We start from the raw sequence: 62,114 nt of genomic DNA on the forward strand, positions 1-62,114 counted from the left end.
CTGGAGGTTAGATTACTTGTTTCTGTTAATTTTCAATATGAACTAAATTAAAGGCTTTTATTAAAATATATGACTTAATATATTGGTTATATATTTTGTTGTTAACCATATCGAATCTTAATATTATTCATGTTATGGAATTCTTAAAATTTGAACATTTCAGTATGACCAAATTGGTGTTAAAAGGTTAGTTATGTTTTACTTGAATAAATTTTTGTTTCCTGTCTTCAGAGAGAATGGTTGCTGCTACTGTGTCTGTTGGAAAGTAGTAACATTTGTGAGTAAATGGAAAAAAGGAATTTTTTACATAGTAATGTCTTTACCGACTTTCTGGATCTCTAAACACACTACTGATGGTCAAATTGGAGGTAAGTATTAATGGATTACTTAAATGTAAGAGTAAACTGTTCCAAATATATGATAAATCAACTTAGGAAGCATTGGGTAATTATGTTAATTTTTTTCATAACAGAGCACTATATTTCATACACTCTTTAACATGGACCTAAAGAATTTTTCTAGATAACTTATACATTTATTATACAGTATCTACCACACTTATTCAAAAACTCGAGATATAATCTTGGTTCTTTCCTAGCATCAGTTCATATAATACTTCCAAGTATATCACAGCATCCTACATTTTCTGTTGTGTACCTATTTGACTGAATCTTCTAACACTCATCTACATTTTTCTATTAATCTGACTGTATAAAACTTGAACACTATACAGATTATCTCTTCTTATTTTATCCTCCATAAAAAAGCTGAAACTATACTTTAAAGCTAAGTACATGATAAACGTCAAGAAAATTTATGTAAATGATGACTTCTGCATTAATTTTTTCTTACATTCCATTTTTTAAAAAATATTAAAGTTTAATGGTTCTGTCACTGGACAACAAAGACAGACTATAAGATATACATGTGTAAGAAGATTTAGTTTTTAAAGCCCCGGGATAACCCTGATCCTGCAGACATAAATATATTCTGGCAATGGCCAGCATATCTTTCCCTTCTTAACTCTTTTGTTCCCATATTTCTGTTAAAAACACATTGCTGTTGTTTCAATTAATTTTTAAAATAATGAAAAACGTAGTAAAATAACTTTGTTATTATTAATCAGGTGTTTGGGAAATAAATTAACATGAAATGTTGATATTCTGTTTAAATTCAAATCACTTTAACCCTTTCGTTACTGTATTTTTGTGATGCTCTGCGTTTCTTTCAATTACTTTAAATAAACAAAGAATTTAGTAAAATAACTTAACTTAGTTACCATTCAGCTAGTGTTAGGAACATAAATTGCGACTAAGGTTTGGTGGAAGATTTTAATTCAAAACTTATGAAAACAAAGACATTTGTACTCAGAGCCAGAGCCGGATTGGTAACAAAAGGGTTAAAACAAGAAGTTTGTATCTAAGGTGGGTTAGTATCAAAAGGGTTGAGAGAAAAGTGTGATTTGAAGATTTATTGGGTTAAAATCTTGTAAACACTAGATTCCTGATGCTAATAACTACAACTTTGATCTACTTCCAATTAGATTTAAGAGCTTTATAATCCCTTAATATAAAAATGAAATGAAAGACGGTAAAATCAGTTAAACTAGACTTAACCTATACCAGACAATAGAAGAACCCTACACAACTAGGGCTGCAAATGGGGATATCACTGATATGCTGAAGAAAGTAAAACTACAGAAAAAAAGAAACAGTGTATAAACTATACAAATATTACAATAACAACTAAAATTTATCTAAATGTTATCAGTTGCTCTACTGGAAATTATCATAGTCTTGACATTTGTTTGTACATATATCATCATTGTTTCGTTTAACGTCCGCCTTCCATGCTAGCATGGGTTGGACGATTTGACTGAGGACTGGCGAACCAGATGGCTACACCAGGCTCCAATATGATTTGGCAGAGTTTCTACAGCTGGATGTCCTTCCTAACGCCAACCACTCCAACAATGTAGTAGGTGCTTTTATGTTAAAAAAAAAAATTACTATTTCAAAATCCAATCTTCTTCCAGAAAGACTCCAAAGGTTGCATATTCCCCACCCCTAATGTAGACGGTCCCTTATTAATTTAAGCACTGGAGAAGCAAGCACCTATTGGCTTAGAAAAGCATATGGACTAAAACAAGTGGTCATTGTTGTCAAATATTAATTCAAGTTCACAAAATCAGACATTAAATTTCTAAAGTTGTAATTTATCATTTACAAATTCAAAGTTTATATGTAATCATTATTATAACCTTAACTGTGATGGTTAAAACAAATTAAAGCAGATGTCAATGATGACATTGAAATTTCTATTGTTGCGTCAGTGGTTAATACAGTAAACTTTGTTCTGATTTTCAGGTTCAGTGCTCCTAGTTGCAGGAATACTACTAATTTTTAGAAGCATATTTTCATTATTCTTTCGCGAAGACTCAGAAGAGCGTAAATACTTTTTAAAAACCAATCCTGTCCACGTTAAAATGGTATCACATGAAGTCTCTACACAAACTGAAGACTCAGCATTTTCAGCTTATGATGTTGAAAGCCAGAATAAATGAGAGTAAATATGTGTAAAATGTTTCGTGAAGTTTGTTTTCAAAAGTTGTACAAATAAAAAAAATAAATTTTTTAATTTAAACTTCTTCAAATCTGTATTTAAATTATTAAACTTTTATCGCTGTTAAGATATTAATTACAAGAGTATTCTTATTTATTTGTAAATATAGCATATTCATAATGTATCAGAGAACAACAAAAATAGAGAAAGGCTGATGCAATATCTTTGTATTCAGGTAAATAGGGTGGAATTTAAGATCAATTGACAACCATTGAGGGTAAAAAAAAAAATATTGGAAACCCTTAGGTCAATCATGCTACCATTTTTGTACTAGAAAGAGACAGTCCCTTTATGAATATATAATTTTTCTTATTCTTTATAACCTGATGTAGTTCATGTTCTTGAACAGCTGTAGGAAAAACTGGCAGATGGAAGTTCCTGAGGACTGATGCTCTGGGAAAGAAGGACTGGTGCAAAGAAGCTATTGTGTAGTGGAAGGTCAACCCTGATGGAGCAGGTACTTGGCTCGATGATAAGATGCAATCCACTCATCCAGCTTTTCAATGACACTGTCTCCACCCAGCTGAGGACTCCTACTGTATACTCTGACATGGAATGGTAGACTTCAGAAGTGTAAGGTTACAGTTTGCATTCTCTCCACTATTCAGGTGATTTCTGTACACTGGTAGATTCTAGTGGTATCACTGGAGGCAGGCAAAATGGATTTGGTCAGAGCATAACAATTGCTGTCTCTACATATTGCTGGGGGTGTACATTCTTAGTATTGGTTGGAGCCAGTAAGAATATTTCTGTGAGTATATGTACTTCCTTCTGCTTCCCTGGATTGAGAGAGAGTTTTTTCAGGATATTGTAATAGTGTCCTGGAATGTTATGTTTGGAGAGTTTTTTTTCATGTAATGTAAGGGTTGAAGCTTACTGCAGTAAAAACTGTTCCTGTGAGCTTTAATTTTATTTCATTGTCGTGTAGCTGGTCTGTGTCCGTGTTATGAGAGAGATAATGTATTGCTTTTGTGTTTATTGTAAAGAGATTGGAAACCCAAGCAGGACTGGTATTAATCCATGATAGATCTAATATATTTTGTACACTTTTGTTGTTTCTGTTGACTAAATGCGGTATCTGTGATTACTCTATATTTCTGCATTGTTTTGATTTCTATGTGTATAATAGTGAATGTTGTACATGAATTATAATATTTTTGTCTTGTGATTGTTGGTTGTATCTGACGTTCTCTGATTGGTACTGATAAAGAAAATAGACAGTGGGACTGGCAGCAAGCATTCCAGGTGATTTAAATGGTTAAATGTATAGGATAAACACTATGTAATATTCCAGAAAAGACAGGATTGTCATGGCTCAAATGCTGGTCAAATGTAGGCAAGTGACACATAACCAAGCGGCTCAGAGGAAGCAGAAACCATTGTAACAGTGTTAGGAGACAACATGTCAGCCACAGGGAGTGGTATGTGGTCCATAATGTTCATATGTTGCAGGGGCACCATACAAGATAATACTACAGTAAATAACATCCATATGCATTTTCATGAAGAAAAAAAAAAAGGTTCCATTTTAAGTACTCTCAGACTCTAACAGTAAAAGTTTACTTTCTGTTATCTCTAAAGATGCAAGGACAGTGGTTTGACTGAAGCTATCCCTGTCAGTCTACAAATCTTTTTGGTTTTACTGATATTTCCAATTCATTGCAACAGGGAGGGGAAAATGTTAACATCAATAATAATAGGTTTTCGAACGTATATACAAAGATCTACCTTAAGTATTTGGAGTTAATATTTTCAAATAGGAAAAGAAAAACCACAAATTCCTTTATGTTGGTGTGTGTATGTGTACAAATACATACATATATACATACACACACACATACATACATATATATATATATATATATTCACATGGATAATAATTTTTTGTTTATTTCTTGAAACATTATTAATAAAATATACTGAATTTGATGGTCAACCATTTTAAATGACAGTAGAATTGTATATTTATATTTTTAAAACTCTGATTCATAAATGCATATAAAAAAATAAACCACCAGTCATTTAAAAAGAACAAGAATATTAAAAATAACAATTAGATTTTAACATTAGATGTTGGAAAAAGAAAAAAACGTAGTCCCATGACATAATTAGCAGTGATGATAGCAAATAATCAGTTCAATATAAGAACATTTTTAAACGTCAGTAAACATTTATATAGCTCCATTTTTTTCCACATGGATGGATGTTGTTGAGCCCCACATCAGCTTTCTTTAAGCAAACCTACAGTCAATGGCATTCCAACTGTGACCACCCATTTTGTTTTCTGGATATAGCAAAAATAAGACTATATTATCCAATGTGTCCTCATTTTTTTCTTTGTAAGATAGTAGGCTGTAATTTAAGGGAGATTTGGCTATTTCTTACAGTTTGAGTGACCATATAGAGGCTTTCTTATTGTTGTAACTAAAACAGATTACTCTTTGGGAGAGTTCATATTGGCAATGTAAAAAAAAAAAAAAAACTAAATTTGAATTTTTATGAGTTGAGCAAATCAAACCATAAAGTGTCACAATGTTTACATGTTGGGTGATGAGTAAAATAGCATTACATAACAAGAGCCAATATAGTTGAATTTTCCTTAAATGCATTTACAGAGTTCTCATACACAAATTAGAAAAGCAAACTTTTCAGGAAAGCACACCATCCCACTGAATTAGATACTGGACTTGGCCCTGCTGAATAAAACGGCGTGCCAACACATGAAATGTTTCTTTTTTGGCAAATTTATTCACTACACTGATATAATCACTGACTGAAGAGGACATCTGCTTGAGGTTGTTCTTTGAAAGGCTATCATCATTGGCTGTGTAGACTGAGTTACCTCGGTTTCGTGAGGAAGCTGGTGGAGATGGTTTACATTTTAAGCTGTTCATTTTTCTTCTTCCTTTTTGTTTCAATGGTTGTTTCTGTTGACTAAATGCTTCTAGTTCTTTGGTTAATTCTTCAATCTTTTCTTGGTCAAAATCACTTTGGTAAAAGTTCAAAATTTTTTCTTTCAATTTTAGTCTTTCTTTTTCCATCTTTTGCTCTAAATCAGTTCTAAAAGGGTGATTAATTCCATCAAAATTGGAAAGTGGTGGTATAATAGTATCCAATGTGCAACGTTTTATATTATTTCTTCTGCGATAGCTTTCTTTATTTCCATTCACAACAGTCTGAAGAAGAAAATAAAACTATTAAATGTTATGAACTCAAGAACAGAATTTTAACATGGATTAAAATGAATCATTATGAAAAATTCCAATTAAAGTCTGCAGTAGAAAGAGGAAAGGGGTTAGTTATAAGTAATGAGAAACTGGTAAGCAAAAATTTACTGAAAACAATTTCAGTCATAGATCTTGGTTATTTTCCTTCACTATTTATGTACATTGCCTACATTAACCTTGATTTGTATGACATACATGAACAACTGAGGAAGATACTTATGACCTCCTGAAATTGCTGGCCTTGTGCTGAAATTTGAAACCAATATAATACAATGTTAAAAACTGTTTTGAACCATAAATGCTAGATTATCTTTTGCATGTATTTAAGATAATGAAAAATTAGTTATATTTGTTTTTTTTGGGGGGGTAACTCTCAATCCTGAACTCGAACTGGTTGATGTAATAGTTGTATACTGTGTATAGACAAGTGGTTAATATACTAGTTTCTAACATTTGCTCTTTATAAATGGTGTTATGTTCCTATAGGCCAGAAAACATGACTTGTTAACTTAGGAGTTTTTCATAGCTATATTTATTTGTGACTGTATAGGTGCTCATTATCTTATGAATAACGGATTAAAAAATTTTTTTTTTAATGAGTCATAATCAGGTCATTAAAAATAGTAATGATGTTAATGGTATGCATTCAACATTAAAAATATAACTTGTCTATCAATGAAGAGTTCATATATTGCACTATGAAAGAACAACATAAAAATTTGCCAATAAATTTCTGTTTTTAATAAAAGCCCATCCCCACAAGCATTATTAAAATACTCTAAAACTGAAGCTTTCAATAATTAGCAATAATTTGAATCAATGATTGTAAGGGCTGTGCGTAACAGCACCGACTTACATCATAATATTGGGCTATTCAGATGATTAAACATATTTTGGTATTGAGGGCCCATGGTCTAGTGGTTAGGGTGTTGCACTCATGATCACAAGATCATGGTTTCAATTCTCAGACTGGGTGGTGCATTATGTTCTTGAGCAAAACACTTCATCTCATGTTGCCCTTCAATCATTTCAACACCTAATGGTGTGGTACACCATGCACCTACCTGTTCAGGCAATGTTGATTTGATGGAGAGAGTAAGCTGTACAGCACATATATTTGATCGTTATAATCAAATCATTTGTGCAGGCTGTTCAGCAAGAAATTGCTGAACCATCTTTCTTGGACAAGGGACTACCATCATATATTTTAAAATACTGTCAAAGAACGGGATAGCCCTTATTTAAATTTTATATAAACCTTCAATTTTTAACTTAAATAGCCTCCAAAACTATATTCTAAATAATAAAAGAACTATTTCCTGGTACATACCTTTTTTCTCTTGAGAAGTAACTCATCTAAATCTGAACTAGTCTTTCTTTTTAACTGGAGAGGTGAGTGACTATATACAAATAGAAAAAAGTTTTGAACATACAAAGTGAACATTTTGCTTAAAACAATATTAAAAAATAGTACAAATAAATGCAGTTATGTATCAAAGAACCAGAAGCAATCTCAGGCATAGAAATTAGTGGATAAAAACAAAGTTAATATTTATATATAAAGATGAGAATGTGTGTCTGTGTGAATCCCTAAAACTTGAGTACACAACCAATTTCATTTAAATTTTACACATGCCTTACTTAGGGTCCATGTAGTGTCATAGGCCAAAAACATTTTAAACTTCTGGCCTAGTGCGAACCCAGAGCAATATCATATCTCCTCCACTATTTCAGTATTACGTGTCAAAAGTGAAACAATAACATCTCTCTATTGTAATGTCAGATAGTTTCACTTTAATACTGAAACTATATTATCTCACATAGATACAGGCATACATACATACATACATACATACACACACACACACACATATATATATATATATATATATATATAGATATGTATATATAGATACATGTATATGTATAGCTGTAAATGTATAGATGTATATATATAGATGTACATGTAATAAGTACACATATACATATATATATACACATATATAATGCATACATATATACACCCATACACACACATATACATAGGTGCAGGTGTGGCTGTATGGTAAGAAACTTGGTTCCAAAGCACACGGTCCTGGGTTCAGTCCCACTGTGTAGTGACCTGGCATGTGTCTTCTGCTATAGCCTCAGACCAACCAAAGCCTTGTGAGTGGATTTTGTAGACAGAAACTGAAAGAAACCAACCGTATATATATATATATATATATATATATATATATATATATATATATATATTTTGTGTGTGTGTAAGTGTATGTGTGTGATTTTGTCTCTGTGTTTCTCCTTCATCACTGCTGTTCGGTTATTTACATCCCCATAACTTAACACCCACAATTTAGTCATTTTATCTAAGCAAAGACGAATACAGTTGTACTCTTGGAAGATGTAGGGTCACTCGAGCATAAAAGATGAGCATTATTTGTAATTCAATTGTACAACAGTATAAGAGTTTGCTTTGAGATATACTTAGATTGTGATTTCTGCTATGTGGTGCATAAATTGTCAAGTAAATGAGAGGCATCTTTGCCTCCACTGATTCAGTTGCAAAGTGTTCAGTAAAGTTATTTGGTTACAGACCTCCTTTGAGTCTTTTTATTATCACTGGGTCACACAGTCCCCTGATGGTAACGTTGATTTCAAAGCCTTCCCAGATGAGTGACTGGTCATTCAAAGACATTTATAGGTTGTAAATTTATTCTGTCGTTACCTATTGGTATAGTGGTCATTTGCAAACTCCAGAGGTGACACTTTCATTTCTCCTCAGCTCTCACGTCACACAGTTATTAATGTTTATTTGAGTTGGGTCACGCCTTTCCAATTGCTATAGATCCGTAATTCACTTGTGTGGTGAGGAATCCTACATTGGGGAGTAGTAACGACTAGAGTAGCTAACAGCTTATTGTGATCATTTGACTTTTGGTTTCCTGTAGCTTTGCTCTCTTTTACAAACCCAGTGAGCATACATATATTTCCTATTTCAAAGAAATTTGAACAATACATACATATAAGACCCAAGTTAAAAAGATTCTCAACAATTCAACTTCTCTGGTTGACATTAAGACACCCACCCTCAATAGGGGCCTTAACTCCCACATTTTAGAGCTCCATTTATCAGGAGCAAAATCCTTTTAACAGGTTCCATAAGACTGGAATTTTGGAATCTGCGCATAAAGATCAGTAGTATGGGATACATGTGTCATGATTAGAATTTTTTTTAAGGTGTGTAAAGAGGGAAAGAACCCTCGTCTGCAATTTTGATGAAATTCGAATCATGGGTATTCCAGTTCATTAGAGAAAATATAACAGAAAAGTCTAATTCTTCAATTGCATGTAACACGGGCAACGCTGGGTATCTCTGCTAGTAATGCATAAAATAAAATACTGGCTGTTTGCATAATTTTATCTAGTTTATTTACTGTTACACATCGTTTTCTTTACTTTTTCCTTAACCCTTTTATTACCATATTTCTGTTGAAATAAGCAGCCTTTGCTTCAATTTTGAAAATAGTGAATTTATTAATATAACTTATTCATTATTAGGCTTATATTTGGGAACAAACTGTCATGCAATATTGATGAAAAGTTTAAATTTAGGTCATTTTAAAACAGGAAATTTCTATTATAGAAATAAGAGCAGTAAATATTTCTATTTATATGATAAAAACAAAGATCAAATGGATTATATCAGTTTGTTTTTCAGTTCTATTAAACTGAATACCTTCCATGTTTACACAATAAAATAAAAATATACAAATTGGAATCAGGGAATATTTTAGGACACTTTAGCAATATTAGAAATACTCATTTGATTAAGTTACACAGCAAATGAAACTGAGGATACAATATCAAGAAATTGGTGAGTAAATGTTTAAATAAATATTAAAACAATTTCCATTAAAATTTCTTGAGTCAGACATTAACCACTTAAACCCTGATCCTTAACACAATGTCATGCATTTCCAGTAGTAAGTATCAAATAAGTGTATGTGCAACTTGGACAGAATAAAGACCACAATGTATTTCTGTCAATCTGCTTGATCGATTCTTTACAGATATACATGTATGATGAACTTGTATACTATTTCTGATTCACAAGTTATTGGTCAAGTTGATTCTAATGTGACACTTGCCTTATGTGCCATGTAATGAAATCAAACTCAGAACCATGGAGGGGCAAACTAAACTTCCAAACCACACTGTCATGCTTACATTAACAAAAATTGTCACTGCCTCTCAATAAGATAACTTGTACAAGAAAAATGATTGCTGAATGGCTTATCCTTTCCTTATAAAATATTTTATTATTTTTTCTTCTTTGGTAGACAGAAACTGAAAAAAGACTCAGCATGGCTATAATTCAATGAAAGATATGTGTTAGGTGTGTCTCCTTGATTTGACATTGCATAATAGTTGTAAATGAGAGTCATTGTTATACAAGCAGTGTCCATTTATTTCCAATATTCTGCACAAACATGCCTGGCAAGAAGGAGATATTTCCTTGCTAGAGAACAGATGAGGGTTGGCAACATGAAGGACATCCTGCCATAAAAAACCTGTCTCAATAAACTCCATCCAACCAAGGCATTGAGGTTTACATGCTCAGTTGCCATGAAAACATCTACATTGACCAATAAAAGTACTTTTTGCAGTTATTAGTGACTTTTAGTATGTTATTTTAGTCATTAAAAAACAAATTTGGATGGTCATATTTTAAAAAAATGACACCAACTAACTCCAAAGACGAGTAAGAAGGTACTCTGTACAAGGTAATTGGAAATACTGAAAGAAAATGTCAATGAATTTATACGACATAGAAATGAATATTTTAGATGTCAGTATTAGAAATACAATAAAACATTAGCAAAGTTTATCAGTGAATGAATTTACCAGATGTCAGCTGGAAGTTCACTACTCTTCATCACAGCCCTTGAAGCTCTCTCAAAACTGTTCAGGCCAGTGGACCTAAGAGAGCTGTTATAAACAGGTGATTTATCTATCCTTATAGAGTCTGTAGAAGAACTGACGATGGAATTTTGAGACTTGGATGCATTCCTGAAGGTAAGTATGAAAAAAAAAAAAATGTTCATGAGCTTTCTTAAGTCACATATAAAAAAAGAGGCTGCCATTACATAATAATGAAGAAGACAAATAAAATTTCAATAGTGCTCAATCAATACAATTGGTGTTCTTAAAGACAGTGTTATTAACATCACCATCATTTTACATGTTTCCTGTACTAGCCCGAATGAGATAGGCCTCATAGTACATTTTTCTTAATGCACTGTTCTACAAAGAGAAACTACAATTCACACATACTGTATATAAATCACATAATGAACACTGATATATATGCATTTCAATGAATGTATTTACATATCTTGCTCTTTTGCTGGACTACATAAACAACTGTTTAGTATCACTATCTATAATAATCATCTTACCACTTGGATTGGGCAGGGTCTATTGGCAACACATGGAAAAAATGTAGAGATATAATTACAATGTATTTGTTGTCTTCTGTGTAACCACATTTTATTTTGTATAAAATGGTAGGAAGAAATTCAGTTGTAATCTGTTAAGTGACTTATTTTAGAAGCAACAAAATTGCCTGCAAGCTAGTCTGTGAAGAAGCTAAGACTGTCAAAACAGGGCTAATTTTAATGGGAGTTGGGAACCATTTGTAGCAAGCTTGGTGATCCTATAGATGCTAGCATGAATCACTAACATGAAAAGGTAAAGTGATATTTGTGATGTGTGAATGATAAGAACTCACACTCACATATTTGATTTTACAGTTTATTTAAATGATTATTGACACACCCACTTGTTAACCAGAGAATCAGTAGTGTTAGCAATTACTCCAGCTATTATGCTCATGTAGTGACAGGAAAAGTCACTGCTTACATTGTTATCAAAAACACAGGTATGCTGTCACAAAAACTGCTTTCTTTTCAATAAAAATTGTTTGGTGGTAGTGTTTTCTGGAACATAGATTTGAACATTTCTGTAATACTGGACTCATCCAGACAGTAGACTATTCTATGTGCAGAATATAAAGGAAAGAGTCAAGTTGCTTTTTCATTTCTACATAGATTAATCCATTGATCACATGTTTATCTGCTGCTTTTATGAGGTCACTACAGCTGTCAGAAATAGCAGCCAAAACAGCCTCTTTTTTAACACTTTGTTATCTTAAAAATGAACAGATTTCTTGGAAAATGTAACCTGCATCTCTCTCTCTCTCTGTATATATATAATATATATATATATATATTTATAGACAGTATAATCACAACTAGAATGCCTTTGATCATACATTTGCTCAATTAGGATTGACTTGGAATAAAACAACTGTTTATATTCAAAGTTACTGTTCTCTCAAAGACAGTTGCCTTTGCTGCAGCCTGAGGAGCCTACATATCTTTCTATTTCTTCCTTTTTCTTATGCCCTTGTTTTTGCAGCCCCTCCCTTCAGTAACCACAATATGTCGACCGGATACATTTTATTGCACCACCAGGATGGGAGGTAGATGCAGTGTAATTTAATAAACAATCAGACCAAGGATGAAATGTTTTATGAACTACTTCCAGTAAGCAGGAACAAAGAACCTTACTTAAAGAAAAAAGTTATTTTAATATCAAATATAGAATGTGACTCAGTTTAAACAAATAACATACATTAAATACTTTAAAAAATGTGGAAATATGTTTTTAAAACTCACATTTTTGTTTTTCGCCTTTTCATTTGTAGATTGTTCATCACATCATCAGTAATTTGGCCATTAATTGGAAAATCAATAGCTGGTGGAGTTGGAGGTAGACGTAGACGTAGTGCCCACAAACTTCGGCTTTTCTTTATTTCACGGCCACATTGAAATCTTTATAAAATAACCGATTTTGTGCATGAGAAAATCTAATGTTAACCTGGTTGCTGAGAACTACATAACACATAATCCTCAGAAATTTCTTCTAAAATAATATTTCAAACATTAAAAATTTTCTGTAACTAAATTCATGTTTAAAAAGATATGAATCAAATGTCTGTTTTGGTAAAAAGTTCTCAAAAATTAATAAACAAAAAAGGATTAACTTTTTATGATATAAAGAGTCATTAGAATGATTATTTTTCTGTTTTACACAAAATTTTTCCTGTCTGGATAGGTGACAGTACTTTGTTAGAGTAAATGCTTTTAATACTGGATATCCTTTTAGCTACTAATCAATCAACAACCAAGTAGGGTTGGAAGTGCTTGTAGAGATATGTAACCTTGCCCAAAGCAACAACACAATGGCTGCCATATGTGGCCACTAGTCCAGAACAATAATCTTAATGATTGCAACTCATCAAATTAAATACTTTATAAATTGAAAAAAAAAAAAAAAAAAAAGAGAACAGAGAAAAGAATGGGTAGAATGTATGTTACAAAATTGATAATTTCTCAAATCAGAGACTGGCCAAAGTTAAGATTATTGAAATTGCAAAATTATGAAAAACAATTTTTAAAATTTCATACCATGTTTATCATAAAGAGGAAACAAAAATTTGATTAACCTTTTCTTATGACTCCTTAAAGTTTCCAGCATTTTTTCTTTCTCTTCACTTCGTAGATGTGTTCCCAGCTAACACAGAAAGAAAATGTGTTTAGTTTACACATATACGGAATAACACGTGTATATACATCATCATTTAGTGTCTGCTTTCCATGCTAAGCTGGAAAGCTGTACCAGGTTGCAATCTGATTTGGCATGGTTTCTACAGCTGGATGCTCTTCCTAGTGCCATTATAACAATTTCCTTTCAATTAAATGTTTCCCCAAATTTGCAATAAACATTTGATGTACTATAGTGTAGAAAAGCTGATCAAGACATATACAAACTGGGAAGCAATTTTGAAGAATTAACTATGTTTTTATCAGTAATGTTGTGACTCAACTCAAAGCAAACAGTACAATAACACCAAATACAAAAAAAAAGAAGCCATCGACTTATTATCACTATCATCAATATACATCTGGTTTTCCATGCCAGTATGGTCTGAACACATTTTCTGACTAGATGCTTATCCTTATAGTCACCTCTATGACATGGAGGGACACTAGTCTTCTCTCAAGTACTGAAACATAAACCTGTGACTATCGTAATTGTGAATCAGTCTCAAAGTGTAGAGGAAAAGATTACATATTTGAGAAGTACAATTCCCGATAACCAACAGCCTAGACACAGTGGTGGATTGCTTCATACAACCAGCTGTGGTTGCTTTTGGAAAGCGCAATGATTGACTGTAGAAACTGTGGCATAAAACTGTCAGCAAAATGCAGCTCACTGATCAGTAGTACTATACTGTGTAGTATCTACAGAGATCTACATACTGCATTGTTAGCATATAAAAAAGTTGATGAGCTGTCAGTTGCATAACTATTATCTTATAAAGAACATCTGTTGAGATCAAATCTCCAACCAGGAGATTTTGTATTGAGAAAATATGCCTTGCGTAGAGTCTATCCTGCTGGAATCACAGGTGGGAAATATTTATCTGTGAGGAGGACCCCAGGGTTGTGTTCTGTTGAAAGTTGAAATGTAGAAGCTATTGACAAAGACACTTGAAACGAAATTCTGTTATAAGATTCTATCAAGTGACCTCTAAATGAAATGGGTTGCCTGATTATAACTGCATGAGAGAAGATAGCAAATGACAGCAAACAATGGCTGAAGACAATAAAAGAGTAAATGTTAGTCACACTAGATGAAACAAAGCAAAGGGAGAAAAAGCTACAGCTAGATTCACACTACACCAGGTCTACCAACAGTACTTTTCAATAATAGCTGCAGGTGGGGTTGCACAAACATTTTTTATCTACAATCCCATGAAAGCATAGGTGAGAAAGTTTCTTCAAGTTTTGAGAGAGAGAAAAGAAAAACAAAAATTCCCTCCTGCTACCATGTCATACACATGAATGACAATCAAGAACACACACATGTACATACTGGCATGGCTATGTGACTCAGAAGTTCATTTTGCATCTGTATGGTTTTGAATTTGATCCCACTGTGGTACTTTGGGCCAACGTCTTTTACTATAGTATTAGGCTGACTAATATTTATGAATGAAATTCAATAGATGGAAACTATATGACTGCCTGTTGCATAGATATACATATGTGCCTGTCTCCATATGTTTTCACTTTGACACAGTTTTCACAGTAGTGGTGTTTGCTATCTCACAGCACAATTGTTCAACATACTAAAACTATTGGTATAATATAAGATACCTGGAAATAAAGACTCACACACACACATATGTAAACATGATAAAACCATAACCTTTTCAAATCACACTCTAATATCATAAAAAGAAAGGACACATTAGATTATGTAATTTTAGAATTACCATGTTTCACATAAAAAAAAAAAATCAATAAAAATGACTAGATGGCCACAGCTGGAACACTTTCCATCATAAGTCTGTTTAATAAGAGTTTACCATAGGATATCACTATCCACTATATAAAACTGAACAATTTAAGAAAAAGTCTTTCATACCGAGTCCAGTTGCAGGTTCTGCCAATTCATATAGACCCAAGGCATTATTACTTTATCTAAATCATAGTATTTTTTCTGGTGAACAATATACAAATTGAACAAGGCCAACTGAGCAACATCAATCCTACAATTGAAAAGGAAAAGAAATAATAGAATTTGCACAAACAAAATAATGAATAATAACATATTGTTTAAAATTTCTACAAGTTCATCTTAAGATATTTAAAAAAAAAATCTTATCCTTTCTAATCTCTAATATCATCATCATTTAATATCCACTTTCCATGCTGGTATGAGTTGGTCTAGGCTTACAGCACCTAGTTTTCTCAAGTGTTCACTCATCTAAGTACTAACTAGACTTGACATTGCTCAACTGCAGTGATCAGACAAGAGCCAGTGCTTTCAGTGTGATATTGCGTGTGGTAAAAAAAGAGAGACATTAAAAATAAATGACTTAATGTACTTTCATTATTTGTTAGTATTAAATATTTTCTTTTAAAATTATTTTACATCACAGTTCCATGATAAACTCAGATTGGATGGTCAGAAAATTCAAACATTTGGATGAAATTACGAGTAGCTAATACTTCTTCAGTTAACATTCACTGAAGTGGGTTCCAACCAGGAACTTAATATCAAGTCATTATTTAGGAATAGAAGAAATATCATCCCAACTTGGTAGTTATGCAAATATATAAGTCTTACACTGTAAGCCTTGTCAAACATAGTTTATTATTATTATTATTAAAGCTTTTTAAAAATCACACAATATTTTCTTAGGTATTATTAATTAATCAGATTTTCTCCTTAATACATTAAGCATGACGACACTAACTTGACTTATTTATGCATGAACTGAACAAGACTGTTGTTCATTTTGTTAGATAAAGGAAAGTATAATATACTTTAATAAAAACAGCGTGGTATGGGAGCATCACTTGATTTATCTTGAATGCAGTGATCTACATGATCCCATTCTGAAGAATTATAAAGTAGCTTACTAGCTAATAATATAGTCTTTAAACATTCAGTTAATATTTGCATTAAAAAGACAAAAAAAAACTCACTATTAAATATGCAATGATTTTAAGTATTTCAAATGTAATACTTGTAAATAGTTTAAATCAGTGCTTCTCAAACTATCTGCAGTTTTTTTTTTTTACCAATGTGCCAGGGACCAGTAATATTTCTTGTAATATTAATTTACACAGTATATATAATGAGTATAATAAAAGTTGAAAATTGTTTTTTTTATCTTATATTTATTTTGTAAACAAATAATACAATATTACATATGCATTTTATAATGTTTCCTTTTTTTCAGGAAACTCGCGGACCACTTAAATGAATCACAGGAAAACAAAGTGAAAGAAAACTATATTGTTTAATTTTAATACAAACCTTAAATTAAGAAATGTTAAAATTAAACATAATTTACCTCACCGGGCCATTTACTAACCATTTTAATGGAATACGTTTCAGATATTCTGGTCCAGAATTGCAGAAGGAGCACACAAACATATAGAATCTATCACCATACAACAAAGGCTGATCGAGACACTGGATACAAGCTAGAAACAAATCATAAGAAATTAATAATGCTTTAACAGTTCCTTTAAAGTTTTAAATACTGCATAAAATTTATTAGACACAATAAACAACTGAAAGTGGGAAATTATTTTCAACTTAATTCTGAGATTCAATTATTAGTTTTAATTATTTAAAAGGAATTACTGGAGGTACAAATTTTGAAATTTGGTTTAGAATTTTATAATAGAATACAGTAATATGCCTATGAATAGAAATACAACAAAATTAGGACAAAGCATAAAATGCTACGGCTTAAAAAATATTTTCAATGGTTGTACTTTAAAAGTGAACCTAATTTTGGTAGTGAAATCAGGACGAAGCAGGAGTGAAGTCAAGTTGAAGTAGTAAAGATTTATTAGAATTCATTAGCACAGGATGTTATGTGGAGTGAGTAAAAAAACATGAATAATAAAAGAACTTCTGGATAATTTATATTAAAAGTTGACCATAATGAATTGCAGACTAGCAAAAAAAAAAAAAAAAAAAAAAAAATTTATGTAGTCATTCTTCAAAATCAACATTGAAAAGACTAATTCTCCTCAACTGAAGTTGAACTAATCATCTGTGCCATTGTATTTGCTTAATTGACCTTGCAAAACAATTAAACATAATTTAAAGTTTTGTGCGACCATATAGAAGTTCCCTCAATTTACTTTTGTTGAAGATCATGAAGATGATGAATTAATAAGTGGAAGTCTAAATTTTAATTTACTCAATCCACTACAAACTAAAATAAAATTATTTAAAAAACTTCAAAACCTATTTGCCTAAAATTCTTTAGCAATAAACAGACTATAATTGAAATGCATTCTATATCTTAAGACTTACCTTCATGAAACCACATTCGGCAGCGACAACACTGAAGCATCTTAATATACCAACTACAATTACAGAAGTGAAGAAAATTCAGAAACAACAAGATAATACTAAACATGTTTTGGCACTAATGTTTTACAAAACACTTAAGAAGTTAAATAGCTAATCTTCTTCAGATTCATTTCAAACCAAAAACAGTGTTTCTATTAGTGTATGGCAAGTGAATGGGTGATGAAAGTTGACTTGAGAAAGAAGCAGTTGAAATTTCCATCACTTTTAGCTCAGTCCTCATTGAGACTAGACATCATTTTAGTCTCTGAAGCAACAGGACAGCTCATCTTGTTATATTAACTGTACTCTGGATAGAGGATGCACAAAGAGGAATGAGAGCCAAGTACCCAGGATGGGTAGTCAATGATATGCAGGTTGTTTCTTGAGTTAAGGCCTATGAAACTCTGGGCACTACAGGAATGAGTAGAAGGTGAACTATCAAGAATAACACGGAGGTTGCTGAGAAAGTAACCTCTACACACCCACACTCTTCTGTCCCAGTCACTTCTACTCACTTCATACTCTGAGGGCTCACCCCAACATTTCATCACCACTACTTTTATCTTTTACCAGCTCCACCTGATCACTTTCTCTTCTAAAATGTGAGCAGCTATGTAGCTCCTCTATAACAAGAAACCTGTTCTACTCTGGCTCCTTTTCTCATACTTTAACCCCTCTTAGCATTAAGTCAATACTTTAGGGTTCATAGTCTTGCAAGCTGCATGGTGACTTCCCTTAACATGGTGGCATGAAAAAAAGCACTGCTGGCATCAGGAAGAGCATGGTGCAGACCTTGGATCCATTGAATCTTGTCAAACTGTCCAACTCATGCCAGCATAGAATACAGATGTTAAATGATGATGGTGATTATGCTCTGTAAAGTGTAAGGTTGAGAGACGCCTTGAGTATTGTTGAGGACATTGCACTTTCCTGGTGCTGATGCTATTGTAAAATGGTTGACATTAGGAACCACTTTACAGTGGTCAAAATAGGAAGGACATCCAACCATAGAAACAAAACCAAAATGAATCTCACAAGCAAAATAGCCCTCCAAATTGTTGAGGTGAGCATCATCCCCCGAATGAGCTGACTCCAACTATGTTAACCTGTTCCATCCATGTCAGCATGGAAAGTGATGATGATGACATATATTCTTTTTTATGTATAGTTATATATGAAAACAATCAAACATTAGTTGAAGGATCACTCAATACATTTAACTAAAGTATCACATTTATTTCATTTCTATAAGGGAAAGTTAACAATGACTGAAGTTTTCGCTAAGTTGCCTTTTTCAGATTGTAAATTTTTTTTTAGTTTCCCAAGCCTTTTATAAATTTTTCAAACAAGATGACCAAAAAATACATTTAAAAAATATCTAATAATTCAGAAGTATCAAAGCAGTAACATATTGTTAACCACTCCCACTAAAAGAGAAATAAAATATTTACAAATTTCACTACCAAAATGAAATGAAAATTACTCACATGCCTGGGCCACCACAATAGCAATAACTCTGCTCAAGATTGGTTTTATGCTGAGCATCCCATGTTAACTCATTCAGCTGAAGGGCAACATAGGAAAAGAAAATGTAATTAGTATGACAGCTAAGTGAAAAACAAAATCTATTGGCAGGTAATAAGCCCAAAAGAAACAATAATCAGAAAATATTGTGAACTTCTGAATGGAAGCACAAACAAATTATAAACATGAAGTCATATAGATTAAGTTAAATGGTACAAATCACAACACATTTTCAACTTCTGGGCAGTAATTTTTGATGCTTTTCAATTTTTAGCATAGTTGTTAGCACAGATTGAATCCTGCCCAGTAACTTTGGAAAGACTCTAAAAACTTGATTTACGATTTTATTGTGAGGAACTGCAAAACCAATTAGCAAAGTTTACAATAGAAACAATTGAAAGATATGGCAGCAGTTTGTTGATTTCTCAAACAAAATGCTGCAAACTTAGGTTGTAGACTTAATCTATCTGCTAACATAACATCACCACCAAATCCTTGCATGCCTTTATCAGAGTTCACTATGTTGCATCTCAGACCAGGCTTATGATCTGAGGACAGCTTCTATATGGTTGTGCTAATCTCAAGTAGCAAACCCACGAATCATGGTTTTTTTTCTCCTTGTCCTTCATCTATCTTGGAGGTCATACATGGGTGCCTACTCTTCCTTTCAGAGTAAACAAGATAAAAAAAATTTTAAAAAAACTGTCACATCACTCCATTAATGCAATATCACAAACCTGTCAGTAGTTGTTGCTGCAGATTGACATAAAAATTAAGCAATGTCTTTTAGATTGTTCCTTTCCATAACTTGCCATGGGGCAGAATCCATGAATCCATTCTATATTGATAATAGCTGGACACTCAACAAGGTTCTAAGCAGAAATGAAAAACTTAACTTGCTCGAAGAACTGACAACTGACAAGAATAACAGTATTAGCTGGTTTACAGATAAATATTTCGGTTTCCTGGGTATTGATTCTCAATATGCTGATCTTTCTGTTAGTAAATTGATTATCTGCCATAAAGTTGTACTTACTTTGTTTTAGCAGCTAACAATGGTTGATTGCTGCCTTGTTAATCTGAGCATGAGATAGAGGGTCTAACTATCTCATACATTTTTAAAATAATAACCTGTGATGTTTTCCTTGCCCCAAATGTCATTGAAAAGCTTTAATTACAAGAAGATTACTAGATAAAATAAATAGGACCTTTCAATTCAATTATGCATATTTTTCTATATTTTAATTATAATTAAAAGAAATGAAAAGAGAACAACTTACATTATAAGGTAGAGATTGTTTCATCATTTGCAGAGCCTGTGCTGAAAGTGAAAAAAGAAAACAAAATGCAATGGAATAATAGAGCCAACTTAAAAATTATATCAGCATTTAATTTTTAATGGAAACAAAGTTATCTATAAAAACACCATAAATGTTTTATTAATTAAAATTAAAGATTTCTATACAAAAAAAAAATGTTTAAATGCATATTTTCACACAGTTTAAAATAAATTCTCATATGGTCAGTTATATAGTAAAGAATAGTAGAAATGTTTATGTAAAAATATTTTCTAGAAAGAAAAAAGTTCCTGTAGGAAAATGGAGAAATGGAACTGACAAGAACATTGACAATAGTTAAAAAACAAAAATGGTAGTACTTTAACTAATATCAAACTTTTAAAATAAAAATTTATCAATCTTTCACCTTATGTATTAGCAGCAAACTAATACAAGCAAGAAACAATTTAAATGTTTCAAATAACAAGAAACATCTTAGAAAATATAAAAAAAACAAAACAAAACAAGAAACAATATCAGATATTTGGAAGGTTTCAGAAGTTTACAAAGCACTCACTCACCGTTAGGTCCACTCTTTAAAGCACCTCCACGCTGAAAAGATTTGGGGGCGAAATTTAAAGTAAGAGTTTATACTGAAGAAAATGTTCTGTGTGGAAGGTACAGAAGAGAGAATTAACTTCTATGTTAACTATTTACAAAATACACCATTCACAAATATCTGAAATCAATACAGCTAACCACCCACTGATAAGTATCTAAAAATTAGGTGAAGCAAATGACAGTTCATCACACTAACACTAAGACGAAGGAATAACTGGTTAATTAACTGTCACCAGTATGTAACAGATCTTTATCAAATAGCAGTTTGGCAAGAAAAGACATTACTATTTGAAGATCACTTAATTTAAAATCATGAAAACCCTTTTTAAGGAAGTGGGGAGAAAGAGATAGAAAGAGAAAGGGTGAGAAAGTGAATTACCATTCGAATCTCTAAAAAGATATTTATCTAATCTGTTAAATTAGGGAAAGGATAATATTAAAAAATAATCTCACCTAGCCTGCTTCATTGACTCTTAGAAATGATATCCTTATGAAAATTTATATAATCTACTAACTAGCAAATTTGGATCAATAAATTTGAGGAATCTCAAATTTAATTTCAAGTGTTTTCTCTACAAGTTAAAAAACACAAACACTAAGAAAAATTGTGATGACAAAATATTTTCTGAACATAATTTAGCAACAGTGTTTAGAAAATGCAGGTATTGTCACAAAGTATATTCTGCAATTGATTGGAATTATCTGTTTAGAAAATGGCCAGCCAAATACATGCCCTTTATGCTGTATTGAATGAGCTGTATGATTTTTTCAGTAACTCTTCTTAAGCTATAAGTGAGAGTATGAGGTGTTGTGATGCAAATATTTTTGCTAAGTACCGAGATGGAAATATTCCTTCTCTAAAACTACTGACAGAAATAAATAAAATCATGGCATGTATCAAAAAGCCTACACATTAGCCACTCTGATATCTTTATAAATTTCAGATATAATCAGTCACACAATCACATTCACACAAATATTTTCAAGACTTAAGAATACGTAATTAGTACACAATGAACCTAAGTAATTATAAAACAGTATTTATAAAAAGTTATAAATATATATGCATACACATTCATACACACATACATACACAGACAAAATATATGTTTATATATGACAGTGTCAAAAACAAATTATATACCAGTGTGTACAGTAATGATATATTAGTTCAGTGCAATTAACTTATTAAATAAGGCACTCACTTTTACTGTTGTAGCAAAGACACACAAACGGCAAAGCCATTCCACTTCAGGATTTAAGACCTGAGTATCAATGGCAGGGTTGTGGCAAAGTTGATGGTACCCTGAAGAGATCGAAAAAGAAACACAGCAATGTTATCCCAACACAAATTGAATATCTGAAGATATTTATTTTGGTTAAAGGGAATTTGCCGGCACTGTTGTTGTGAATGAGCAAGAATAATTAGGAGCAGGTAAGCTTGGAGTTTATTTAAATTGCATTTTATTATTAAAATATTTTCAATTTTGCAGTAGTTTAAATGTATAACAATCCAAGATAATTTCAAAATTAATTAGTTTCATTTTAATTTAAGTAAATAATTTGAATCTTTATCAAAAGAACTGATAATAATCCAAACAGATCAATTGTGTTAGTTTCAATTAATATAATCAAGAAATGACTTGAAAAGAAATTGCTAATTTTCTTTCTTTTTTTATAAAAAAATAATGTTAACAGGCCCTCAGGGTCTGGTAAGATTAATATCCAGTTAGTATTAAGCCTGAACAGCTCCAAGTACACAACTGCAGGTAAAATGTGAACAGGAAGAAAATTCCAAAGAATCACTTTCTAAAGAAGGATTTGGCATAGTGGTTAATGCAGGGTCTGAGAAAACACAAATTAGGTGATGAGAAGAGAAGTTTATGCGTCAAGTAGAGGTGATAAGCAGCTGTTATCTAGCTCTGAGAAGCGGATGCCGGTAAAAAATGTAGCTCACTATACTTCTGGTAGAAGTACAATTGGCTAGATATTGGAAACCTAAATAGGTAACAACTGTGTTGCTTCAGATGTGCAAGTAATACTCTACTGTGGGACTCAGTTGAGCTTTGAAGAGAGCAGGCTCACTAGTTGTTCATGACTGAAATATTTACATGGGTGCAATTTTTGTTATGTTATGAATGGTGTGAGAGCCAAAAGCATGGAGGACCAGTAATTATGGGGCCTGGTATATGTAGTGACTTTGAAGGTTTCAGTTGCATGCTGTCAAAGAGTGACGATGAAGAGGAGGTTTCCTTGGTATATGTAGTGAGACTGTGTCTTTGTACTGTTGAGGTCTTTGTTCATAAAGAATAGATTTGATGTGTGAAGTCTACTGCCTGTAGATAATGTGTCCAAAAGGTTACGGAGGAATGAAGAATGGTATAATCTAGATAGGCATAGTGTTGTTAGAAGTAACAGTAACTTGTTAATACATAAGAAGAGTATAGGCAACATAATCAGCAATCTGACAGGAAGCTTCTGACCCAAGAGTCGTATGAAACTCATAGGTGATCAGTTTAGCAAAAAGAGTTTCATGACAGACATGCTCAAATGTTTTACTTATTTCAAGTGCAAAGATATTGTTGTTTTCACCAAATGTCTCAGAGATAAAGTATCATTATGTACTGACATAAAGGAGCAAATTTCCAACAACATGGCTGTATGGAAATCATACTGGTGGTAGTTGAGGAGGGAGAGATACTTAAAGTCATATAGAAGGTGATTGTTAAAAATTTCCATTACTTGGAAAGGAGTGTGATATATTGGGAGTTGGAAAGGTAAGAAAAATTGCTTTTCTTCCAGAAGTGACACAATAAACATATTTCCAAATATTGGAATAGTTCCTTGTAGAGAGAGACTGGAAAGGACATTGTCAAGGTTGGTGGCCTTGTAGTAGTGAGAATGATGGAATAGAGAAGGAAAGTTTTATGAGAGTTTTGTAGAGCAGGTGCAATGTGAATGCTACATACAAATTGGGCAGCAAATATACAAGTTTTTGCCACAGCAGCATTGTAACAAGTCATCAAAGCTGGCAAGTGGGTAGGATTTAACAAAGTTGGCAGTTTTGGATTTTTCTCTTTCTAGGTATTGTAGACAGTATCTTTAAACTATATTGCTTCAACATAGCTATGTATGAACCATGTGAGGGTCATGATCTTTAATGAGAGATGTGAAGGGACATGATTAAGGGAATAGTTCAAACCACCAGCTTAGCTGTCTTAGATAGGTAAGGTACAAAAACATTTCTTAGCTTAAAAAGCGGCAGAGCTCTGACTAGTTACTTGATTTGACATACTATATGGGCATAAAGTGGAAACATTACATAGTATGTGGATGTGTGGTGGGTAGCCATGATCAGGTAGTCATAGGATTGTCTGATAGGTGTGAAGAAGGTTGTAAAAATGAGAAAGAAAGGAAAGATGTATAGAGTGTCTGTTAGTAATATATAAGGGTTCAGCATGGTAAAAGATCTTTGCATCACAAGCATCAGTGTAAGAGATGTATTAGAGCAAAAGAGAATTGGGAATATTGAAGACAAGGAATGATGACTTCAGAGAGCAGTGAAGTGAAATAGATATATTAAATGTTACATGAGAAATAATTGAACACTTAAAGGTAGCTGGAGGAGTTGGCAGAGTCACTGATGAATTGAGAGGAGGGAATAAGGGAGACTTTGAAGTGAAGAAACTCAAAGTCATCCTACTGCTATCCTGAAGAGAATATGTTATGGGCAGGCACCACCTTTCAAGTGAAATCTGAATATAGTGTGGCCTTTGACAGCAGAGGTGGATTTTAGATAAAGGCGGAGTGTTTTGTCTTGGAAACAAGATGGATCTGTGGTTTGTGTTAGAAGAGGCAATGGGCTGTATTTTGGTTTGACTAGAAAATGGAAAATAGCATTAACCCTGTCTCCTCTTAAATAAAATTAATCACTGAATAATTCTTAAACTTTTACATTTCAATTACCAAATTGTTCTATTGGGACCTTGTACTGACTTATACAGATATCTTGGACAAGTTTACTGCAATTATTTTAAAGTTCTTTTTGCAACTTTTAAATTTTTCTTGTCTGTCATGGAGTAACAAAATTGAGGAATAATTCATCATGCACTGCCTTCAGTGGGGACTGTTTAAGGTTTCAAAACCAAAGCTCTCCTTCTACAAGGACCTCTTTAAATTGCCTTCATAATCTATTCATCTAAACATAACTACTCAAGAGACAAAAGCAAAGTGAAATTCTATTCATTTGCTATATCCTCAAATTAATGTTGTATCTTACTCCTAGTCAAATACTTCCATGTCCTGACAAACTATGTAACCCTAACCCTAACTGAATAAACTTTGCTATGACCGCTATGATTAGTTTCATACACATTCTTGAAGCACTACAACTTAGCATTCATGTACCAATTTTCGACAACATCATCATCTTAAATACACAGTTTACACACCTATTTCACTAACAGGACAATCACTTTTCCATGAATAAATTCTCTTGATTTAGTCAATCAAACTATTTCTGATTTTAGATTTATTTGAAATAAGAATAAAATTCAAATATCTCCATTAATAACAGAGGGTTTAAAACTTAGTATGAAATTTGGAAAGCTTAGCAGAAAGCTAAAAAAACTGACAACACTACAAATGTTTGATGAATTATTTTATAGTTGTAAGTATAATCCTGGATTTAGTATTATCAATACTACTACACAAAGATGCATGGTTTAATGGTTATGGTGTTGGGTTCACAATCATAAGTTATGAATTTGATTCCTAGAACAGACAGTGTATTATGTCCTTGGGCAAGGCACACCATTTCATGTTGTTTCAATCAACTCAGCTGAAAATGAGTACAAGCCAGCTGTTCATACAGGCCTGTCTCCCTCCAGCTGTCACAAGATACAAGCTGCCAAATGATACTCACTTGCACGATAGCTAAACTTTAGCACTATAATTAACATTCAATGATTATCTCTGATCGTGGTTCAATACTTCCATGCTATAACCCATCATAAGGTGTAAATACACTCTCAAGTAGACCACTTCTCCTGTAACACCAGTCACATATTCCAGTTTCAATAATACGACATCTGAATAAAAACAAATCTTCACCTGCCAAAATCATTTCCATCTCTTCTAGTAGTGATGGCCTATGCTTGATCAATTGCTGACTTTATATGACCTTCACTTAAGCCTATTTCACAAACCTACCTTTCAGACTATCATGTAATAGTTACACATGTAAGACACACTGAATAATTTATCTGACTCTTCAGTAATTCCTTTCATTTTTTTCCTATCAAACTCATCATTGCATAAGGTTACCAAATTATTTCTACCCTGCAGTCTATTTTGGTCTAACCCTTTTTAGCATTCAAATTGGCCATATCCAGCCTAAATATTCTACTTTTATGTTCAAATCAGCTAGATGCAGCCTACCATACCTACCCTACAATGTCCTTCTAAAAATAAGCAATCATATCATGAAAATCTCAAAGCTACAAGATAATGCATGGTTAATTCAAAACAATGTGAATAAGCATTACATTTGACAGAATAATCTGAATGCTAAAGAGCTAAAAATGCATATGGACACTTCATCAGGAAAATTTAAGTCTAACCACAAGAACTCCTCCATCAGCAACTACTTTTATGAACAGATTCCTAATACCCAGACTGATACCAAAGAAAATGAAATGAGTGAAATTATATGTAGAAAATAAGAGGGAGCATGGTTGTGAGTGGACAACGGTTGGTGGACAAAATGCGCTTTATTGGTTTCACTAGATTTAAAGATTTAATTACATGAAGTGCATTACAGTCAATTAGTTTTGCCTTCCATTAAAAAGATTAGAATGAATCTATAAAACTGTTAATTCTCAAAAATTCTTACCTAATCCACAATTATCACAGAGAACTATTTCATCTGGAGCATCTGAAGATTCACCTAGACATGAACAACACATTATTTCTCCTTCTTTAGCTCCTAAAATTAATGAACAGAAAGAATAATTTTAACAAGACATTCAGTTTCTTAGATTGGCAAATATTTCAGTAAAAGTTGGATGGTATTAAAAATACAGATATTTGTCTTAATTATTTAGAATAGGCTCCTCCATAACTTGTTCATTTGTATGTATATACACACACATACACTTGAACATGAAATGTTAATTGTACCAATTCTTTTGAATAAGTAGACAAAGGGAAAAAATAAAGCATTTTAGTAAAGCTTATATGACCATGATTTAGTTAAGATTTTTCATTGGCCTTTATGGTGCAATTAGACTTTTTTTTTATAAATGCTCATTTTTTTTCTTCATAGATTTTATTTATTTTCTAAAACAAAATCCATTAATAATAATAATCCTTTCTACTATAGGCATGAGGCCTGAAATTTTGGTGAAGAGGACTAGTTGATTACATCGACCCCAGTGTTTCACTGGTACTCAATTTATTGACCTCTGAAAGGATGAAAAGCAAAGTCGACCTTTGTGGAATTTGAACTCAGAATGTAGCGATGGGTGAAATACCAGTCCTGACTTCATCAATACCACTACTATGAACATTTCAAAATATATCCTCTCATTTGATTGTATTTTCTTTCTGACTCATTTCAAATCTAATCATTATTCACTATTATGTTGAATAACTGAATATTCCTATACCATTAGTATAATTATTTAAATAACTACTATCTTAAACTTTCAATAAACATCAATAAAACTGCCTACTGAAAACAACTCCACTTCATTACTTTCTTTGTTATTAAAGTGAAGAATAGACATGCCATAGATCAAAGATATACCACAGTAACACCCTTAATCAGCTGAATCTGCAATCCAACTTTATAGAAGCTATTTATTTCTGTGATAAGACATTTTCGAAAACCATGTAAGCCACATTTTCTCTCTCATCACTTTGACACCTTGGTCTATAAGGTCATGAGTTCAATTCCTGATAGCATGTTGTGTCCTTAGGCACAGGAGTGGCTGTGTGGTAAGTAGCTTGCTTACCAACCACATGGTTCCGGGTTCATTCCCACTGTGTGGCACCTTAGGCAAGTGTCTCCTACTATAGCCTCGGGCCGACCAAAGCCTTGTCAGTGGATTTGGTAGACAGAAACTGAAAGAAGCCCATCGTATATATGTATGTGTGTCTTGTGTTTGTCCCCGCAACATCGCTTGACAACCGATGGTGGTGTGTTTATGTCCCCGTAACTTAGCGGTTTGGCAAAAGAGACTGATAGAATAAGTACTAGGCTTCCAAAGAATAAGTCCTGGGGTTGATTTGCTCGACTAAAGGCGGTGCTCCAGCATGGCCGCAGTCAAATGACTGAAACAAGTAAAAGAGAATAAAGACACTTTATTTCATGTTGCTCCAATTCATGCAGCTGGCAAAGATGAGTTGTACTGCAATTCAAAGGGCCAGTCTTGTCACATTCTGTGTCACACTGAATCTCCCTGAGAACCATGTTAAGGGTATGCATGTCTTTGGAGTGCTCAGCCATTTGCACATTAATTTCATGAACGGGTTGTTCTGCTGACCGGATCAATGGAACACTCATTGTAACTGATAGAGTGCCACTACAGAGGGAACCATAAGTGAAAATTAGCTATTAACTCCTTAAACTTTGATCATGAGATATTTTAAGATAATTAAAGTCACTACACTCTTGTGCTGAGATATTTCACATAAGTAATATACTTAATGACAGCTCAATGAAATAACTCAATCCACTCTTCCTTTAAAACTTTAGCTATCATGATAATTTATTATATTAATTGATCAAAAATTTTTTTACAATAGTTATTAATAATGTGACATCTGACAAACCAAATGCTACAAAGCTTTAGAAGACAAATTTGCAAGTTTTATCGTTTAGGGTTAGAAAAAAAAAAACATACAAAAACACAACCATAAAACTAATTACATATTTTCACTTTATGAGTTATTCTAACTGAAATCTTATTTACATATTTATAAGCATTACAATGTTAAAAAAAGATAAGTTTATATAATAAATATATACAAAAAGCACTAACCTCTTTGAATATCTTTAAACATAACCAAAAATTCAGAATCATCTTCAAAACGGATAAAACATTTACAAGCTTTGTCATCTACCTGCAAAATAATTAAATTTTAAAGCCTTTCACAGTAAAATAATTGTATTGATTTCATTTGGATAATTTCTGAGGTTAGAAGAAGGAATGATGCTAATCTCAGAATTAGAGACCTGGCCTAAATTACTTACACTAGACTGGAAAGCATCAAAGGTATCTAAGGGACCAGGTGATGGATTAAGTCTATCACCAAAGAACAGGAAGTTTCTGTGACCAACTTCCACATAGTTTTTGCTTACCAAATTACACTCACAGGACTTGTGCCAACCTGAGATCATGGTACAAGACACTTGCCAAGGTGACATGCAATGGTATTAAGTCTGAAACCACACGGCCAGTGCACTGAAATGATACCATCATATCCCTGTTATGTATTGATTATGCAAAGATGAAAGCAAAGTTAACTTGGGAGATGTGAAATAAAAAAATAACATGTTGGAACTAAATACTAGTCAGACATGCCACCATTTCCTCATGTAGTAATATTATGTATTTCTTACACAGGCCTTGTGCCTATGTAAGTTAGCAAACTAGAGTGACCCCATTTGGTACTTATATATTTCATCAATGTTGGAAGAATGAAAGACAAAGTCAATATATATATATATTTTTGTCAAGAGATTGAACAAGAACAGAGTCAGTGTTCTACAACTGTCTTTTCACTTCATAAATCTTATTCCATTTATGTTTACAATAGGTTCAGGCATGGCTGTGTGGATAGAAGGTTACTTCCCAACCATATAGTTCCAGATTCAGTTATACTGTACAGCACCTTGGGCAAGTATCTTCTATTATAGCACTGGGATGACCAAAGGCTTGAGTGAGCTTGGTAGATAGAAACTGAAAACCCATTGTATATATGTTAGTATGCCTGTGTCTTCATGTCTTGACAATGTGACAGCTGGAAAATGAATCTATGAGAGTATGTCTGGTCATGGGGAAATATTACGTTGCTTGGAAACAAGTGAGAATTGGCAACAGGATGGGTATCCAGCCACAGAAAAAAAAATCTACCCTAATAAATCCTGTCCAACACATGCAAGCATGGAAAAGTGGACATTAAAATAATGATGATGATTTAGTAAGATTTGCAAGATGAAATGTCTTAAGTACACTAATGTGTTTGGAATATCCTTGTTCAAATATTAAAGACTAATACAAGAATATTGTTCATAGTCAGTTCATGCCTTATGCTATTGACCCTTTAGTATTTAAACAAGCCATTAGCCCAAATATTTTATTTTATGTTCAAACTGGCCAGATCTGATCTCTCACACCTACCCTACAATGTCATTCTAAAAAATAAATAATTACATCATTGAAATTTTGATACTAAAAGATAATGCATGATCAATTCAAAACAATATGAATAAATAAGCATTATATTTAAAAGAGTAATCTGAATGCTAAAGGGTTAAGGAATTCAAACCACTCATGTAGTGATCCCTGACACTAATGATAACTATAATTAGTGGCCAAATCAAATTCATTCAATTCTTGGCTCCACAATTAATAAACTAAATTTAAATGATACTTTTTAAATTTTAAACAGTTTAATTCTAACAATTTTATAAGCACCCATGCCAGTCCATGTAAAAAGCACCCAGCACACTCTGTAAAGTGGTTGGCATTAGCTGTAGAAAACAAGTTACATCAGGCCGGAACCTGGTACAGCACTCTATCTCTGGTCACCCATGCCAGCATGGAAAATGGACATGTGATGACTGCAATAAAACACTCTTTATTGGAATAAAGAAATCTAGGTGCAAAGAAGCTCACTTCCCAGACATTTGGTACCGGGTTTAATCCCACTACTTGGGCATCTTCTATAACCTTGAGCTAACCAAAGCCAATGAGTGGATTTGGTAGATAGAAACTGAAAGATGCCTATTGTGATAGTCATAAAAGATCTTTTGGAAACAACGTGAGGATTGGCAACAGGAAGGGCAACTATCCATAGAAAATCTGATTCAACAAATTCCATCTGACTCCTGCAAGCACAGAAAAGTAGACATCATGGAGATGATGATTTATCATCAACTGATGTTTAGCTAATTCTCTTTGAAAATAATTAAAACGTCTGATCTGTATAAACATAGTGGTTACACTTTAGAACTATAAGTTCAAATGTAAATCAATACCTTCAATGAAAGTATAGATTAACCAGCTTGAAAACTCTTTATTTTACTTATGATTTTGCACTGTTTATATATATTCTGAATATATATGAATTTTTACCTACTTGCTTTCAGAATTTAGCTTGAACATGGCTCAAAAGGCAGCAGTAATTATCCTGGATGCCCTGCATAATGCTTTACATTCTACTTGCCAACATGTCCCAATGTGTATAGTTTAGTGACAAAAATATAGGATGTATTCAGGATAACATTTCACTTGGTATCAATAAAATACTGAAAGTTCCATTTAGTTTTTTCCAAGGCAAAACATACTAAAATTTTAAATAAAATTTTCTTTTTAAAACAGTTTATACTAAAATTAGGAATGTAATTTGCTAAAGTTACTTTTGAGTAAATGACTGAATGAATAAAAGAAATATAAAACATATCAATTAGCTTTCATTTCTATAATCACAATAAAACAACAGCAATGTGCAGAGGTCAAGTGCTTAAATATTCTATAAAAAAAAAATCAAATAAATATACTTTACAAATTGAAATGTAGAGACAAATTATAATCCATTACATCTTACCATTTGATTAGCATGGAAATCAGACGTCAAATGATGATGATGGTAATGAAAATTGAAACCAATTACAGATGAGTCAGAAATATATCTCTTACAGAAATAGATCAAAATTCTTTAAAATAAAATTTACAATTTATTTTCAATTAATTACAATTTAATTCATAATTAAAATGTTATACCTTTAAAATATTGCCTAAATAGAAAAGACCATCATTCCATCTGGCAAGAACATCCTGACCAACAGAAAACATCAATTTCCTTTTATTGTTAGAATTCTTGTTGTTGTTGCTGTCATCATTTGACTTGAAGTTTACAGGACTGCTGCTGCCACTACTCATACTGCTATTTGTAATGGTATCTGTATCAGATGTGCTTGGAGTAATTACAGCACTAGAGACTGGGGTATTATTATCAATGTTGTTGGTATAGTTGTTGGTAATAGCCTTAAAATGATATTCCATATCCATGTCACCATCGGTATCGTGTATCTTTTTATCCAAACTTGTTTCTCCGTTACACAGTTGCTTAGTAACACTAACTGTTGTTCCATCAGAAGACATGTTAGTTGAAGAAGCAACAGGAGACAGAGAAACATTTAATCCATCACTGTTAGAGTTAAATTCTTCATTAGCTGCATCACTGCAACCATCCAAATAGCAACAACCATTGCTGGCCATGGTGGACAGCAAAAAAAAAATCAGAAAGTACTGAAATAAATAAAAACAATATACAGATATCTTATACACAGATTACGCAAAGATACATTAACAATAAAGAAACAGAAAGCAAACACAGGTCAAAGATTAGCGACCAGTATGCTTATGATTTCTAACTGACACGAGAACATAAGTTTCTTGAGGTGTATACTCAATTGAATCAACTCCAGTGTATTGCTGGTTTGTATATTATGAATTCTGAGGGATGAAAAGCTTAACAGACCACAGCAAATTTTAAATTAGAATCCAAGAAGACATACCAAAACACAGCTATTATTTAGCTTGGCATTTTACAAGTTCTGCCATTCCATATGTAAATATGTGGCAGAATGTGCATCTCGAGTGGGATGGGCTACTCAGCCTGAAAAAAATTCTAAGTGGGCCCCACCTTCAAAATCATGTGGCATTTGCCTTGATATGAAATCACCAGGTAGTGATGCATGTGCCTGGTGTACTCTTATCAGACAGGTAGTTATGATAGTTATGTTGAGCTTCGCATATTTGTTCTCCCGTGTCACTTTGATGGCATGTGCTGCTCTCTCAATAATAAAGCACTATAGATATAAACATTGTCTCCCATGTTTCATAGTATATTCATAAAACTGTAGCAATAAAACTTTCTCATTCTTCTTACGTTACGATACAATATCCATACTCCTGCATAAGTAAACTCAAAAATATTTATAAATACCAAAAATACTTTCAAAATGATTTTGTATTAAACAAAGAACTGCAACACATAGCTTTAATATTTGTGCCACCAAGTAGATTTACCTATAAAATTGCAGGTGTAAATATTAGTTCCTCTTTAAACAGTATTCAAAGATAGACTAAATGATTTTGTTTTCTTCAAAAGTAATGAGAATTATAAATTCAATTCATAGCAACTAATATTTGACTGGTTTAATTTATATTCTCTGTTGGTTAATAAATCTGTATTACTGACAAGCTAGGGCAGCCATAAAAAATAATATGTGATATGTGGCATCAACAGACATTAAGAAAGTAATAGACAGAAAAAGATGAAAGCCACTGAAAAAAACAGCTGAAAAGAATTATATATTCTTATCAAATTAGAAAAAAATGCATGATAATGTTTAACAATGGTTTTATTTACATTCTCAGTTGGTCAAGCAGAGACAAACTAGAGTGACCATTAAAAATAGTACACATATGAGGCTTTGATTTTGACATGAAAAATACACACAGAAACAGTAAACAAATAATTTGAAAATGAACACTGCATTATGTGTGAAGACTGGATTGTAGAACAAACAGATCTCATTAGATATCTAGTGTTTATATATTAACACACATGTTTATGCATATATGTGTAGAGTGATTCTGTTTAGTGTGGAGAAGTATACATAATGGTTAAAAAAGTTCAATGTCATTGGTAGAAATGGTTATGAAAAGGCTAGGAAATCTGAGGTTGGTAAAAGATGGTCTGGTGAGTTCAGGGAAATTACTGTGAGAACTTAACAGCAACTCTGCCAGTTAAAGATATGATTAAGACGATCACTGTTCTGCACGGTGGTATTTGGTTTGATGATAAAAGCTTTACGTGAATTGAGAATTTCACAGCTAGTCTCTAATATGTTGCTGCTAACTTATTTGTGATATCCACTACCAGAAATAACTGTGATTACTGTTATCATTACTGGAGTACAGCAACTCTAGATTGTGGGTATTAGTCCACTACTCTTGGTTAGGTTAACCACAGGTAACAATAACAGCTGGCAAGCTCCTCTGCAATAGCCTCGACCAGCATCACTTGTTAATGCAACATCAGTCTAACTTATTGAGTGGCTTCAAAGGTGTTGATGTTGGCACAACTGCTGATAAAGTAAGTGTACAAGATGATTGGTTCAAAGGGTGATGATGAAAGTACATTGCTTGACACCTGTGCTTCTGGGTGGATGAACAGACTGGTGCAGCAGTAAAAAAAAAAAGTGGAATGATAGCACTGACGCCAGCTGGTCTGAAGTTATATTATTCAGCCCTCTATGAAATCAAACAGCCAGTCTGTGAATTTACAGTCATGCCATTGGAACGCCAGGATAGAACGTACCCTAGACTATTTAAGTAAAAGTTATATCTCTTACAAATCATAATATAAGAGCTAGTAAGAATTATTTCGCAGACTTAAGATTAAAACAGGTGTGAAGCAGATTTTTATTTCGTTATTTTGTTTCTTTCATTGTAACATCATACAACTCAAGATTATACACAAAGTGGGTTGCATGCTTCTGAAGCGAATAACTATCTTCCATATATATATATATATATATATATATATATATATATATACATACATACACACGAGAGAGAGAGAGAGAGAGAGAGAGAGAGAGAGAGAGAGAGAGAGAGAGAGAGAGAGAGAGAGAGAGAAATGTATTTCAAAACTATTAGTAAATAAATGCATAATTCAAGGCCCGGAATTCAGTATTTTTTAGTTAAATTGTGTCCCTTGTTCATATTGTCATAATTATTTTACAGAATGATTTTCAAATATACGTATTAATTCATGTTCAGTTTCACTTCAAGCAACTGTTTTGGAAGCCCCATGTACAGTAAATACGCAGTTTGGAGGAAAAAAAAAACATGTATCATGCACGTTTTTATAGTCGTTCCACTTAAATGTAAAAAACAAAAAACTACCAATTTAACTTAAAGCGTTTTCAAAGGATTATAACTAGAAACATCCGAGTTTTTTTCAACAGTTATTTCTCACTGCGTTATTTCATATGTAAATAATAAATTATCAAGAGACACTATTAAAAACGAAGTCAATTTATCTAAAGCTCATCACTGCATGATTTAGCTAAGGAGGAATTGAAATCAGCATTGCAAACAGCCATAACTACATCATAAATACTAGTATTACTCCTCAGTACTTTTTCAGTTGTCATTCTACAAAAGTATATTGAAGTACTTCTCACATTAATAAAGGAGTTGCTTCTACACACAAACTTCTTCGACAGGAATCTAAAAATGCCATCTAACTGTCTGGCATATATTTGCCAACAACCATTAAAAATGTGCAGTTCTTTTGCAACTAAAATAGCCTTTGCCCATCCGATGTAGCTAGTTTTCTGCAGTCTTGATGTACCTATCTCTGCTCCTTTCACCATATTATTTCTCACTTTCCAGGTTTTGCACTAAACATGTCACCCAATACTTTTGTTATAACTGCTCCTCTCAATCAAACTACAGACACTGAGGAAGTACAAAGCTTCAAACTAAGCATCAACATTCATCAATCTCAATAATCTCTGAGGACCCTTTAATGTCATAAGCGTGACTCCTCACCTGATCATCTAACACTGTAACAAATAATAATTTCTAAACTACTTCTCAGCAAATAAAATCTACTCTCAACAAATTTCTAACCGTTGAGCACTGATATAGCATGAGGTGTAATAGTGGTTTAATCTAACAAGTTAAGTAAACAACACAATAAGGTAATAAGAGTGTATACATAATTTGTATTTGCTGAATATTACCTGAAAAATAATCTTTAAAAAGAAATTTACACTTAATGTTATGCTTCAATCTTTGTTAAACATTCGTAACTGGAATGACATGCTATGGTCCATAAATATGTATGTCTGTGTGAACGTAGGCAATGACAAATTATGAGAGTCACCTGAAAAGTTCATAGGCTGACCAAGATACTCTCAAGAAATGACCAAGTGAAATTTACTTTTCAATGTAATCCTCCTCATGGTCCATACACTTCTATCAGTATTGCAGTGCTTGGATCCCATTGGTGAAGAAACTTTCATCATGTTGGTTAAAGAAGTCATTAACAGCAGGTATGACATCATCATCACTATGATACTACTTCCCATGTTAGGGAACAGGTGATAGTCAGATGGGGCCAAATCAGAAGAGGGAGAGTGATCAACAGTGATGCATAGCTGCCATTGAAAGCAATGATTTGTGTACTGGAGCATTATCCTGATGAAACAAGAGCCCTTTCATCAGTTTTCCTGGGTGTTTGGTATTGATGGTGCAGTCCTTCTGAAGATAGTCAACAAACACAATGCCTTTTGTATCCCCAAAAAACTGAGGTTATCACCCTTCCTGCAGACGAAATGACCTTGGCCTTCTTGGAGCAGGTGAGGAGTGTTTCCACTACATGAATTCTGGCTCAAATGTTGAACTCAACACTCATCATGAGTCAGGAAACCAACAGGATCTGTCTCAAACAATGTCTGATTTTTCCATGATGTGATCAGCTTGATGCACTTTTGATCAGGTGTCAGAAAATGTGACATCCACTGAGCAGAAACTTTCGTCGTGCCAAGTACATTGTGCAGAATATTCTCATCTCTATTGGGATATGCTAACAACATTGGCTATTTGATTTATAGTCAATTGCCTGTCATCCATCACCATGTGATGGACAAAATAAATATTTTCCTAAGAGGTGACAGTTGTAGGACATTCAGACACCATCTTCAAAACTCTTCTTTCCCATCCTAAATTCAGCTGCCCACTTTTGCAATGTTGATAAAGCTGGAGAATCATCCCCTAATGTAGCAACCATGTCAGCAAGAATGTCCAACACCACAATGCCAAATTTTGTCATTTTCAAGAGAAGTCACTGCAAGTTATTTTTGAAATCTTCTTCAAACAGCCAGAAAGCTATAGCATCACTCCTTCATAGTCAGCCTATGAACTCAACAGTACACCCTTGTATGGGAAGGAGTATTTTCATTGTAATAATTTAGCCATTTCTTCATATTCTGCCAGCATAGCCCACTAAGTTTTACTAAGCCTGTCTATAACATTAATATTAAATTAAATTCTTAAACAGTCTATTCATGGGGAAATCTAAATGTTGATTGTGTAACAAAATATTCATTTATACTGAGCTAAATGAATGAACACTCAACTAAGATGCAACATGTTAATTCCACTTTCATTGTTAAAGTTACCAAATCTTTTGATAATCATTTAAGTTCTTATGACAGTTCAGAATAAGAGATAGCTGGCACTACAACAGATACTAATATGAGTATACCTGTATGAAGGTGTTAAGAATGTATCACCAATTGTTTGGCTCAAAAATAGTAGATTAAGAATGTGTGCTGATTACAAGGTACATTTAAGTGACAAGACTCAAACTTTCTTGTTCAAGTCCTCATCATGAAACAGTGTTTACAGACATGCAAAGAGAAAAATTGTCTTCCTCAATAGATATAAAAATGCATGGTAGTAGACTGATGAGGATGAGGGCTCTTAAGAGATGGTGTGCAATAAATACAAGCAAGTGGTCTTTAGTCAATTTGGGTTTCAAAATAGCTGTCCCATTGGAGTCTATACTGAAGAGAATAAACGGCATAGTTACCTATCAAAACGGTATGTTTCTTTTTGCAGCAACCTAGCATTAAGAATAGAGGAAATGCAATTACTGCTAGATGGAAAGGAGCCAATGTATCAATTAATCTAATGAAATACATTAAAATTATGCATTTTCCAGAGATTTCCAAGGAATGAATTTTCTAAAGTTGAGATCAAATTATTATATAGTCATGAGAAGATCCTAAAAGATGAAACTGGAGAAATTTAGAGTTGATAATCTATCTTCATTTTATACTAATATTTGCAGACAGCTGAAACTCTTATTACAGCAAAAGAATATATTTACTTATGAGAAAACATAAAAATTAGCCTTGAAACTTTGTATACCAGAGACCAATCATTAACCATTGTAATTAATTTTTTCTAAAGAGAGTAAATTTTCTAGAAAGTTTCTCAGGTCCACAGATGGGACTTTATATTATTACATGAATTCAAATCATTCACATATCTGGTGAAAATCAATCACCATTTACATTGATCTTCTAACATGACTAAATATGACTCACATCAGTTCTTCACAAAAACATATTTTCACATTGGTGATGATGGATTAATTTTTCTGATGCTAATACAGCTGAATATATTAAAAATAATTTTAACATTTCCAACCTTTATATTCACATAAAGAACTGAATTGCTAGAAAAAGTAGCTCCAGACTAACTCATTTAGAACAATAATTGGAAGACTTCACAGCAGAGAATTATCCTACTTTTAATACAAATAGGCTACTTATTGTGCAAAAGTTTTCTACAATTCATAACATACACATAAATATTTAAGAAAGCAACAGCTTGTGTTTGGTGAGTCCATTTTAGTTGAGTTTTATCATAATTTGTGACTAACATGCTAAAATCAGATTTGAAGGCACTCCTTGGCCTGGCAAATGGTCTGAGTCACAGACTTGGAAAAATTACATATAGCCCGGAGATGTAAAAGAATGATGATAATATATTGGTCATAACTGACTCACCTATTGTTCCAGTAGAAGATAGGAAAACTGAGGTGCTGATTTTTTGTTTTCCCCTTCGATTTGGAGTTCCAATTACAATGCTAGCATTATTCAAAGGAGTGATTTTCTGATGCTCATACAGTTGAATATATTAAAAATAATTTTAACATATACAACCTTTATATCAACATAAAGAACAGCATTGCTAGAAGAAAGAGCTCCAGACTAACTCTTTCAAAACAATAACTTAGACTTCACTGCAGAGAATTATCCTACTTTTAACAAAAACAATTAATCCTGAAACTTATTGTGCAAAAGTTTTTCTACAATTCATAACACATACACAAACACTTAAGAAAGCAACAGCTTGTGTTTAGTTGAGTTTTATACATAACTTGTGACTAACATGCTAAAATCAGATTTGAAGGCACTCTGTGTACTGATAAATGGCTTGAGTCACACAGACTTGGAAAAATACATATAGCCTGAAGATGCAAAAAACATGATGAGAATATATTGATCATAGTTGACTCAGCAACTGTTCCAGTAGAAGCAAGGAAAACTAAGGTGCTTATTTTTCATTTCTCCCTAGATTTCAGGTTCCAATGACAATGTTAGCATACAATGAGTTGGAATTTATCCAATTAAAGGAGTGAATAAATTGACATAATTGCAAGAAAATGGAAATTATAATTAAAAATTTAATGGTGCAGTAGAAAGAACAACGAAAGCAATAAAAATAAACATTGAAAGTTTTCAATTTGTAGACATCATACTATGTGCAAGTATCGTTAATTGAGAAATTACTTGATAGTCAGTTAACAAGGTTGGGCAAATGGTTCATTACAAGAACAATATAATTGAGTTTCCATTAGATACATGTTATTCAATCCATGCTGGTAGAAGCATAGTCTGAATTAGATGTCAACATTGTTTTCACATCCACTTTCTCATGCTCACGCAGATTGAATGAACTTTGTTGAGACTGACTTTCGACAGCAAGATGCACCTACTGCTGCCAACCCACTCCTGTTTCCAAGTCAGGTAATATTTTCTCTTGGCTGGAAATGTTTTCAAAAATGATTGGAAATGAAGGACACCCCTTGTATGATGGTTTATAACTATCATGCATTAACACACACAAAGGAATCTCAAAGGAATTCAGAAGCCACAAAGATATAATGACTATTACAGTTTAACTGTTACGGTTAGATTAATATATTTAGTGTTCTAACAACTTACTTATTTCATTTGCTAACACACACACACACACAGCATTTAACACTCCACCTTATGTGGTTAGTTATTCAAATTCATAATACTAGCCTCAATGACTTAAAACTATTTAGTTTTAATTAATACAAATTAACCTTTGTCAAAAATGAACTCTATTAATTGTAAATTTAAACTGTCAAAAACTGATTGAAGTTAAAAACAAAGTTAACCCTTTCGTTACTGTATTTATTTTGAGATGCTCTGTGTTTCTTTCAATTACTTTAAATATGACAAATAATTTAGTGAAATAAATTGTAACTAAGGTTTGGTGGAAGATTTTAATTCAAAACTTATAAAAACAAGACATTTATACTCAGAGCCAGAGCTGGGTTGGTAATGAAAGGGTTAAGCTGATGATTCCAAATCAAGATTGAAACAAGTCTAAAAATTGTCATACATCTCCCAAAGATTAGAATGTCCTTTTATCACTCATGAATTTATTCATAATTCCTTGAAATTATCTCTTCTTCTTATTGAGTCAATAACTATTGTCATTAGGTTTTTGATTTTTCTTCTGTGAGGAAAATTTTAATAAGGATTTACATGTACAACATTCAGTACACACCATCCTTCACTTTATATATATGATGGACTCTCCCATCAAACAAGACATATGAGCATTCAGCTTTTGCCAAATGACCTGCACAAACGATTTGTTTATAATGACTAAATGTATGTGTTGTACATTAGCTCACTCCCTCCATCAAATCAACGTTTTCCGAACCATGCGTCAGGTGTTAAAGTGATCACAGAGCAACATGAGATGAAGTGTTTTGCTCAAGAACAGAATGCACCACCCAATCTAGGAATTGAAACTATGATTTCGCGATCATGAGTACAATACCCTATAGACGTGACTGTGTGCTAAGAGGTTTGCCTCCCAACCATATGGATGGGTCAAGCTCCACTTCATGGTACCTTGGGCAATTGGATTTGATAGATGGAAACAGAAAGAAGCCTGTCATTCATTCATGTATGTATGTGCATAACTATCAACTTGCCCAGACTTCATGTAAATGTTGTCTTTCATTTCTAATCTTCCTTGAAAACATGACTAGTCGTAGGGAATATTACAGATAAGGGGCTGGCAATAAGAAAGGCATTCAGATGTACAAAATCCACCACAATAAATTCTATCTGATCTATGCAAGCACAGAAAAATGGATCTAAAAAGATGATGATGATATGTACATACAAACACTTTAAAAGTAACAGATTCTTATATTCTATTTAACTTTTTTGACAACTATTTGTGCTAACATTTTCATTTGCAGCCAATAAATTTCTTAAAATAGACCAACCTATCTTTATAAGTTATTACAACCCAATTGGGTAGTCTCACATCACTGATTCTATTTTATGTTCCTATCCTAATGATGATGATAATCATCATTGCTTAATGTCTTTTTTCATGTTACTACAAGTGGGATAGTTCAACAGGAATGGAGGCACCAGAGGACTGTACTGAGCTGCAATATCTGTTTTAGAATAGTTTCAATGGTTGGATGCCCTTCCTAATGCCAACCACTTTACAGAGTATACTGGACACCTTTCCTGTGCACCAACACTAGTGAGGCCACAGAGTAACTTGCAAAATAAAACTCTCTCAACAGTGTAGCATTGAGAAGTGGCTTTATGCCAGGTGTTTAAGAGATTAAAGTATGATAGAGGGTTAGGAACTGGTGTCTTGCTGAAGAGGAGATACATGGTTTCCCCAGTAGGAAAGAGAGAATAGAGACTTATAATCAGAAATGGTGGGTGAGTAACTTTGTGAGTATGAGTGTGACAGATAGTTAAAGATGGGAATACAAGTGTGTAGTGAATAATCAATATACATATTATCTTTGTAGAGTCTAGGATAAAGATACTGACTTATACATCACAAAATTAGCTTAAATAGTTTATTAAGCTTTTATCACAGCACAATAATTATAACTGCTTATGCACATGTAGCGAGAAAGGCTCTTCTACCACTCATCCAGATAATGAAGTTCAGTTCACTAGAACCCCCAAATTACCTCCCTTCAACTATAAATGACATTTTACTTGTTTGTTGAGAGCCTCAGATCCCTAAAAATAAGTGTTTTTTTCTTCTTACTAAAAAGCACTTTAATCGTTTATTTATGTATAAGTTCACTTTCATGTCTATCTCCTACAGTTCCAACTATAAGCCACTTTAACATTATATAATGGCATATACATACACATACATTAGAACAAGAATCCTCAATTTAGTTGATATTGTTACAATGTTTCATTTGTTGTGCCCTCCAGCCTTCTTCAGGTACCAGTTATAATTCATAATGAGTTTGGAACCATTATTTACATTTGATGGATATTTGTCCTCCACCTGTTTGTTGTTAATACAATGTTTCGGCTGATATACCCTCCAGCCTTCATCAGGTGTCTTGGGGAAATTTCGAACCTGGGTTCTCATTATTCTTAAGGTATTTTTTGATGTTATTATTATTCAGGTCACTGCTTGGAATCGAACTCAGAATCTTGGGGTAAGTAGCCTGCACGCAGGCATATGGCGTAATAGTTAAGCGTGCAGGCTACTTACCCAAAGATTCTGAGTTCGATTCCAAGCAGTGACCTGAATAATAATAACATCAAAAAATACCTTAAGAATAATGAGAACCCAGGTTCGAAATTTCCCCAAGACGAAGGATGGAGGGTATATCAGCCAAAACATTGTGTTAACAACAAACAAGATGAGGACAAATGTCCTTCAAATGTAAATAATGTACATAATTCCTCATCTCTTAAATATAGAACTGTAATTTGGAACCAATCCGTTTATTAAACCCATGAGGGCAGATTGTTCTTTTTATTAGTAATTCTGCAAGTTATGATGCCACTAATTTATTACTTTCAAGCAGAAGGATAAAACTGATGCTCACTTGCTGAACTAAGGTATTTAACAGTTGATCAACACTTACACTCACTACCCTGTTGTCCTCTAGGACATTTAAGACCACTAAGGCCCAATCTTTTTAAAAGAGTTTCTTTCTTTTTCTTTCTAAGTTTAAAGCTAATCTAATATCTAGAAATTGTCCTCTATGACAATGGAATAGTGACTATAAGTGTTGTTGATCAAGTGTTAAGCATCATAAGTTTAGCTCGTGGGCAGGAGCTCAATATCCATGAGCCAGACACATGAAATATATATATATATATATATATAAACGCTTTCTAGTTGAAAGACAACCAACTAGCAGCATTACAATATTTCTGGTAAATACAGCAAAATTAGAACAATCAACCCCTGTGGATTTTAATAAAGAATTTAGTCCCAAATTTTGAGACCATGACTAATTTTTCTTTTAACTTGTTAGGTTCAGGGAAAGGTTTAGTATTCATGGCCTTTGAAGGCTATGAGTAGGTGGTGAAATCCATGACATCAATATTCCTCTTAAACCTTTATAAGTAAAATATAGAAGTGGGAAATCCAGGTTGTGGGAAAGGAAGGTTTGGGAGTTGTGATTAGAGGCAGGCCAGGATGGGAGTTGGACACAACTGTACAGTAAATACTATGATGTATATATTAGACACATACACAAAATCCATGCACAGCACGAGATGGGTGTAAATAAAACGGCTTGCCGTTTCTATCTTGAGTTGGTCCTTTTTAGGTGTGCAGCTTGGATAACAGAAATGAACCCTGATGCACAGACATAACACGAGTGAAGATTTGTACTTACTGCAGCAAAATAATATAACAGTAAATAAGATCGTGTCTGTGATTAGTTGGAATATTTAATAAAAGCTTTGAAACTGCATTATAAAGTTTCAGAGATAAAAACCCAGCCAAAGGATATGATAATCCAAGAAAACTCCCGTCGAAGTTTGGTATACCATACAAAAATAGGGAAGATGCTAATAGTTTAAAAATCTGAAACTACTCTGAAATAAATGTGAATATTATCTCTAGAAACTTTTTTTGCTTGTTTTTAATATACTAAAAATAAAAACAAAAATCCTAGATTAATTAAATAAAATTGTTCGTATTAGAAAAAGAAGTTCATTGAATTTTTAATTGAAATCGCGAATCAACAACTGAAGAGGGAAAACGAATTAATTGTAAAATATTTTTTACGAAGTTTATAAATTAAAATCCAAACCCAAAACAAATATGTTTTAGATTTAACGTGTGATCAACATTTCTTCATAAACGTTGATTAAACAATACTATCATACACTGCATTAGTTGGAGTTAGTTTCCAAAGAAAGTGTTAGAATGCTAAGAAAAGAGAGTTAACCCGACAATCAGAGTTCATTATAACTATTAAAAAAAAATACAAAACAATATAATGATGGTTGAGTAATAAAACTAGCGAATTGGTTTGTATTGAAGTTAAGTTTCAATACATTTCTTCGAAGGACCCTTGCGCCCGGAAAGCCCAGCCCTCAACTTTCCTTGAAGTACACGAAGTGATCTTGGTTTACATCTACATGGAGTTCCGATACATAATTCATTCATAATTCTTCATCAGTTCTACTCAACACTAGAAACTAGGTGTATCCTGTTTGAAGCAAAGAGAACGTTAAAGATTGAAACAATATGCGTTAATGAATGAAATGACAGCAACAGGTGTTTGTGTTTATCATTTACAAACGATATTTATATAACGTCAGGTCGACGACGTTCTATTCTATTTTCTTTCGTTTTAAAGTATCTAAAAGCCTACATACGTCTATAAACTAATTATTTCTAATAAACTTTAACAAATCGATTAAATAAAATTGGGAAAAAAAACAAACAATAATGAATATACGTTAATTATGTAATTATATAGGAAAGGATTTGCTAAAATGAAGAAAAAAAAAAGATGCAAGTTTCATTTTACCTTAATCGCAGGTGATTCTAACAATTCTAAACAGAAGTATGAAGGGGCGGAAAGGGGCTTCTCGTGTCCATTTTTTTTTATTTGACCCTCTTTTTTTTGTTTTAAATCCTAAAAAACTAAAGAGAGACAAAAACTGTTTTACACAGCCTGCTGTTATTTCAAACATACTGTCTTCAGGGTTTCAAAACTTTTAGGGACACACACACACACAACTATGTATATATATATATATATATATATATATATATATATATATATATATATATATATACATTCATGTATAACTGTTCACGAGTAGTGGTGACAGTTATTACATACAGTGAAATAATGATCCTTTAGCATAGGATCAAAGAAGCGATCATTTATTCTACAACGCAATTAAAATTACAACAGCTGTACAATACGGAAAATATTGGAGACGTACGAAAATAGATAAGTAACTAGAAATTGTATGAATGATGGATAAAGCAACAAATACAAAGTCGCAATATGTGTCAAGAAAAAAATCTAAGAATCCACCCACTCAGCATTAAGATATTAACTCAAAAACAGAGGGTACGTATGAGTTGATATAGGGAGAAACGTTTATAGTACAATGCATTCTACACAATGTAGATGTTATTCGGACGACGGAATATGAAATAAGGGAAAGTAGTCTTATTATATAATACATGAATTTAACGATCTGGGGGCAGATGAAAATGTCATCAATAAATATTATGTCGGTAAACACGGGGTTAATTGGAATAAATCTACATGAATGTACGATCTAATTCTGTTTGATGAATAGTCAAAGTTTACAAATAGTGAGCAATTAAATGAATTTAAATTACCAATGTACATGTGTGTGTGTGTGTATCCATATATATATATATATATATATATATGTATACACACACACACATCATAAAGGGTTTGTTTATCAAGGCGATAGGATTACAAAAATGATATTTTTTAAATATTACAAATTATTTTGTTACCTTTTTCTTAACTGATGAGAACAGACAGCTTACATAGAACGACAAGAAAATACTGATCAGTTTATGTGGGTGCCACAGTCCACCTTCATTTTACGACGAAGAATACATCCAGTTATAGCAGGTTGGAATTGTAAACGACAAAAATCAACAGAAATGAAGACCGAAACAAAACCACTTGAATAATATCATGCATTATTTGAATCAGGAAACTCTAACAAGCATTCAATGTTAACTCCCTGAACAAGTGTAGTACAATGACGGAATGATATTGGTCGATCTACGAAGGAATCGTGTCACCTCCGAAGTCCTGTCTACATCAGTCGACAACAACTATAACATGTTAGGATCGATATTAAACCGAGAAATAATAACATAGCATTAAAAACAACCAATCAACCATAATATATGAATGAAAAATTCATGTTTACCTGACTGTCTTGTGTGAAATATCTTGGTATGTTGATCTCAAGAAACTTAAAATAAGAATTCTCCCGCCATGTTGTTGATGTGCAAAAAAAAGCAATGCGCAATAATCGTAAATTCTTATATTGTTGATAAAAACAAGACTTGATGTGTATGTTTACTATATTTGTTTATTCGATATATCTTTTGAGTATTCTCTGGATAACTTAAGAGATCATCAAAACCTTATTTAGTGTGACAGTTGCGAAGATGGTTGTAGAACTACATTTGCAGCGTAATGTCACAATTGAATCAGACTGGACTAATTGGGAACCTCGTTTTGAAAAGCGATTTTAAACTTGGACGCGCGCCTTTTGATTATCCAATTCGTGCTACTTTAATGGTTCTTTGGTTGAAGATTATTTTTCCATTAGAATTTTATTCTCGATCTAGTTACAAATAAATGCAGATAGGAAATGTTCACTTTAATAATACTAAAAATTCAAATATTCGTTTTATGTTGGTAAAATATCTTATGATTATTTTCACTTAAAATCTTCACTTCAAATTCTAGAATTTTATAATGCACAAGTAACTCGAATTTCGAGGGAGGGTACAATCCGTGAGATGAGTTTCACTACTTGACCTGTAATTTACATAACTATGAAAGAAAAAAAACCCAACCTCGGTGGGATTTGAAATAGGAACTAAAATAAGTAGGTATGTTGTTACTAACTTTGCCGCTCTTGGAAATCCACCCCCTTCTTCATCTCATCCATATTATAAATATTGATAATTCTTTTGAAGACCTGAAATTTTGGAGGTGAGGACTAATCGATTACATCGATCAGATGAAAGGGAAAAGTTGACCTTGATGGAATCTTAACTCAGAACATAAAGCCGAAGAAATACCGCGAAGCATTTTGTCCGGTGCAGTAACGATTCTGCTTGCTCGCTTTAATAAATATAGGTTCCAATTTTTGGCACCGGGCCAGCAAGATCAGGGGAGGAGTAAGTTGATTATATCGACCCTAGTGTTCAACTCGTACTTATTTTACCGACCCCGAAAGGATGAAAGGCAACGCCGACCTCAGTGAAATTTGAACACAGAACTTAAAGACGGACGAAATGTCAATAAGCAATCTGCCGGCGTGCTAACGATTCTGCCAGCTCGCCGCCTTCGCTTAAAAAAAATTTGATAACAGAAGTGTACATAAATATATATTGATAATATATTTGTGTGTGTTTTTGTTTGTATACACGCCAGCACGTATACACACGCATTTATGACTGACAAATTCTGAAATGAAGAAAAGAGTTATCGTAATAAATGCATATGTTGAAGTGATTCGACTTTGTCGTATTATATCAGCAGGAACAGTGGAAGTTCCATGCTTTATAAATGTTCTTATTTCTGTGTTGATGGATATATTTTTAGACCTTCGTAATATTTTTTCATTATGTTAAGGCGTAACACTTGAAGACATATCGCGACAAGCAGAATATCATGCACACTCCCCCCCCCCTCTCTCTCCCTGTATGTGTGTGTGTATATATATATATATTGTGTGTATATATATATATATATGTATATGTATATATATATGTGTGTGTGTATGTAGTTTATGTATATATGTGTGTATGTATATGTGTGTGTATATATATATATATGTATATATATATATATGTGTGTGTATGTATATATATATATATATATATGTGTGTGTATATATATATATTACAATTAAAAGGGTAAAGGTTTATCAATTTATTAATTTATTAATAAATTAACAATTAATAATTTTTACCAAGCCCTTCGGTATGTAAACACCATTATCGGTGGAGAACTTATTTAAAAGTTCTTATACATTTATAAACATAATTAAGGGATCAGCATTAGTAATGCTATCTGCTGGAGTCTCAGCATTTTAGCTGCTATTTCTGAACTTCGGTATGTGGTGAAGCAACTGTTGCTGATCCCTTAATTATGTTTATATATATATATATATATATATATATATATATATATATTGTTGTGTTTGGGGAGTCATTTTCTTTTAGTGCCTTATTATTTAATATACCGGTTCAATTTCCACTCATTTATTTATTTATGTATTTAGAAAAAACAAATAGGTAAATGAGTGGAAATTGAACCGGTGAGTGTGTTAAATAAGGGACTAAAAGAGAATGACTCTCCTCAGACACAACATAATCTGCTTCAACACACGAATTCACATAAAGAATCTTGCAAACAAAATACAAAAAGTATATGTATATATATATATATATATATATATATATATATATATATATATATATATTAAATGCCAAAGCGAATTTCTGTGTGTCAGTGTGTCACACTTTGACCCCTTCCCTCACTATTCAGTGACACTTCTACTCTTCCTCGTGTTGGGGTGAGAGTAATAGTAAGCATAGAGACGACGAAGGCGGTTGTGGATTAACGATTGTGATAGTAATAGTATGAGCTGTAGTTGTGACAAAGGTGGAGGCGACAGTGATGATGGTAGTGGTGGTGGTAGCCGAGGCGATCAGGGATGACGGTGATAGTAAGTGATGTGAAAGACAGTGGTGATGGTGGTGGATGGGAAGACGGCGAAGTCAAAGGTATTGATGGTGGTGGCGTCAGAAGTCTGAATGGTGTGTGTATGGCAGGTGTGGTGGCGATGGTAGTGATAGTTGAAAACAATCAACAGAGAGAGAGAGAGAGAGAGAAAGTGGTTAGAAAAAATATTGTACTGACCCCCGAATGGGAAGACAAAAAATGCCTGTCATGCAATAAGTTTCAAGTCGACAAATTATATCATTGTTTTGATGAAAATTGTTCATTGCTTGAAAAATATTGGTCAAGTTTAATAAAATTTAGTATGTAGTCAATGCATGAAGTGTCATTGTTGGGCCCAAGGCCCAATAAAATACTCTCCCCAGGAGCTAGCTTAAAAGCCGCCCTGTCGGGCGGTTTTTCAGCTAGTATATATATATATATATTCTGGTGCCTAAACATAAGTACCATATTCAATTTTGAATCTAAATCTATATATATATACATATGTATATATATATATATATATGTATATATATATATATATATATATATAATGCTCCGTTGGATGTGTAATGTCAATGTGAATACCCGTCAGAGTGTAAGTATCTTGAGAGAAAAGCTGAACATTAGAAGCATCAGTTGTGGCGTGCAAGAGAGACGATTGCGCTGGTATGGACATGTGGTGAGAATGGAGGAGGATAGCTGCGTGAAAAAGTGCCACACCCTAACAGTTGAGGGAACCCGTGGAAGAGGTAGGCCCAGGAAGACCTGGGCTGAGGTGGTGAGGCAAGACCTTCGTACATTGGGCCTCACCGAGGCGATGACTACGGACCGAGACCTTTGGAAATGGGCTGTGCGTGAGAAGACCCGGCAAGCCAAGTAAGATCGTTGCCAGTGCCCCTGGACTGGTTCTTGTGCGGGTGGCACATGAGATGCACCATTTTGAGCGTGGCCGTTGCCAGTACCGCCTGACTGGCTCCTGTAGGATTTTCGAGCGAGATCGTTGCCAGTGCCCCTGGACTGGCTTGTGCGGGTGGCACATAAAAGACACCATTTCGAGCGTGGCCGTTTTCGTGCGGGTGACACGTAAAAGCACCCACTACACTCTCTGAGTGGTTGGCGTTAGGAAGGGCATCCAGCTGTAGAAACTCTGCCAAATCAGACTGGAGCCTGGTGTTGCCATCCGGTTTCACCAGTCCTCAGTCAAATCGTCCAACCCATGCTAGCATGGAAAGCGGACGTTAAACGATGATGATGATATATATATATATATATATATATATATATATATATATATATATATATGCACTGTGCAGCGAATCACGTAACCAAAGTTCGGTCTCAGTAGTAGGTCCCGCACTCTACTCTTATGTACAGTGAGGTATGACAAAAGGTATCAAACAACAGGACAGCAGAGGCTCGGGAACGAAATTTGCTTAAGGAGTGGAGGCCGACGTGCACATTTTTTTACAAACAAGGTCGATTTTTTTTCAATCTTAATATCAAAATTAAAACACAAGTATAATGATAATAATTACTATTATTATAATTATATTTGTTCATCAATGAAATCGAATAAATCTCATAATGGAAAAGTAATACTTCAAACCAGTCCAAATTTTTATGTTCGTTCGTTTTGGCAATGAAGTTTTCCAGTAGGATGTTCGAAGCGTTTTCTTTGCACAAGTTTTTATATACATGCATTATGTGACAGTGGGTCATACGGTGTTGTGTCATTGTCCAACAGAGCTAGGTTTTCAAACAGCAAAGTGCGCTGAACGGTCTCTCGCTTGATGCAACAGATACAGGCGAAGACAATAAGTTGCATTAGCAACAATGCTTGTTGCATTCTAGAACGAATAATAGCATTTGAAGCTCACCATTTTTTCAACAATGTCATGCAATGATTTGGGTAAAGTTTCCTTTTCCATTCACGGGCCTGTAAATAGTTTCATTTGTGATGACAGTGAAGGCAAGTCAAAAGAAGGTAGGTATGCATTTCCGAACTTGAACGTGCCAGAGTTGTCGCTGATAACAACAGATTCTATCGCTCAGTGCATATGTGTATTCTTTTTTGCTGAAAGCGGCATTTAGTTCACATTCAATAAATTGCTAATACCAGTCGACAGAAAGAGCACCTTCTTCAGCAGTTGTTGTGTGTCTGAAATGCAGCAGTGTATTCTTAGAACGAAAAGTGTTGGGCATTTTTGCAAAGTCAACAGAGGATATTTCATCGGAGCAGTTTTCAAAAATTTCCTTGCTTCTCATTTATGAAAAGGAATCCTTCAACTTATCGATCATTTTCAAGCAGTCATCGGCTGTTGTGCCTGGATGCCACTGTTTCACACACTCCAAATATTTTCCCAGCAACTCGTATTAATACCGAAGTGGAAGCTTTGCCAGATTGTTTCCGCAGTCCTTTGACAGTAGCCTCTATTGTTGCTCTTATCCATGCGTCTTGCTTTCAGCCTGTTTCATTGTTGTTGCTTTAATGCACCAACGAGATTAACGCATGGTTTGCAGCATGACGATATTCTCACCACAAAGGCTTGCTTGTTCATAGCGCTTTTCTTTTTGGCGACTTTTGCAGAAGAATGGTGCATTGGTGAACAAAGTTTAGTATATCAACGACAATGGCAACTGTGGAGCCAACTTCTTAGAGGACAAGGTCGAAAGAGTGGTTTCCACAGTGTTCAATATATGTACCAGGAAACGTTTTTTGATCTCTTTTGTACGCCTGAAATGTTCCCACCCAAAGGAAAAGCAGCGAAATGTTTTGGCGGCAAAAAACATTTTGAATAACTTTAGTCAGTATTTCCGAAGAGCAGTCAGAAGGATTATAAAAGCCGAGAAAATCTTCGGGGACATTCATGTTTTCAAATACATAACGAACAATAATTTATTCTTGTTCCAATCACATATAATAGCAATAAACAGAGTCATGAACCTTTTTTCTGATCTCCTGCAGAATGTTATGAGCATGTACCTCTAGGATTTCATTTTGTATGATATCAGATAAGAAATTATCTCGTCGTTTAAGCCACTGACTTCTGCAATGCATTCTTCGACAAGATTTACAAACTTTCCCTTGTCATGATCATGCGCTTGTAATGCTATGCCTTACCTGCTACAGAATTCAACTGTTTCGAAAGCGATTACTAATTCTCGCTGGGTCACTTGTTGTTGAATTAGCTACTTATCTAGAGTCACAGATATGTCTGTCTTTCAAAAAAAACAAAACAAAAAAAACAGAACGAATAAATGTTAGCAGCTTTCATATAGTGACTGGAACGGCTATGTGCAGCAGTCTTTCCTGTAATTTTGCCACAGATTCCTACTCTAGTCGAGAAGTCAGTTTTCTTAAGTGTTGTGATTCTGTTACACCGAACTCCTTCCAGACAATAGCAGCAGATATCAGCATCATGCTGAATGTCATAATGATGTCACGGGGCGTCATTGAACCAGTCTGGGCAGCAAGAGTGTTTCTTTGCATCCTTGGAAAAGTCAAATGTCTTTCGAGACACAAATTCTTCTGACGTGCAAAATTTTGATGGCATTTCTTCACATGTTGAAAAAAAAGACATTCTAAAGTTTGTTTGATCCTGAAAAGTTTTGTAAAACAAATTAGGTGTTAATCATTAACACCAATATTACATGCATCAAAAATGCTTTAAAATAATTGTACAATCAAAATGCCAATTATGGAAGATATAAAGGATTTCTTGCTTTTACCTTAAAAATACAAACTAAAGACAACAGCTGTGCAAAATACATTCGAGTTAAAATTATAAATGATTTGTTTATTGAAAGCAATTACTCTTACCGCCTTTTTCTCTGTCTCTCTTTCTTTCTCCGTATATATATATATATATATATATATATATATATATATAATATAAAAAAATATAAATGCGTTCTTTTTTAAAGCATAGCCAGGCTCATGGGCCCGGTTTCTCGGTTTCAATGGTGTATGTGTTCCCCAGCTGGACGAGACGCCAGTCCATCGCAGCGTTACTCCTTTTTGCCAGCTGAGTGAACTGGAGCAACGTGAAATGAAGTGTTTTGCTCAAGAACACAACGCGTCACCTGGTCCAGGAATCGAAACCACAATCTTACGATCATGATGCTGACAGCCTAACCGCTAAGTTACGCGCTTCCAATATATATATATATATATTGGAAGGTTTGGAGGTGATGTACAGGAATTATATATTAGAAAAAATAATAATCAGGTACTCAGATGTCTGGATGGTTGTACATTTACAGATTTTTATTCATATGTCACATGTTTTATAAATTATCGCTTTCACCTAGTCTTGCACGACATACTTAAATACACACACATATACACAAATGAGGCTATGTATTTATGGACTTAGCAGACTGCTTCTTCACTTGCTATTCTTTGGCGTCTTTGGTTGGTAGACTGATAACTAGTTTCCTCACTGACGCCAAATATATATATGTATATACATATATGTCTGTTTGTATACATAAAAGTATGTATATGAAGATATATACATTTATATATATATGTACACATAGAAATGAATGCTTATATATACAAAAATGCATGCACATATGTAATCCATATATATATGATCATATATGGGTATGTATGCATCTGTCTATCCCGGTTCGTCCATACAACCTTGGGGCCAAATGTAGTTCTGTGGTCTGAAAAGGCAAAGAGAATAATCTTGATCGAGCTTTCAGTCCGTGGGAAGAAGGGTGAAATCAGGCCTACGAATCAAAGTGTGCTAACTGATTTTTACCATTAACCACACCTCCACCCTTGTTGCTCACTCACTATATTCACCCCTACTATCTGTCATTACCTCCTCATACTTTTATGAAATTACCCACCTCTCCTTTCTCATCGATTCACTGTCAGAATTCTCTTATACTCACCTTCTTGTACCTTCAGGGTACGCTCTGGTAACATCGTTACACCATCTTTATCTTTCTTCCAAAAGCTCCCACTCATCGTTATACAATGTGGGGTAGTCGTGTATGTCACCTCTAGCAAGACACCAGTACTTATCTGTCATAGAGACATGCACTTGGCATAACACAACCTTCCCTTCTCTCAAATAGACTACTATACAGCTGAAGAACCTTTTTAGTGTTGCAAGATACTTGGCAACCTCGCTAGTGTGATGGCGCAGAAAAAAGCATCAAGCATACACTGTAAAGTGGTTGGTATCAGATGGGGAACCATGTCAAAGCGGACAAAGGAATCGATGCAGCCCTGCGGCTTATCGGATCCTGTCAAATCAAATTGTCCAACCCGAATAAACGTGGAAGAAGGACGTTAAAAGGCGATCATATTTGATAATAGTTTGACTCAGCTCCACATTACTTCAAGTTTCATAGGTGCGTCAATCTTGTCAGATATTCAGAGACAGAATAGAAATTTTAAAAGAAATTCAAAATGACTTCTAGGTTTTAGACCTCTTATTGGTTAGCTGTGGTTACATTTTCGTAATACTATCAAAGCGACATCAAGTATTTTATTTTGAGCTCCATGTGTTGCAGTCAGGATGTTGAGGCCGCAGTTGCTTTCAGAGTCATCATTTCCTTGCATTAGGTACCGCTCAAAGTCCACATCATTTTGTGGACTTTGAGCACATTATTGGTAGCAGTCAATTTACGGGAGTAACCATTTGATCGTATTGGGATACAATTGCGGGCAAGTGATCAATGAATAAACTATAGCTTATAAGGGTACCACGGATCATATAGCTTTGTGCGTCAGCAAGCTAGGCTCAGGCTGATATATTCAGGTTATCGGTGGCCAGAAGTTTGAAGTTCGTAAACAGAGCGTATCCCTAATGGCAGCAATGATGGTTTATTCTTCCTATTGCTTGATTCTGCGGTTTCTCGCAGAGGCAGTGCTGGCAATTACAATCTCCCGATAAGGAAAGACTATCAAGGATGGGGATGTAATTTCGATGATAATGGAGATTTGAGAAAGAGAGGGGGTGGAGAAACCTACAAAGACATCAAATTGTTAGATGTTATTACAAAATTAATTAGGAAGATTGGCCTAGATGCGATGCAATTTGGTTGTGCCAGGAGGAATTACCGATGCTATACCAGTGTGTGACAACTGCTGGAGAAGCACCTAAGAGTGAGACTCTATACCTAGCATTTGTAGACCCAGAGAAAGTTTTCAACAGAGACCCTCGCTCTGACATCTGATGTGTAAAGAAGCTACAGGTAGATGAATGCTTTGTGAGAACTACACAAGATATGTGTGCACAGAGGTGCAGCCAGCAAAGTATGAGTTAACAATGAATTAAGCAACAAATTCCATATGAGGAAAGAGTCCATCGAGGGCCAGTCTTCAGCTCTCGCCTGGTTGTTATAGCTCTTCAAGCCACAACAGAGGAATTTTAGATTAGTTGTCCATAAGAAGTCCGGTATACTGATAACCCTGTCTTTATAGCAGAATCTGTGGAAAACTTGGAGAAATTCCAGACATGGAAGCAAAACCTGGGATTGAAAGTTCATAAAATTAACTTAGCCAAGACTAAAGTTATTCTTAAGAGAAAAGAATGCAAAAGAAGCTGGGACTTCTGCTCTCAGAAAGATGACCATGCTCAGTAAACATAAAAAGAGTAGGGGAGGAAGTCTGAAGTGTGTGCTTTATGTAAATCATGGATGTACAAAATTTATAGTGGCATCGCGCTAACAACAAAGTTAGCCTTCATATATAAAAAGTATGAAGTGGCATTAAGCACAACTAGGAAATAAATTTTCTTATCTGTTCAGAATGGGTCCCTAAAATAAAAAAAAGCAATAGTTTCTGAGCACTAAGTCAATGGTGCCTATGGGAGAGGAAGATCTAGAAAAATATGTGAAGTGGTGAAAACCTGATCTCAAGATGCTGAACTTCAAAAAAAGAGATGATAAAGGAACATAACAATGGGTGACATGCCTTGCTAGAGAAAACCCACACTCTTGGGTAAGTATGGCAGAGAGTACTTTAAAGTGAGGAGTGATGGTCACTAAGAAATTCTTGCTGCATTCATCCCATTCTCTGTAATACCTTATTACATCTGCCTACTTCTTTTTCTCTCACTGCTCAAACTACATTTATCCACTGCTGCCCAGATCTGTTTCTCACTTTTATGATCTTCCTTTCTCTGACCCTACTACACCTTTACCATATCTCTTCTCTTTCTTTCAGACCTTCTCCTTGCTGGTACTCTGGCTCTTCATCACACTAATCTGTTTTTCATGCATTACAGCCTCCCATATATGGTTTAGCACTAGTTTCCACTTACTCAACCCACTCCATTCAACCTTACCTTCCTGACTTTTTCTCACTAATCCTTAACACCAACTCTTCCCTTTTCCTTTTCCACAGTCCCTTTCATGACTCCGTGTGTTACTCTCTCCACTGCTACCTTCTTAAAACAATGTGTTCCTCCCTTCAAACTTTAGTTTCTCTGAACACTTCAGGAAAAAAAAAAGACACCCAATACACACTGAAAAGAGATTGGTAAATTGAACAGAGACAATGCAGGTTCAAGAGAATTTGTTAGTCTTACCAAAGACAAGACAACCTCTTAAGTACTCTAAAGTGCCATGAAAATTGAACTGATACTTTGTAGAAGACATAATCTAAGAGTCTACCTGCTTGAGAAACTGCATATTCTGAAGTAGCCCAAGATATCTCTTAGCAAGAAATCTGAGTTGATTCACAAGTGCCATCACAGTTGATTATTTCTCCTTAGTAGAGAAACACTAGAGGAAATCAAGAAGTAGACACCGATGCTAATGAAAGATAAGCTTGATCAAACTGCTTTACATTCTAGCAACACTGATTAGTATCTTACAGCAGCAGCCTGTAATAATTTCTAAGTTTGTCAATGACCAAGAAAAGCCTGCCTTTTAGGTTGCATGCAACTAAAACTTTACTCAGGGTAGACTTTTGAAAGAGAGGCTAACAACAAAGTTAGCTCTCATATGTAACAGATATGCAATGGCCCTGAGTAATGGATGCTTAAGTAAACAAATGTCCATCAATACACATCCATCCACAATCATACAACTACTCCTTCCAATACATAATATATAACAACTTACATTACATAACACATAAAAAGTACTGGCACTTATTCTATCAGTCACTTATGCTGCACCACTAAATTAGGGGGTCATAAACCAACACTAGTTGTAAAGTGGTGGTGGGGGACAAAGACGAACACATCTATATGTGTGTGTGTGTGTATATACATACACACACACAAGATGGGTTTCTTTCAGCTTCCATCTATCAAATCCACTCAAAAGGCTTTGGTCAGCCTCAGCCTATAGGAGAAAACACTTGCCCATGATGCCATGCAGTGTGACTGAACCCCAAACCATGGGGTTGGGAAGTAAACTTCTTACCACACAACCATATCTGCTATCATCAATTTTATGACACTTAGGTGAAATTTTTAGGTTTATGTCAAAGATTTAATGTGAAAATAATTTTAGCATAATTCACCAACATAAAATGAAATATCACCTAAAATTCTACATCGACTGTTTTGTTTGTTCCAGTGACACATCAAAGTAATATTTTTGAAGGGAATTATAGATGAATACATCCAAGTATTTTACTAGTGCACATTTTAACTGATCTCTTTTACCTCTTCAATTTAATCCTTAGCATTCAGATTATCCTATCAAATGTAATGCTTATTTATTCATATTGTTTTTAATTTATCATGTATTATGGTGTAGCTTAAAGATTTCAATGACATGATTGTTTATTTTTAGAATGACATTGTAGGGTAGGTGTGAAAGGCTAGAAGTGGCCAATCTGAACAAAAAACAGGTAAAATATTTGTGCCAGATATGGCCAGTTTAAATGCTGACAAATTCATTGAAGGAAAATTCATACATGAATTATATACGAGAAATATAAACAAATATTCAATTAACAATGTTGTCTTAGACTTACAAAATTAGGTATAAAACAATTTACTTCAACTTACTATACTTAAAAGCTATTCTACAAGCTTCTGCCTAGAATGCTGCTTCAATTCTGTTCTTTTGTCTCAACCAGAATTAGAGTTAGACATCACCAAATATTTTGGGGACAATGGATAGCTCACTGTTATTTATAAGCACTAACCTGTGCAACTGCAACCCTGCTCTGTGGAATGTTACACTTCTAGTGAATTTTCTTTTCTTTTCTTTTTAATAATTTACAGCATGTCTCACATGTAGCTATTTTCAAGCTAAAATTTTAGTTTTTTAGGGCTGGCATACACCGATAGGGCTGCCAAAAATTATGCGTGTTAACAAAGAAAACAACGAACGTATTATACTAGAAACTGGTGAACTAGAGGATGTAGCCGTGTTTATGTATTTAGGTATTAAGATAACGCCTTCAGGCGGCACCAACGAAGATATTAAGATGAGAATAAGTAAGGCAAGGACCGCTTTTCACCTGTTAAAAAAAGTATGGAGCGCAAGTGTAATTTCAATAAAGAACAAAATAAGAATTTTTAACACTAACGTAAAAGCGGTGTTATTGTATGGGGCTGAGACATGGCGAACAACAGTTAAGTCAAATAAGCAAATACAATCATTCATCAACAGACGCTTGCGTAGTATACTTAAAGACACACCAAATGTGCTTTACAGTGGAATCCAGATGGAGATAGAAAAAAAGGTAGGCCTAAGAACTTGTGGCGTAGATCAACACAAAAGGAACTAGAGAAAGAGGGACATTCATGGCAGAGTATAAGTACAGAAACGAAAAATTATGCGACATGGAATTCAATTATAAGTGGCCTATACTCCATGTTGGAGGGTTAAAGGAAAAAAAATAAATAAATAAAAAAATAAAAAAGGGCTGGCATTAGGAAGGGCATCCTGTGTAGAAAACCAAGCCAAATCAGACTGGAGTCTGGTGCAGCCTTCCAGCTTATTAACCCCAGTCAAACGTCCAACCCATGCCAGCATGGACAATGGGTGTTAAACGATGATGATGATGATTTGTTGTATCACTGTGTGTATGTGCCATGTCTCCACACCTTGTAAGCAGAAAGTTATTTTCAATAATGACAATAACTAGAAAATTAAATAATAGCAACTACATTTCCATTAAATCACACTCTACTGTCTTATAAATGATATATAAGACTACATTTGATAATAGATAAATGTAATATTGGATACATTATACCTGACAAGACAGGATGTTTATGGTTAGAAAGTTTTTGGTCATAGGTTTCTTCAATCAAAGTTGATATGAAGCCACCAACAACTAAACAGTTAACAAAGTTTAGTTTTTAATTGATTTATTAACCTGTAAATGCATGGTGCTTTACGACTGTTCTTTTTGTCCAAATTTTAATTATGCTTTATTGTTCATGTTATGATAATTGATCTTGGAAGGATGAAATACAAAATTAACTTTGGTGGGGTTTGAACTCAGAACACAAAGAAATATAACTAAATACTGTTAACATGTTATCCAGCACTCTAACAATTCTGCTAATCCACTGCCTCTATTTCTTTTCTTTTTCCACCAACAGAGCAGAAACCTTTGTTATGCCAAGCTCAATGTGCAGTATGTTCTCAACTCTCTTATGGAATACACTAATAGCATTAGCTATTTGATTTATAGTCAATCACTTGTCATCCACACGGTCAATGTTTTTGTTAGTGGTGGCAGTTGCAGGCCTATCAGACCTTGGCTCATCTTCAATATTCTTCCTTTCTCTCCTAAATTCAGCTGTCCACTCTTGCACTGTTGATAAAGCTGGAGCATCATCCCCTAATGTAGCAGCCATGTCAGCATGAATCTCTTTGGGGTTTAAACTCTTTTTCTGCAGGTACTTGATAACACTGCGATGTCAAATTTCATCCATTTTCAAAAGGAGTTGCTACTAGCTACTTTTGAAGCCTTCTTGGAACAGTCAGTCAGATGTCAGTTTACCTAAAAAGAAACAATACAGTTATTAAGAAGTTATTAAGAAGTGTTAAAATTAATGAATGCAAGATTTCACAGCCCTATCATCACTCCGTCATAGCCAACCTATGAACTTTTCAGCCCACCTTTGTAGATATATCAAAATATTTTGAGTTAATGTTTTACACAAATCTAAAAAAAACAAAAAAAAACAGAATCTATGGATAAGAAACCAAGATAGTATACATCTATCTATCTATACATATATATACTGGTAAATTAATAATGCGCTGATTACAAGTTACATTTAAATGATGAGATTCAAACTTTTCTTGTTCAAGTCCTCAGTACGAAACAATGTTTACAGATATGCAAAGAGAAAAGTTTGCAGACAGCTGAAGCTCTTATTACAGCAAAAAATTAATGTTTTTTATATGGGGAAAACACAAAAAATTAATTTCGTTTTTGGATTTGGTTTGCAAGATTCTTTATGTGAGTTCGTGTGTTGAAGCATATTCTGTTGTGTCTGGGGAGAGTCATTCTCTTTTGGTGCCTTATAATTTAACACATTCACTGGTAAAATTTCCACTTATTTCTTCTTTTATTTTTTAAAAATTTTCGTTGCGTCTTGCAACCTTTTCAATAGTCGTTGACTCTGTCTGTTACTCACACTGCGTTCTTTTTTGTTTGTTTGTGTGCATGTGCATATGTATCTATCTGTGTGTATACATTTGTATGTATGTATTCTGCATATTCATGTTTGCATGACCGTGTTTTTAAGTATGTGCGTGTGTGTTTGTATATGTGTGTGTACCTGTCTTCTTGTGTGTGTGTATGTGTTTTGCAACCATGTTTATATGTATCAATGTGCATCTCCATATGTGGACGTGTGTCTCCATATGTGTCCTTGTGTGAAGTAAAGTGTGTGTGTATATATGGTCATGTGTTTCAGTCTTCATTTGCGTATGTGTGCTTGTTTGTTCATATAACCTATATAACTATCCGTCTGTATGTTGATCTGTTTACTTTCATATCCATATGCTTACATACATGTGCATATACATATATATATATATATTCATACACCCACCCACACACACATACATCTATCTACATATATATGTATATACATACACCCACACACACATACATACATGCATCTATCTACCATAACAGCCCACTAACTATTCTACTCTACCTGTGTAAACTGTGGGTGTGGGTTATGATATCTACTATGTATATTTCCTATTTAGTATAGGAAAAGTTTCATTTATGAGGACATAGTCTCGTATTTTTCTGAGTGTTGGGTGCTTGGATAAGATGCGGATGTCAAGTTGACCCTGGTTACCTCCATGTTGGTAGAGTATGGAGGACTGTTCTTTTTTTGTTGTGATATTGTCTCAAATGTTCATTTGGTCGTTCAGCAATGCTTCTAGATGTCTCCCCTATGTATGCCATGTTCATGCCTTTACAAGCACCTTCTATGCATCTTAAGCTGTAAACTACATTTCGAGTTCTACAGTTAATGCCCCTAGTACATACACTCAGACAGGCACACACATATACAAACACACACACATACATAAAAAACACACAAACACGGACATGCAAACACATGAAAATGCAGAATACATACATATGAATGTACACACAGAGATAGATACATATGCACACACACACTGACACACATACATATGCACACACACTGATCCACATACATATGCACAAACAAAAAGGAACGCAGTATGTGTAATGGACAGAGTCAACGACTATTGAAAAGGTTGCAAGATGCAACAAAAATTTTTAAAAAATAAAAAAAGAAATAAGTGGAAATTTTACCGGTGTGTGTGTTAAATTATAAGGCACCAAAAGAGAATGACTCTCCCCAGACACAACAGAATAAAAAATTAGCCTTGAAACTTTGTATACCAGAGACCAATCATCAACCATTGTAATTAT

At 33.8% G+C, this 62,114-nt stretch overlaps 2 protein-coding genes across 9 annotated transcripts in view; one reads left to right on the forward strand and one right to left on the reverse strand.

Annotated features, from left to right (window-relative positions):
- LOC106882382 (uncharacterized) overlaps positions 1–2,647 on the forward strand; it is a 37,268-nt gene extending 34,621 nt beyond the window's left edge. For both annotated transcript variants that reach the window (XM_052971514.2, XM_014933043.3), the window contains exons 5-6: positions 232–368; positions 2,367–2,647. In XM_052971514.2, the coding sequence (XP_052827474.1) occupies positions 232–368; positions 2,367–2,563 (334 nt within the window). In that variant the 3' untranslated portion in view covers positions 2,564–2,647. The remainder of the gene's footprint in view (positions 1–231; positions 369–2,366) is intronic.
- A 1,839-nt stretch (positions 2,648–4,486) lies between these two features.
- Positions 4,487–46,790, reverse strand: LOC106882380 (metal-response element-binding transcription factor 2). 7 transcript variants are annotated; one of them, XM_089360245.1, is made up of 18 exons: positions 46,695–46,790; positions 45,287–45,402; positions 38,198–38,230; positions 32,302–32,829; positions 29,335–29,416; positions 27,183–27,275; positions 22,495–22,595; positions 21,250–21,280; positions 20,672–20,712; positions 19,355–19,431; positions 17,829–17,881; positions 16,870–16,981; positions 15,411–15,534; positions 13,423–13,490; positions 12,593–12,748; positions 10,758–10,922; positions 7,180–7,249; positions 4,487–5,798 (listed from the first exon to the last, which is right to left on the reverse strand). In XM_089360245.1, exons 4-18 carry the CDS (start codon positions 32,797–32,799, stop codon positions 5,271–5,273), a joined length of 2,199 nt encoding a protein of 732 aa, XP_089216371.1. In that variant the 5' UTR covers positions 32,800–32,829; positions 38,198–38,230; positions 45,287–45,402; positions 46,695–46,790; the 3' UTR covers positions 4,487–5,270. The 7 variants fall into 7 exon arrangements, with proteins under 7 accessions (XP_089216371.1, XP_014788527.1, XP_089216364.1 ...); XM_014933041.3 differs by lacking the exon at positions 45,287–45,402; XM_089360238.1 differs by lacking the exon at positions 38,198–38,230.
- Between the last annotated feature and the right edge of the window lie 15,324 nt (positions 46,791–62,114).

Source organism: Octopus bimaculoides, chromosome 1 (genome assembly GCF_046866305.1).
Source record: "Octopus bimaculoides isolate indiv1 chromosome 1, ASM4686630v1, whole genome shotgun sequence".
Classification (NCBI taxonomy): Eukaryota; Metazoa; Mollusca; class Cephalopoda; order Octopoda; family Octopodidae; genus Octopus; species Octopus bimaculoides.

Bases quoted from the DNA above. Each gene is read 5' to 3' on its own strand.
- LOC106882380 (XM_014933039.3), bottom strand. From the start codon at position 32,799: ATGGCCAGCAATGGTTGTTGCTATTTGGATGGTTGCAGTGATGCAGCT. The intron at 27,276-29,334 runs GTTAGTGCTTTT...CATTAATTTTAG, and splicing joins GTTTAAAGATATTCAAAGAG to GAGCTAAAGAAGGAGAAATA. The intron at 13,491-15,410 runs GTATGAAAGACT...TTTCTGTGTTAG, and splicing joins AGAACCTGCAACTGGACTCG to CTGGGAACACATCTACGAAG.